The 71893-nt window shown below is 44.2% G+C and overlaps 2 protein-coding genes across 4 annotated transcripts in view; both read left to right on the top strand.

The window, feature by feature from the left end:
- The first annotated feature begins 17513 nt into the window (after positions 1-17513).
- Positions 17514-40446, top strand: PHF19 (PHD finger protein 19). 2 transcript variants are annotated; one of them, XM_006890689.1, is made up of 15 exons: positions 17514-17756; positions 20407-20607; positions 21045-21126; positions 26641-26736; positions 27244-27344; positions 28161-28309; positions 31410-31505; positions 32274-32342; positions 32522-32642; positions 35388-35455; positions 36567-36728; positions 37299-37386; positions 38142-38227; positions 39326-39421; positions 40104-40446. In XM_006890689.1, the coding sequence occupies exons 2-15, from the start codon at positions 20422-20424 to the stop codon at positions 40444-40446; spliced, it is 1743 nt and encodes a 580-aa protein (XP_006890751.1). In that variant the 5' UTR covers positions 17514-17756; positions 20407-20421. The 2 variants fall into 2 exon arrangements, with proteins under 2 accessions (XP_006890751.1, XP_006890752.1); XM_006890690.1 differs by lacking the exons at positions 28161-28309; positions 31410-31505; positions 32274-32342; ... (5 more) ...; positions 39326-39421; positions 40104-40446 and having other exon boundaries at positions 27258-27456.
- Positions 40447-70242: 29796 nt separating this feature from the next.
- PSMD5 (proteasome (prosome, macropain) 26S subunit, non-ATPase, 5) overlaps positions 70243-71893 on the top strand; it is a 24695-nt gene continuing 23044 nt past the window's right edge. For both annotated transcript variants that reach the window (XM_006890691.1, XM_006890692.1), the window contains exon 1: positions 70243-70419. In XM_006890691.1, coding sequence (XP_006890753.1) covers positions 70247-70419 — 173 coding nt within the window. In that variant the 5' untranslated portion in view covers positions 70243-70246. The remainder of the gene's footprint in view (positions 70420-71893) is intronic.

Below are 71893 nucleotides of genomic sequence, written 5' to 3' on the forward strand. Positions count from 1 at the left end.
TGAAACCACAAGTTTTCAGAATCACAAGATTGTCATCTACCTTACAGATTTTTGCACTTGCCAACCTCTCACAGTTATGTGAGCCAATTACATAAAAATTATCAATATCTCTCTTTTCTCTAGAATAATTTTATTGTTATGACTTGATGAAGTCAGGATTGACTCATAAATGACTCTCCAGTGGGTTTTCAGAAGCAGTTAAATTGCATGCGGGGAGATTGCCCATCTCAAAGAGCAGCTGGTGGATTCGAACAACATGCCATTCCTTTACCAATGCAATTCCTTACCACTAGGCCACCAGAGCTCATGATAGTGTATAAAGCTATATATCCCAGCGCATCAAACCCGGTGTCATTGAGTCAATTCCAATTTATCATGTCCCCACAGGACAGAGAAGAAGTGCATTCATTAATGTTTCCAAGACTAAATCTTTTTGGAAGCAGATTGCTTCATCCTTCTTCCTTAGAGCAGCTAGTGGGTTTGAACCACTAATCTTTTGGTAAGCAACTGAGTGCTTAATTACTGGTCACCAGGACTGTGTGTGTGTGTGTGTGTGTGTGTGTGTGTGTTGTGTGTGTTGTGTGTTACTGTTTCTGCTTCTCTAGAGAATCCCAAGACAAGAATGGTGAGTGTGGAGACATAGGTTGTAGTAAAACCCAGGGAGGGACCTGCAGCAGGCATGTGTGCTAAGCTGGAGTGTGTTAACTGAGGGCCTGCAAGGTAAGGGGCAAGAGACTTGCATGTGTTTAGTGAGGCACTCAGGTGATGAGGAGTGGAGGGCATGATCAGCTCTGTGTCCACAAGGGCTTTGCAGAGTGGGGTCAGCTCAAGGTGGCACTTCTTGTGATGCTCCAAGGAGGGTGACTGCAAGCAAGATGGGCAAGATGGCCCAGCTAATTGAGATACTCAACATAGGGTCCTCTCCTGGCTCTGGAGAGGACATGGTTCACACTGTCACCCCAGTGATGTCTGGCCAAATGCCTGGGTTATCTTTGCAGGATTTGTGAACCATGTACTCATGGCTTGAGGCTATGGTCCTCAAAGCTCTTCTGTGGCACAGACCCAGTCTGCCGTTGCAGAGGCCAATCTGTTGCTTCCCTTTTGCAGTCAGTTTTCTTTTGTCCAGCTGTATTTTGGAGGGAGTTTTTGTGGCCTAATGGCAAGAAACTGCTCTGCAATCCCAAAGGCACTTGGTTCAAACCCACTTGCTTTTCTGCGGGAGAAGGATAGGAAAATTTCCTCCCTTGCAATTCACTTTCTCTGAAAACCCGCTGGAGGGTAAGTTATGGGCTGGTTCCAACTCAATAGTACACAACAACAACAACAATAGCTGTATTTTGGCTCAGTGACCATATAAACTATGCCAACTACTCCGCATATGTCTGTATCTATTTATATCTAGATAGATTGATATAGAGATAGAGATATATATAGATAGAGATGATAGAGATAGAGAGATGAGATAGAGATAGAGATACTGTTAGAGACCTCTTCAAAGTACTGAAGAGCAACAATGTCAGTCTGGACACTAAGGTGGGCCTGATACAGGTCATGGTCTTTGAAATCACTTGCTATGCATCAGAAAGCTGGACAATGACTAGTAATTTTAGAAGGAGAATTGATGACTTTTAGCTGTGCTGTTGGAGAATAGTATTGAATATACCATGGACTGCTAAGAGAACAAACAGGTTTGTCCTAGAGAGAGTTAAATCAAGCTGCTCCTTAGAAGCAAGGATTCTGAAGCTTCATCTGACATACTTTGGACATGTTGCAAGGAGGGACCAGTCCTTGGAGAGGGACATCATGCTTGGAGGGTGGAGGGACAGTGCAGGAGAGAAAGACCCTCTATGAGATGACCAGGGTAATGGAAGTAGGTATGTCAGAGACAATAAGATTGGCACAGGACAGAGCCGAGTTTAGGGCTGTTGTACATAGGGTCACTATGAGTTGCAGGCAACTCGAAGGCACATAACAACAACAACAATAAAGCAATAAAGAACACCCTTTTAGGGTTTTAAGAGGTTTCTAGGCCTGGTTTGTTAGCAAAGATAGACCATGTAATATTAGCTGAAGAAGAGTTAATGGCAGAAAGGAGAGATAGACACTCTCAAAGAGATAATAACAGGTCTTTATTTATGGGATGAAAGGAAAAAAGAGTTGAAGGAGACTGGAGCAAGATTCTGGTGAGAGTGAGATCTTGTTGTTGAGATCTTGGTGCTGGTGGTGAAGAGACTCTGGCATTACTATATATATCTCTATCTCTACCTATACTTCTGCATATCCTGGAAGCTTCCTCCCTGAATGTTGACTTCTCTGCATTCCCTTCCCCTGTTCTACTTGGTACCACTACCCTAGCCTCTGCACACATGTCCTGGTGCTGTCTAAGCCTAGCAGGTTAGCTCCAGACCTCAGTGGGCATGAAGAGGTCTTAGCTCACAAGATCCTATTCCAAGACATCTCCTACACAGGCTGAGCCCCCTCCACACAGCCCCAGCCCAGATGTTTTCTCTCCTCTGTGGCAAGAAGATATGTATGACCTGGAATGATAATCTTGGAAGAAGCAGCAGTAAGACATATATCTGAATGGTCCTAGAATTAGCTTCCCAGCAGGCCTGTGATCAGAAAGGAGAATGAATAACAGAGAGAGACCAGATGCAGGGCTGTCTTCTAAGAACATCAGTGAGCAAAGATCCTCTTTCAGTAGCTAGTCATGGCTTTCTGATGGCAGAATCACAGTTTTTCCAAGCTGTAAAGGTCCTGAAGGGTCACAAAGACACTCCCTTCCCAGGCAGAAATTTCCTCTGAAATTCACAAGATCACATCATGTGTTAAAACAGAGTAGGGACTTGATCTGACCTCCTCCAACCACACTAGAGAGGAGACTCCTCATCAGCATCAACAGCTCAAGGCCTGTGATGCTTGGTGTGCCTCTACCCTTTAACCAACTATTCTTCTCATGACACTTTCTCAGTCTCCTCTGGGTTAGATAATTTCTTGTGATGGGCACACAGAACTTGCAGACAATATGCACTGTCATGGGGTTTATTAGGGAAGGAACAGATAAACCAACTCAGGTTCAGGAATGACTCTGAATACAGTTCTTCCATAAGGACAACCTCTTTTCAGCTGGACTGTAGAAAGACTTCTCTTCCTGGACCTTCCCTTTTGGTTGTGGCCTTTGTCTTGTTTGGACAAATGCTACAGAACTCTTTTAGCTCTGCCAATTTAAGTGCTCTAAAATAACCAGTTCCACTAACAAGTTTTGACCTGAACACAATTACCTCTAGTTCTGTGGAAATACTCACTCCCCCAGCAAATGCTCAGAGGTACCCCACCTTCGTCAGCACGCCTCCTGCCTGACTGTGCTACATTTTCTTAGTCTACAAGTCAGGAAGCCAACCACTCCATATTCCACAGTGCCGCTGTCCTGATTCCTCTGCTGCCTTTGTTGCCTTCAGTTCTCTGCCACCACTTCTTCACCTGCCTTTTGCTATCTTTCACCATTTCTTACTATCTCTCTAATGTTACAACCCTTTCTCTCTTGGGTCAAGGAGGTTCAGCCCTGGAATCCTAATGCCAAAAGATATCCTCAACTTCTAGTCCTTCTATTTAAATAACTATTGTTGTTGTTGATGTCCATCGAGTCGAGCATATCTCATAGCGATCCTATGAACGAAAGACTTGAAGCCTTTCTATAACTATCGTCATCTGTCAACATTCGTAGAATTTAGGATGGTTTATTTCAAGCTTAGTCCAATGACAAAACTGACTAATCCCCGCTTTAGCATGTCATATACCTTTTTTTTTCCCATAACCCCACTCACACAAGGATTCCATGAGTAAATTTACATGCTTGTTGTTGTTAAGGGCTTTTCTACTCTGTCACAGAAGGTTGTTTTAAATCAAAATATACTTGACATTGCCTAAGAACAATGCCAAATAGCCATATTCACAGAGGCAGAAGGGAATGGTGGTTAAAGACTGGAGCCAGACTGCATGAGTTTGTGGCTCAGCCCAACCAAAAAAGGCTTATTTTGTGAGTGAAGTGAGGATAATAAAAGTACATGTGAATCTCAAAGATTCCTGGCATGTGATGTGCACTCTGTCCACATGGGTGGTTATCATAATTCAGCAGCTCAGTAGAATGGTTAGAGAGGGCAGATAGGACATATTCAAAAGTGGGACAGTTAGATGAGCTTCTGAATATGTCATATCTGCCTGGGGTATTTAAACTGCTGAAGAGCAAGATTGTCGCTTTGAGGACTAATACAAACCTGACACAAGCTGTGGTATTTTCGGTTGCTTCATATGCATGTAAACATGGGACAAAGAATAAGAAACACTGAAGACAAGTGATGCTTTCCAATTGTGGTGTTGACAAAGAGCTTTGAATATAAACCTCCACTGCCAAAAAGAACCTAACATTAGAAGAAGCACATCCAAAGTGCTCCTTAGAAATGAGGGTGGTGAGACTTCGTCTTACATGCTTCGAGCATGATTTTAGAAGGGACCAGTTTTTTTGTTTTTGTCTTTTTTTTTAATTTAGGTTGTTTATTTTTCATTGTAATGAACATCTACAGAGATTTTGGAATTCCATTCATTCATTGTTGCACCCTTCTCCCTGTACAAACCCCTCCCCCCCCTTTGCTCCTCTCCTTGAAAAGCAAAAGAAAAACTCCCTCATTGGTACACAATCCCCCCTGCACCTCCCCAAACCCCACCCCCTACCCCCAAATATAATCCACTCTGCAATCCTCATTGCATACTCCTACGATAAAAATAATGCCCTAAAATATAATACTTTTAGACTATTCTCTCCCCCATAGACAATGCCGTAAACATATTTCATCCAGTTTTTCTCAAAGGGACCAGTTTTTATGGCGGGAGAATGATTGTTCACCTTTTTTCTGCAGAGCAGCTAGTGAATTAAAAATGTCTTTCTTTGAATTGGCAGCACTCAGATAGCTTTTGTTGTTGTTGTGCTTTGTCGAGTTTGAACTGACCCGTAGCTGACCCTCCAGTGGGTTTTCAGAGGCAGTAAACTCATGGGAAGAGATTGCCCATCCTTCTCCCATAAAACAGATGGTGGATTTGAACCTTGTGTCTTTGGGATTGCAAAGCAGTTTCTTACTTCTAGGCCACCAGAGCTCCCTAATATCCTAGAGCCCCCTTAAATGGTATGTTGTTGTTGTTGTGTGCCATCTAGTCAGAACCATTCCACAGCTGACCCTCCAGTGGGTTTTTTAGAGGTATTAATTGCACAGGAGATTGCTCCTCCTTCTTCTGTGGAGTAGCTGGTGGCCTTGACCCACATGCCTTCGGGACTGCAAGGCAGCTTCTTGCCAGTAGGACACCAGTGCTCCCTTAAATGATATGTTGTTATGTGCTGTCGAGTTGCCTGCGACTCATAGCAACTCTAGGTACAACAGCCCTAAACCCTGATCTATCCTGTGCCAATCTTATTGTCTCTGACACAACTACTCCCATTACCCCAGTCACTAAGTCAATCCATCTTATAGGGGTCTTCCTCTCTTGTGCTATCCCTCTACCCTCCCAAGCATGATGTCTCTCTCCAAGGACTGGTCTTACCTTGCAACATGTCCAAAGTATGTCAGACGAAGCTTCAGAATCTTTGCCTCCAAGGAGCAGCCTGGTCCCACCTTCTTTAGAATGAACTTGTTTGTTCTCCTAGCAGTCCATGATATATTCAATACTCTTCTCCAGCACCACAACTCAAAGGCATCAATTCTCCTTCTATCATCTCTAGTAATTTCCCAGCACAGCAAATACTTGCAAAGACTATGGCCTGGATCAGGCACACCTTAGTCTTCAGTCTGCTATTGTTGCTCTTCAGTACTTTGGAGAGATCTCTGACAGCAGACTTTCCCAATGCAATTAATCTTTTAATTTCCTGGCTGCTGGTACCAAAAGTGTTGTTTGTGGAGCCAAGCAAAATAAAGCTGTTTACAATCTTGATATCTTCACTGTCTATCATGATGTGGCCAGTCAGCCCAGTGGTGAAAGTCTGTGTTTTCTTAATGTTGAGCTTCAGTCCATATTGAAGGCTGCAGTCCTTGACCTTTTGCAGCAAGTGCTTCAGGTCCTTCTCAATTTCTGCAAGCAGGGTTGTGTCATCTGCATAACACAGATTGTTGATGAGTCTTCCTCTAATCCTGATGCCACATTTCTCCTCATAGAGCCCAGTTTCCTAGATAATCTGTTCCACATAAAGATTGAAAAGGTATGTAGATAGGGCATATTCCTGGTCAATTGGGTACACCCTTCCCAATTTTGAACCATGCAGTGTTTCCTTGCTCTTTTCTGATGACTGCCTCCTGGTCCAAGTATAGGCTTCTCATAAGGACAGTCAAGAGTTCTGGGATTCCCATTCTTCTCTGAATCAGCAAAATAATCAGTTCCTTTGCTTTTCATTAGAATTCTTTCTATTCTATTGATTATAACCACACTGTTTTTTATCATATCAATTAAAACTTTTGGTGAGATATAATGGATGAGCTTAATTAATAAAATCAAGAAACCAAAATCATAATCAAATTTTTTAAAATGTCATGTTTAAGAGTCAAATCTTCATGAAGATCTGTTATAGAGAATGATTGGGAACCACTAATTTTGTCCAACCTTTGTACTTTAACAAAGAATAAATCTGATATCTAGATTACGGATGTGACTTACCCAAAATCACCCAATTTGGAAGTAACAAAGCTTAACCTAAATTCCTAAAGTAAAATAATTTTGTAGTCAGAAGAAGCCTCAGAGGTCATAGATGTTTGCCTAGACTCTTTTTATAGATTCTGGCTCCTTATTTGGTACTACAATGACCTGATAAGGAATCTGTCCTCCCACCCCACTCACCATCTCTGAACTGGAATTTTGAGACCAATCGCTATCATTTTCTTTCTTTCATTCTTTTAATTTAATTTAATTGTTGTTGAGAATACACACAGCAGAACATGCACCAATCCAGCAATTTCTACAACACTGACATCAGTGTCACCGATCATAAGACTCCAAATTGTGAAAGTTGTTTATGAGTCCATAAAGATGTTTCTTTTTTTATTTTATTATTTTTGTGTGTATTTGTACCATCAAATCAGATCTGACTGGTACAGGAGGAGAGTGCTTCTCCTTCTCCAGCAGAGCATCTGGTGGATTTGAACTGCGTACCTCTGGGATTGCAGTGCAGCTTCTTACCACTAGGCCACCAGAGCTCCCTTAAAGATATTTCTTAAGAGCACAGTTCTCAAAGAAGACAATCTTTATTAATGAAGCTGAGCTGAAGCTGTTTCTTAATTTAAGTAAGACTTCAGGGAAGATTTTTGGTTTAAGATCTAAAGATTCTCTCAAGATAATAATTGACATGTGTTTATCCAGCCTCAATGGCTCTAGAATATCTGGATTCCATAACAAAGTCTGTACCTTCCTTTCATGAAAAAGATGTGGCAATCTGCTTCTATGGAGATTTACAATATCTTGGAAACCCTATAGGAAACAGTTCTACACTGTCCATAGGGGGCACTCTGAGTCTGAATAACTCCACAGCAGTGGTTTGGTTGGGTGTCTCACTCATCTTTAGGCTTGACTCCTTGCCCTCCACCTACCTCTTACCTCATTTCTAGCATAATGCCTGCCCACATATGTAACAAGTATAGGTAAAGGTGTTTTGGCAGCTGACCAAGCCCACATACACATAAGGTTCAGTGTGACCTTGTCAACCACATATGTGTTTTGTTTTTTATGGTGTTGACAACCACACTTCCTACTGGAATTTGAAAGCTCTAAGTACCTCAGTACTGAATGTATTATAAATTGGCCCCAAAATTAGACCAGGAAACACAGGCCCACCTAGTTGGTCACCACTTTCAAGGACAAAATCTTTTTATCATAATTGTTTCCAAACATTGTCTATTACAATAAGAATGATTCATATTTATGAAAAACATTTTCTGCTTCACCAAGCACTGTCATATACAGTTTCTGAGCAAAAGTTACATTTTATGAAAAATAATCCTCACACGGGGCACCAAAAAAAGAAAAATAAGATAGTGACTATACATTTAAAATAGATGAAAATCACTTAGAGTTTTTAGTTTGTTCCTTGTACTTTTCTTATGCTTTCCAAAGCAGCCTTAGTTAAGGGGGTAGTGGTGGAATTGGATAGTGCAGTAGAAGGATAATGGATTACTGCAAGTGGGGAGGTCTCACCTTGGGGTTCTTGAACCTTCAGTAATCCATCTGATAAGTAGGGGCTGAGACACAGCCGAGGGGAGGAGAACACATCCTGACTCACTGGAAAAATTGCTTTGCCTTTTCAAGCCTCTGTTTTCTATCCTGTAAAACAAAGGTGATGCCTGCCCTGCCTATCTCACCAAGCTGTGGGGAGTTTCAAAAGAGGAGGGTCATCAGTAACAGACATGAGAGGACATTGTGACTTACAACCATCTTGAGCACATAGTGTGGTGCTGCTACTAAAATTCTTTGCTGCAATCCTGTCTGCCTTTGTTACCTAGTGCTGAAAAAAAAACAAACAAACAAACAAAAAAAAAAACCCAAAACACAAGTGGGTAGTTTTTTTAAAAAACACGAATATGTTTTTCTCACAGTTCTGCAGGCGAGGATTCCAAATCATAATATTGGCTGTGTCATTTCTTGTTCTGGGCCTCTCTTCTGGTTTCTGGAACTGGCAGCAATCCTGGGCATTCTTGGACTTACAGATTCATCTGTTTTCATCTTCCCCTTGCTTGTTTCTGTGCCAGTTCAACTATTTCTATGACACTACTCAGAACAGATTAGGTTTTGAGTCCATCATACTCTTGTAAGATTTCATTAATATGACTCCTATTTGCAAACAAGGTCACATTCATGGGTACAGAAGTCAGGATGTCAGTGTAAGTGTTTTAACGTACATGTTTCAATCCATGATTAGTCTTTAACATTACCATCATAATTCATCTTTAAAATTACGAAATATTTCAAGCATGCAGAATGTCAAGTGGGAAAAATGGTCTCAAGAAAGACGAGGATAAGGAAGAAGAGCCATGAGCCAACTTTGCCAAATGTGAACATTTTGCGATATTTACTTTCTTATCTTTAACAAATATAAAACATAAAAGAGAAAATTAAATCCTTTCTTATCTCATTACTGTTCTTCCCTTCCTAGAAATAGCTGCTGTTTTAAATGCGATATTTTTTATTCCCATGTATGTTTTCATTCATAGGGTTGCTATGAGTCACCTACGACTCAACGGCACTTAACAACATATAGCGAGACCAGTTGACCTAGTGGACCGAAAGTGATGCTACCAAGCCAAAGGTGGGTGACTCTAATCCGCAGTCCTAAGGCCTGTCTTTAATTGTTTTTGGTGAAACATTCTTCTTGGTCATATAGCCCTGGTGTGTCCACTTGCTGTACAGAGGGAACTTGTAGTCGTTGTGAAGCTGAACACTGTGACACTGGCGTGTCAAATGTGATAAGGTTACCGATGGTGGACAGTGTTTGGTGGGGCTCCCCAGTTAAAACAAGCTTGGAAGCAGAAGTGGCATCCACTTCCATAAATAGCTTGCCACAGGAAATCCTATGAACCTGGAGAAAGGATGAAAGTCATGCACACAAGTGTTGAGGACTTTCATTCGTAGGGTTGCTATGAGTCGCCTACAACTGGATAGCACTTAACAACAGCATGCATTGTTTTCATACTTTTGTTACCTAGTTAAATCCATTTAAAAATGTAACTGATTCTAATTTTTTAAACATTTTATAGATGATCTCACAATTTACTTATTCTGTACCTTGATGTTAGTATTTTATAAACTATGCCTTTATTGAAGCTCTTCTTCTTCTTCTTCTCCTCCTCCTCCTCCTCTTCCCCCTCCTCCCCTCCTCCTCCTTTTCCTCCTCCTCCTCCTCCTTCCTCTTCTCCCCACTCCTCCTTCCAAGCTTGTCTAACTCATAGAGACCCTATGAACAAAAGACTTAAACACCTTGTATAACTTTCATCGTTTCTCCACTTTCATAGAGTTAGCACTTAACAACATAGAAAGAGCTCTATTGGCCTAGTGGACAGAAAGTTATGCCCCCAAGCTGAAGGTGGGTGCTTTTAATCTGCAGCCCTTGGGCCTGGTTTGTTTATTTAATTTTTTTTTTGGGCCTGGTTTTAGTTGTTTTTTATCAAACATTCTTCCAACTGGTATAGCACAGGTCTGTCAATTTGCTGTACAGAGGTAACTCATGGTTGCTGTGATGCTGAACACTGTGACACTGATGTGTCAAATGTGATAATGGTTACTCAAGGTGGACAGTGTTTGGTAGAGCTTTCTGATTAAAACAAGCTTGGAAGAAGGAGTGGTATCCACTTCCAAAATAACTTCTCTCCGGAAACTTTCCTATGGTGTTTTCAGTTACTTACTAAGCTTCTGAGAGTTGGACATTGAATAAAGATGACAGAAGAGAACTGAGTTGTGGTGCTATGGTCCTTTGAGTTGTGGTGCTGGAGTAGAGCATTACACATTCAGTGGATTGCCAAAAGAATGAATAAAATATTTTGGAGAAAGTGCAGCCACGATGCTCCTTAGAGGGAAGAATGGTGAAACTTGATCTCACATATTTTCAGCATGTTGCTAAGAGGGACCAGTCCTTGGAGAAAGATGCTCAGAAAAGTAGAGGGTCAAGGGAGGAGGGAAAGACCCTCAACAAGAGGCATTGACACAGTGTTTGTAACAATGGACTCTATTGTGGCCAAGATGATGAGGATGGCACAGGACAGGGCAGGTTACACATTTCCTGTACATAGGGTCACTATGACTTGTACTCATCTTGAGGCACCTAACAACAATATTATTCTATTGGGAGTCTGGTTGCCTAGTGATAAGGAGTTGTGCTTCGACATCAGAGTAACTTGGTTTGAGTCCACCAGCTTCTCCAAGGGAGAAAGGTATACAACCTCCTTCTGTGTGATTTACAGTCTCTGAAAACCCTCTAGAGGGTCAGCTATGAGTCCATTCAGACTCTGTAGCACAATGACAGCATATTAATCTATATGAGTGAAAGATGAAACTGAAAGGTGACCTGGAAGCTGGGCAGCATTCTGTGCAGATGCACCCCTTGGGAAATATTCCAATGCTACAGCAAATCAGAAGAGAGCACAACCACTGGCCACTTTCTGCTTAATACCAACCATGATGGAACCCATCTAGAGGGTCCTGGGAAGCTCCATACATGGCAACAGGCAGGGGGCATCCAATTAGTTTCCTCTATAGAGAGCTGACCACTGAATAGATCTTGTCTCCCTACCTCACACACATAAAACCTTTGTTGTAACTTTCCCCTACATGCCTTCCCATTCCAACTGCCTCCCTCTAGCCTGGGGGTGGGGAACCCACCCGAGAGCTTATAATACATTTCTTTGTTTTACTTCATTTAGTTCTCCATGGCCTTTTTTTACCTTTTTACATCACAGAAACAATCTATTCCCATAAAGATCTACAGCCTCAGAAACACAATGGAGGATCACCTATAAGTCACAATTGATTTGATGAGTAACATTCCATTGGATTAATATATTATAATTCATCTAGCTGGACACTGTTGATGAGCAACACAAACAAATTCCTTTCTTCCAAAATTATAAGTTAATTGCAGTGGAGTTGTTCATTGTAGATAGAGGCATCTTCAACTTTATTAGATGTTATTTAACTGTTCTCCAAAGTAATGCCAATTACAACGTTATTAATGGCATATGAGCATTCCAGTGGTGTCACATTCTCACTCTCCCTGACATTGTCAGACTTTTACTCTTTTCTGTTCTAGTGGATGTGAAATAACAGATTACTGTTGCTTTCATGTGCATCTCTCTCACATAACCAGTGAAGTTGAACATCTTTTCATATTTTTGGCCTAAGTGGTTTCCTCTTCTGTGGATTGATTGCATGCTAATAGCCTGTGTTATGCAGATGACACAACTTGCTAACTGAAACTGAGGAGGATATGAGACATTTGCTGCAGAAGGTCAAGGACTGCAGTCTTTAGTATGAATTGAAGTTCAACATCAAGAAAACAAGATTCTCATCACTGGGCCAATTGGCAGTGCCATGATAAATGGACAAGAGACTGATATTGTTAACAGCTTCAGTTTACTTGGATTGACAGTCAACACTTGGTTTCAGCAGCCAGGAAATCAAAAGATGAATTGCATTGGGAAAATCTGCTGTCAAGGACCTTTCCAGAGTACTGAAGAGCAACGATGTCAGCCTAGAGACTAAGGTATGCCTGATCCAGGCCATAGTCTCTACAATTACATGCTAAGAGTCAGAGAGCTAGACAATGACTAAAGATGAACGAAAAAGAATTGATGCCTTTGAGTTGTAGTGCTGGAGAAGAATATTGAATATACCAAGGACTGCTAGAAGAATAAACAGGTTAATCCTAGAGAGGATGAAACCAAGATGCTCCTTGGAGTCAAGGCTTTTGAAGCTCTGTCTGACATATTTTGGGGATGTTGCAAGGTCTTGCAAGGGTCAAGGGACAAAACAAGAGAGGAAAACATTGGATGAGGTGGACTGACTAAGTGACTGGCATAATGGAGGTAGGTGTGTCAGAGACAATGAAACTGGCTCAAAATAGAGCAGGGTTCAGAGTTGTTGTACATAGGATAGCTATGAGTCAAGCAACTTCACGGCACATAACAACAATTAACATCCTTAACACAGTTGTGTGTTATTGTTTTTTTCAATTGGGTCATTTCTCTTTCTCTTTCTTCTACACTTTGGATCACTCCAAATCTATCTTTCCTTAGCAAATTTGGATCATGGCACTTCACAGCACATAACAACAATTAACATCCTTAACACAGTTGTGTGTTATTGTTTTTTTCAATTGGATCATTTCTCTTTCTCTTTCTTCTACACTTTGGATCACTCCAAATCTATCTTTCCTTAGCAAATTTGGATCATGGCACTACTCTGCTCTAGATTCCTGTGACTCTTTCCAGAACAAACCATTCACAATTTGTAACCATGCTCCCTGCTCCTGGTTTGCCTGTGGCCTGCTAGTCAAGCTCAGGCCATCAAACTCAGTTCTAACTTGTCTTCCAACCTTACCACTTCACTGATTTCCTTCACTCACTTGAGCGCCAGCCCTTAAAACACAATTTTCTCAGCCTTAGCAACGGACATACCATTCCTTCTGTCTCCCAGCCAATACAAGGTACTGAAATGCTACCTTTTTAATGAAACTTATGCTCTCTCCTTGATTAAAAGTTAAGAGTTCCCTCCTTTGAGCAATCAATAGTGACACAATACCTTTCTTGTGGCATGAATAATTTTCTGTTTCAGAGTCTCTTAGCAACTCTCTTTTTGCATACTACTTTTCCATTTACAAAGTATAAGTGTACCTCATTTTATTGCACTTCATTTAATTACATCTTGCACATACTTGTTTTGTTTTTTGTGGTGTGTGTGTGTGTTTTTTTTTTAGCAAAGTGAAGGTTTGTGCCAACCTATACTGAGTACATCTATCAGCACCACTTCTCCAACAACATGAGCTCACTTGGTGACTCTGTCCCACATCTTGATAAGTCTCACAATATTTCAAACTTCTTCATGATACTATTGTTGTTAGGTGCTGTTGAGCACAATTCATAGTGACCCTATGAACAAAAGAACTCAGCACTGCCTATCCTGTGCCAACCTCATCATCTCTGACACGTTGGAGCCCCTTGCTGCAGTCACTGTGTCAATGCATCTAATTGGGATGCTAGTGTACACTAATAGACCACATAACTTTTATATGCAATGGAAAATTTAAAAATCATATAACTAGATTTATTGATATTTTATTGACATCTTCTTCCCTTTATTGTGATGATCTGGGACCAAATCTGCAATATTTCTGATAGTCACCTGTACCTGCTCCTTTGTTACCTTATTTTAACCTTTATTTATGCAATAGCCCTGGAGATAGGTAATGCTAGTTCCTTCTTTCTGAAGATATGAAGAAATGAGGCCTAAGATGAATGAGCTCACCCAAGATGTCTTATTAACTCAGAGGCAGAGTCAGATCCGAAGCCAGGACTCCCCTAATCCCACATCCATTATAAATCCAATTTTCTCTCTTGATACATGTTTTTTCCAGCACCTGAATTTCTCCTGAGGCTCTGGGCATTTTGCCTCCTCTTCACCCATGTGCCTCACAACTCTCAGTTTTAGGCCTGCCACACAGAGGGGTATTTCATGAATATATAATCTATTGGCAAAGTCAGGAGGAAATAACAACACATAATAACAATAACTTGTTATGTACTCATTGGGCTTCTAGGGAGCTGCATACTTTAACTCTAACCCTCTCGTGTTAGGCTGGTTTATGTAAAGAAGCAAAATCAGTGAAATATATGGAAAAGACAGAGAGAGCGACAGAGACAGAGACAGACAGTCAGACAGATACAAGGTGAGGGTAGAAGAGAGATTTACCTCAAGGAAATTGCTCATGCACTTGTAGAGGCTGGCAAGTACCAAGTCCGCGGACCAGCCATAAGACCAGAACGTTCTCTTACTCACAGAGAGAGCTGCAGGGACTGACACACCCAAGATCTTCAATCAGACGGCGGGCTACTGGCTTTGGACTCTGAAAATCCAAGATTGGCAGACAATACGGCAAGCCACAGGTGCAAGTCGAAAGTCAGATGATCACTAACCAGATGCAAGATCCTATGGGACAAAGGTAAGAGAACTGTGCCAAAGGCCCATATTTGTTTGGTGGAGGGCCCAGCCCTTAGCAAAGTCTTCAATTCTTGGAAAATCTCATCACGGAAGTTATCACATTACATCAATTATACCAAGGGTATGATTAACAATATATCAGATCTCATCAAGAGGATAACTACATCATAACTCAAATCAGAGAATCATATACAGCCAAGCTGGCACCCAGCCTTAACCATTGCAACAACTCTATTTCCTATGAGGAAACTGACATTTAAGAGTTGATCACAATTAAGGTTGCATAGTGGAGTGTACTTGGGGCAGTGGGAGGGGTGTGGGGGATTGTATACCAAAAAAAGAATTTTACTTTTCAAAGAGAGGAGTGAACAGAGCCGGGGAGGAGAGCAGAGAGAAAAATGCAACAATGAATGAATGGAAATCCAAAATCTCTGTAAATGTTCACTAAAATTATAACATTATTAAAATAAAAACAATTTATATAAAAAAAAAGTTGATCAGCCAGCAATTCCGCTACTAGGTGTATATCCTAAAGAAGTCAGAGCTGTAACACAAACTGATATATGCAAATTAAAGTTTATTGCAGCATCATTTATAATAGCAAAGAGATGGAAACAATCCAAGTGTCCATCAACAGATGAATGGTTACAGAAAATATGATACATTGACACAATGTATTATGCAACATTAAATAAATGAAAAAGAATTCCCATGAAACATGGCATAAGTGATAAATCTGGAGGAAATTATGCTAAATGACAGTGAAAGGACAAATATTGTATAAGACCACTATTCACAGGATAGGTCAGGGTTCAGGTTGGCTGGTCACTATGAGTAGTAATGGACTCAATGGCACCTAACAACAATTTTAAAAAACTATGAGAAGGTTTACTGACAGAATCATTCTTGGATGGTTATGAGGGATGGGAAATGAGGAAGAGAGGAGTGAAAATTAAGTAAACAAGTGAAATTTAGTTAGATTAAGGGTAAGGCATTTACAATAAAGGGCTCATCAGACATTGTGATTAATAGATTATATTAATTGTAGTTAATATTATAAAATAACACATGTATAAATGAACAGAAAACCAAGGTGATCTATAAGCTTTCTCTCAAATCACAGTCAAAGTAAAAAGAGTTGATTTTTAGGGTCCCACTACCTAGAGGTTATCTGTGGAGGTGATATTTGAACTTGGCCTGTAATAATCAGAGGGAAGCTCTTTTCTCTGTGATCTCTGTCTCTTGAATCCTCAAGATAAGCCCAACTCAGAGGTCAAGGGGAATGACCTCTATATGTGACACATCAGCTTTGCCAGAGTACTATCCTGGAAAAATGGAGACAAATAAGATATTTTTTCAGATTCCTCAGGGACTTGGGGATTTGCTCTCTGGACTGGGAGAACTTGCCTGGCAAAGTTGCTCCAATCTTCTTTAGGGACCCAAGCAGAGACAAAGTTGTACTATGGCTGGAAGATTCCAAATGGGCAATCAGAGGGAGCAGCGATGTCACTGTGCTTAGAGAGAGGACTCCCAAATTTAGTTAGGGGGCTGTGGCAGAGGCCCACATCCCAGGGACAGGAAAGAGAGGACAATTAAGAGAGAGGGTTCTGGAGAGAGAGTGGTGCCCACTAGTCACATCCATGGAAAAAATCAAACACTCCCAAGCTCACACGGTGTCTTGAAAGTATGATGTGAGCAGGTGAGGTAGGGGGCGGGGGAATGCTAAGTGTGAATGGTTGGTGGTAAATTTTTTCCACAAACTGGATTGATACAATGCTCAGGTTGGGACAATGGGTTTAAGCACAGCAGAGCTTGTGAGGATGACACTGAATCATTCAGAGTTTCATTGTCTATAAGGGTCTGAGTGGACTCCTAGGAACCTAATGACTACCTTCCCTCCCTCACTCCCCCAAAGAGTAAATTAACAGGGACCTGTGTGCCTTTCCTCCCCCAGTCAAGGAGTCTTATCTGTATGGAGTCACACCCATAACCTCAATCTCTTTTTCCTAAAACTCAGGTCATTTGAGTCTTTTGTGGGCCACTTACTTTTAAAGTGTGTTTGCGTGTAGACTTTATCTTGGCAACTTTGCCTTTGTGCTGTGTTTCTGTGCCTTGCCTGCACTGTTGGTGTGTTGTTCCTCTTGTGTCTCAGTTTTTACTGAGTTGTGACTCTCTGCCCGTTACACTGGTTTGGTTACAGGCATGTTCTGTTTTCGGTTTATGCCCTGAGTGTACAGCAATTCTCCTTTTATTGTGTGTTTTTGTTGTGGATGCAATATGTTGCGAACATAACAGTGCTGTGGGTTGCATCTCGGTTTCTGTATATCGCTTGTGCGAGTCTCTGTACGCGCAGTGTCAACGTTGCCAAGAGTAGGGTGTGCTAATCCATTTGGGTTGTCCCCAGCCTGCGCCTCCGCTGTGAGTCGTGTGTGCCCGCGCCAAGTGCCTGCACCTCCCTGCTGGGGCTGCTGCCAGCTGTATGTCTAAGCCCCGCGCGCAGAGCCGGCTGTGTCTCCCAGACAAGTATATGGGCCGTGTGCGCTGGGTCGTGCGTCCGTGTGGGTCGTGGCGCGGACAGCACGTCTTCGTATGTGTCCCAGCTGCGCGCCTGTCTGTCAGCGTGTCCGCGGTGGTCGCTGAGGATACGTGCCCGTGCCGGGCGGGGACCCGGGCAGGGCACTGGGGCGGCACTGCGGGCCCGGGGCCGCGGGCTCCAATGGCGAGGCCGCCGCGGGCCCCAGCTAATTACATAAGCGGGACGTCAATAATTCGCGGGAAAACGCGAAAAAGATGGCGCCCCGCGCCTAGGGGGCCCCTTCCTGAGCGCCCCGGCCCCTCCCTCCTCCTCCTCCCCCATCCTCCCTGCGGCGCCCCCGCCCCGCCCCGCCCCCGCCAAGACCCCGACCCCCGGCCCCACGGGCGGACACTCGGCCAGGCAGCCGCGGGCCGAGCGCAGCCGCCTCCGCCGCCGCCGATGCTCCGGGTGGCCAGACTCCAAGTGGGACCGGCAGACACGCAGCCTCGCGGTAAGTTCCGCGCTGCAGGCGGCCGGGCCGGGTTAGGGGACTCCCCGCCACCCTCTTCTTCCCTTCCACACTTCACTCTGTTTTGGATATCTTGAACTTTGGCGGGGCCAGCGCCGCGCGGGGGTTGGAATCCTGCCGAGCTGTGCGCCTGGGGGATGGGAACGGAATAGTGCCTGCGAGGCAGCGGGAGCTCTGCAGGGCCCAGGACCGGGGGAAGACACCCTGACAGGTCGCTAGTCTCTTACTCCAAACCTTTACTTTTCTCTGTTTTGGGGGACAGTCTAGGGTGTTTGAGATTTTACTCAGGTCCGAAGTCAGGCTGAAGCAGGATTGGGATAAGAGAAGACTTGGCATCAGGGGGACTGAAGAGCCGAGCACATGAATCCGATGGGGCACTTCTGTGGGCTTGCATTCTTTTTTTTTTTTTTTCCTTCCTAAACACCCTTTTTTAAAAGCCAACGGCCTCGGCCACCCCTGGAGAGGCCCCGGCGCATGAATCATCCACGCTTCCTGCCCCCGCCCGGCCCCGCGCTCCGGTGCCGCGGATTTGAACTGGACGCGGACTGGAACCCGCAAAACAGGCATTTCTTTGCAGATGAGTTTGAATTAGCCAATCACAGCCCGCGGGGGCCCGCTTCGGGAGGATGGAGGCGGGGTGGGGGCCGCCACCCGGGGGCCCCCGCCTGGTCACGGGGGGCGCGACGGCCCGGCCCCCTCCCAGCCGCGCAGCGAGGGAGGAAGTGTCAGTTTGTGAACCTGCAGCGGCCCAGCCTGTCCGATGGGGACCTGCAGAGCCAGAGGAGCCAGGTGGCCAGGGAGGGCAGGAGTTCCACCCGATTCTCTACTCGGTGTCTGTGCACTCTGCCCTGGAGCTAAGAGAAGTAGGGCGGGGGTGTGGTGGGGTAATGGTGTGGAGAGCTGACTGTGCTGGCTGGGGCCCCAAGCCCCTAACAGTACCCTGCTCAGCTCAGGGCCCCTCAGCCATCATCCCACCTGCACATGCACACACTCAGGTTCTCTAAACAAATGTATTAGTTTCATATACTCATTGACTGATCTTGTGCCTTCTCACTCAAGTACCCACAAATGGAAACACACAGGACTCTCACCGTGGACATAAAATCATAACATCAGGTGCCCAGTGCCATGGCAGGGTGGGGTCGGGCATCAGTGTGGCGTGTGCAGCAAACACAGCAAGGCTGTGTCTGGCTGGAGGGGAGTGTGTGTAGAGGGGTGTGGGACCAGGTGAGCTGTTATGAAGGGCTTTGAGCTATAGATAAAAACCATTGGACCTTGCTCAGAAAGCTTTGGAAGTGACCACGGAAGGTTTTTCCAGAAAGGAACTTTAAGAAAATGGAATTGGTGGCCCTTTGAAAGAGTCTAGTGGGGAGGCAGCAAAGCAAGGAGTGGCCTGTTTCATACCTGGCACCTTCCTGCATGCCAGGTGTCTCTCAGTAAGTGAGCACAAGACTTAGAAAACAGTTATTGCATGGCCCCAGTAAAAGAGGTCTGAACTTAGAAACTCAGAGGAATGGAAAATTTGGGGAGTCATGAGGTAAGGATGAAATTGGCCACTGTGGCAGCTCATTTTTTGGAGCTGCCTCTGAGTCCCGGGAACCATGGCTAGTTCCATTAGGAAGAAAGAGAACAGTGGAGGAGCAGTGCATTAAGAGACAGGAGAGGGTGGCATGAGACTGACTGAACGACTTGGAGCATATTTGTATCTGGGTAAAAGAAGAATCAAGTTTAAACGTCCCAGAATTAGTTTCCATTAAATCATTCCATAATTGAAAACAGAAAGGGGGATTACAAAAGACACAGATGGCCTAGCCTATACCAGTTCCCAAGCCACCCAGGAGTTTCCCTTTCTAGGTGACTTTTCCCTCATCAGACCTCAGGGTAGGATATAGTGTAGACTCATGGCTGACACTCTAGTGTGTTTTCAGAGGCAAATCACAGGAGAGGGAGCTTGCCCATCTTTCTTCTACAGAGCGGCTGGTGGATTTGAACCTAGTGCCCTTGGGTTGGAAGCACAAGTCCTTATCACTAGGCCAAATCCACCCAGCAAATGAGAAGTTGTTTGCTCAAAGGATAAAGCATCAGACAGACTCTGCAGTTCAAGTCCCTTTGCTATGTATTAGGTGAACGATGTTCTTTTAGGAAGTTGCATGGTATGGGGATATAAGTGGGTGTCCCTTTGGTAGAGTAGTGATTGACTCATTTGATTGCTAATGAAAAGGTCAGCAGTTCAAACCCTACAACTGTACTATTGAGAAAAATATGGAGTCTGCTTCTGCAAAATTTACAATGCTGTGGAGCAGTTGTACTCTGTTTTATAAGCCTGCTATGAGTTAGGACCAACTTAACAGCTACTGGTATGTTCTTGTGGAAAGAGAGCAATGCCTAGAACCTGACTATGAACCGTGTCTCCGCTTTTAACCACTGGCCACTTCCCCTTAAAAACCCTTTTCTCCATCTGTAAAGTGCAAATAACGAAATCTCTTGCCATGTTAACATCAGGACTCAGTAAATTAATAAACATGTCTGGCACACGACACAATTTGCATATATGTTTGCTTCCTTCCTTTCCCTGCTAGCCCTTCTGGAACATTAAGCAAGGGGTCAAAACCCTGTTCTCTTTCTCTCCCAGTGTCAGTAGAAGCTGATGGACAATCGCGCTCTGGACCCAGGAACTCGGGACTCCTATGGTGCCGCCAGCCACCACCCCAACAAGGGGGCCCTGGAGAAGGCCAGAAACAACTTCAAAGACCTGATGTCCAAACTGACAGAGGGCCAGTATGTGCTGTGCCGGTGGACAGACGGGCTGTATTACCTTGGGAAGATCAAGAGGGTAAACGTTTCTTCCTTGTCCCTTTTCTCAGCTTAGCGTCTTTCTTCTCAAACCCTGACCTTGTCCCTCATACTTGAAAGCTGAGGGTGGAAAGAGACAGTGCCTTGCTTTGCAAGCACCATCCTTAGTTACCACATTATGAAGTCAGTTCTTTTAAAAAGTGCTTTGAGAGCCTATGCAAATAATCCGTTTGGACAGAGGAGCACCGATAACCATCTGGCCTATTCTGTCCTTGGCATTCCCACCACGTTGTTCCTGCTGGTACATTTCCAGGGACAGGGTGCATACTGCCGCCCAGAAGCTGCTACCCTCCTACGCTAGCTCTGCCTTCTAGAACACCAGCAGTGGGTCTAATCCAGCTCTCTGGGGAAGTTCCTGTTCCAGGTTGGCTTCTCCTCAGCACTTTTTCACTTTGCACCTTCCTGCCTGTGCCCCAGGTCAGCAGTTCTAAGCAAAGCTGCCTTGTGACTTTCGAAGATAATTCCAAATACTGGGTCCTGTGGAAGGACATACAGCATGGTGAGTGTTCCAAAGATTTGGGGTGTCCACACCCTCCTCAGGTCCTCTCTCCTCCCTCGCCTCCATTTTCCCCTTTCTCTCCTTTCATCTCCTATTCTTAACCTCTGGCCTTATCTGTGAACACCTTAATCCCACTGTAGATATTGATCATATTACCACTTGTACATTTATGTAGAAAGGCACTATAGCTGTCTTCCAGTCTTAAACAGGAAACAGGACAAATGGGTAGATGGGTAAGTGGCTTGGGGAGGTGCTGGGACTGGTTTTCAGGCCTTTGTTCACTTTCTTGCTGGACTTGATCTCCTCCTATACAAAGCTCTATTTCATTAGAGGTTAGGAATGGAGGGGGGCCTAGGCAATAAGGATTATCACCTCTATATGCGAGCCAGTGTCCACTAGCATCATATGAAGAAGATTGCTAGAGGCAGCCTTGTTGGTGGGGCAAAAGTTGTGGGAATGGAGGAAAACACAGATGGAACAGACACACCTGAGATAGCATTGGACCAGCTTTCAGGGTTGAAGGAAAGCTGGCCTGGAACCGGCCCCTTTGACACCAGGATTCCTGAAAGTTTTCATCTAGTTATGTATAGATCATTCCTCACCACTCCTTATTCAACTAACAACCCTGATATTTGCCATATTCAAAGCCCTGTGGAGATACAGAATGAAATAGATAGCATTCTGTTCTTAGGAAACTAACATTCTCTTACAAAGATGGAAAAGGAAAGGCATTCTCACCACCTTTCTCTTTTCTCATGAATGTGGCAGACATCATTAATCAATTATAACACTTGCGTTTTCAATACAGCACTTAAAACAACTACTACCAATCAGTCAGGGAGGCTGATACCATAACCGTTAAGAGTTTGGCTGCTGATGGAAAGGTTAGCAGCTTGAACCTGCCCAGCAGTACTGCATAAGAAAGACCTGGAAATCTATTCCTATAAATATTTCAGCCTAGAAAAAGCTATGGGACAGTTCTATTCTACACCCAGTTCTATTCTACTACACCCAACAGTTCCACTGCACTTAACAGTAAATACAACGAATCAGACTTGGCATGAGGGAAGGACGCAGTTTGCTGTTTACACTGTAGTATAGAGAAGAGGCAGGTTTTAGGGTCAGATATACTGCGGACTGAATTCTAGCCCTGCCACTTAACTAGCTGTGTGTTGTTGGCAAGTTAATGAACTGGTCTGAGTCTCAGTTTATTCATCTTTCAAAGAGAGTTAAGGAATGAATGCTGGCTTCACACAGCAGTTGTGAGGATTAAATGAGCTAATCCATATACTTATCTTAAAATACTTATCTTAGTGCTGTTACTACCATTAATAGTAATGATGGGGTGGGGTTGTGTATTGTCAGAACCAACGTATAGCTGACCCTCCAAGCGGGTTTTCAGAGGCAGGAGGAGATTCCCAATCCTTTTCCAGCAAAGCAGCTGGTGGATTCAAACTGCATGCCTTTGGGATTGCAGTGCCGAAAAACTGTTCAAAAGCTTTTTAGAAGGTTTCTTCTCCAAGCCTCTTTCACTGCAAACTTATACAAAGATCCCAAATCCTAAGGATTTCTCTCCTTCTCTGAAAACATATCAAATCAGCTGGAGGACAAAGACAGGTAGCCTTAGCCAAACTGTGTAGTAGGCCCATTATGTGCCAGGTACTGTGGAGATGCTGTGGTGCTCAGCTGGAGAACGGCTCTTTTCTGTAGCCAAATGGCTGCTTCTTATGATATGAGCAGAACTTTTTAGCACCTTCCAAGATGAGAGTTTAAGACTGGGCTCAGTTTAGTAAATGATCCATCACTTCATGAAGCCAGTGAGGTCTTACTAAGACCCTCTGTGAGAACCACCTTCCTAGAGTCAAATTCAGGAATAAGGTAAGCTGTCTGCCTGACAATTTATCCCACAAACATATCTTAAGCACTTGTCTGTGCCACAGACTATATGAAACCCTAGAAATACAGAGATGATGAAATACCATTTCTGTTCCCCTAAAACTGTCAGTCTGCTAGGGGAAAAACACATCAGAATCTCTCTAATTTGTCCATGCAAACCTCATATTTAATCTTCAACACTAACAAAAATAGCCTAGACAGAAACTGAATGTATATCACCATGTTTAACCTATGGAAATAGCCAAATACTATGTGTAGACTTTATGTTGATCTTGATTCAAAAGAACAAACCATTAAAATATTAAGACATTTATATTTAAGTGATAACTGGAAACATGAACCAGACAAAATTACTTTATGATATTAAGAAATTATCATCACAGAACAGAACAGAATTTCAGTACTCATGGAATCTAAAGTTTCTGGGGTCATTGAAGCTGGCTGAACCCTAAAACTATTTATAGACCTGAGATAATCTTTAAACCATAAGTATCCCCTAGTGTATTCTTCAAATATAACAGAAGTAAATAAATTCTGTGTTTAGCATTGTGCTCTTACAAAGGATTAATCTGTATAGTAACCAATAAATAAGCAGCAAATGGTAGCTTTAAAAAATTCCTTTAAAGAAACTTCATGTTAATGGGGAGAAAGAGTATGGTAAAGGAATATGACCATGGTGGTTTAACCTGAAGACCATAATCAGTGTATTGACTTATATGTAGAAATTGTTGAATTTATTGGGGCAGAGAAAGAGGCTATTTCTACACTCACTATTCTACCCATGAGCACTCAGAATGGTTTCTAGCCTGACAATCCTGGTACAAAAGAAAAGAAGTTGTTGAATTTGTATATGTTTCGCTATGTATCCTAAATAAATAAAATTATTTAAAAAAAAATAATAACCACAAAAACACCCAGAAATTACTGTTAACATCTTAGATGTGATACAAGTCCTAAGTGTGGGTGGTTGTTTTTTTAAAAGAGCCCTGGTATTTTGAGATCCATATGGAAAAATATATCGATTTTCTATGAGAAAAGCATTAGGTATCTGGCACTTGATTAATAGGAATGAGACAATAAGTTAAGGACAAGATTAGCTATGTTGTTGTTGTTGTTATATGCCATCGAGTCGTTTGCGACTCATAGTGACCCTATGTACAACAGCCCTAAACCTTGCTCTATCCTGTGCCAATCGCATTGCCTCTGACATACCCATCCGATTACCCCAGTCACTGAATCAATCCACCTCATAGACGGTCTTCCCCTCCTGCGCTGTTCTTCTACCCTACCAAGCATGATGTCCCTCTCCAAGGACCTGTCTATCCTTACAACATGTCCAAAGTATGTCAGACGAAGCCCCAGAATCCTTGCCTCCAAGGAGTAGCCTGGTTTAACCCTCTCTAGAATGAATCTGTTTTCTTGGCAGTCCATGGTACATTCAATACTTTTCTCCAGCACCACAGCTCAAAGGTGTCAATTCTACTTCTATCCTCCCTAGTCATTGTCCAACTCTCTGATGCATAACAAGTGATTGCAAAAACCATGTCCTGTATCAGGTGGACCTTAGTCTCCAGAGAGACACCGTTGCTCTTGAGTACTTTAGAGAAGTCCCTAACAGCAGACTTTCCCATCGCAATACATTTTTTTATTTCCTGGCTGCTGGTACCAAGAGTGTTGACCGTGGATCCGAGCAAACTGAAGTTGTGAACAATCTCAGTTCTCTTCACCATCCATCCTGATGCTACCGATTGGTCCAGTGGTGAGAATCTTTGTCTTCTTGACACTGAGCCTCAGTCCATACTGAAGGCTGCAGTCCTTGACCCTCTGCAGTAAGTGCATGTGGTCCTCCTCAGTTTCAGTGAGCAGGGTTGTGTCATCTGCATAACTCAGATTGTTGATAGATCTTCCACCAATCCTAACGCCACGCTTCTCCTCACAGAGCCCAGTCTCTCGGATAATCTGCTCTGCATACAGGTTGAAAAGGTATGGAGATAGGACACATCCCTGGCATACACCCTTCCCAATTTTGAACCATGCAGTGTTGCCCTGCTCTGTTCTGATGACTGCCTCTTGGTCCAAGTATAGGTTTCGCATTAGCATAATTAAATGTTCTGGGATTCCCATTCTTCTCAGAGTCAGCCACAATTTGTTATGATCCACACAGTTAAATGCCTTTGCATAATCAATGAAACACAGATAGACATTCTTCTGGTATTCTCTGCTTTCAGCTAAGATCCATCTGACATCAGCTACAATATCCCAAGTACCATGACCCCTTCTAAACCTAGCCTGGACTTCTGGCCGTTCTCTGCTGATGTACTGTTCCAGTCGTTTTTGGATAATCTTCAGTAGAATCTTGCTTGCATGTGAAATATTTTCCACACTCAATTGGGTCACCCTTCTTTGGGATGGGAACAAATATAGATCTCTTCCAGTCAGTTGGCCAAGTGGTTGTTCTCCAGATTTCTTGACAAAACTTGGTGAGCACATCCAGGGTAGCATCTGTTAGCTGAAATATGTCAGTTGGTATACCATCTATTCCTGGGGCCTTATTTTTTGCTATTTCCTTCAAAGCAGCTTGAACTTCTTCCTTCATCACCATAGGCTCTTGCTCAAATGTTATTTCATTAAATTCTTCTGTATCTGCCAATTCCTTTTGATACAATGACTCAGTATATTCCTTCCATCTTCTTTTGATACCTCTTGGATCACTTAACATTCTACCTAAAGCATTAGCTATAAGTTCATAATTATTAATGAGAACACAGAGTTTCATGATAATATTCTGTCTACTGCAGGCATACCTTGTTGGTTTTAGATATTGAAGTTCTTGGCATGTCTGTGTTCAGCAATAAGTCTATTGGTGTCATTTTTCTATCAGTATTTATTAGCTTCATGATCATGTATCACATCATATCTCAATATTTTAGGTTTTTTCATAATAATGTTGCACATTTAAAAAATTTTAACATAATAAATTTGTATTTATTCACTTGAACCAAAGTAAATGAAAATAACAAATTAGTAGTAAGTTACAGTGTAGTATAAACACAACTTTTTAAAAGAGTTAATGTAAGCATAATTTATATGCACTGGGAGAAAATTTGAAATGGTTTTGAATCAAATTCATCATAATTTTGAGCCATGCCTGTCTTGTGTATAAACTTTAATCTTCACATTGTAAACATAAAATATTTCACATTTTAAAAAGCTCCCTGTTTACAAAACAATTTAGGCAGGAGAGGCAGCATAATTTGGTAAAAGAACAAATAATTTTATGTCAGCAGGCATGGATTTGCATCCCAGCTCACCTACTTACTAGCTGTGGTTAGGTGCTCTCAACTACAACTCATAGCAACCCCAAGAACAACTATGAACCTTGCCCTGTCTTGCACCATCCTCTGACATGCTCACATTTGCTAACTAGAGGGGATTTAATCTCTCTGAGCCTATTTCCCAATCTTCATAATGAGGTAATAATGGTAATACTCTTCTCCAGTTGTGGTCAGAGAGATTTGACTAGGTGGCACGTGGCAGAAGATCATCACCTGAATTGTGAAATCAGAACTGTAAATGACCACTGAGGCAAATCTGAATTTAGAGGCTTCTCTCTTACAGCTGGTGTTCCAGGTGAGGAGCCCAAGTGCAACATCTGTCTAGGAAAGACATCGGGGCCTTCGAATGAGATCCTCATCTGTGGCAAGTGTGGCCTGGGTAAGTGGAATGAGCAGGACACTGAGAAGGCCCTGATCTTGGGCCCCTAACTGGTGCCTCCTGGGCACTGCTCCAGATTCTGAAGGCCTTAGTTGGTTGCTTATTTATGTTGCCTCTCCAGGATAATGGGGGTTCAGTCTCTGTGAGTAAGGATCCAGGGAAATTGCCCTTAGGGAAAGCAGGGGCCTCTGGAAATTAAAAAAATTGGAGTCTTCCTGGATGAACATGGAAGGGAGACTAGGGCTGAAGCCCAGAGCCAGGCCTTGGTGCCTCCTCTACTAAGGCACATGTGTTGTGTTGTTTTGTTTTGTTTTGTTTTGTTTTGAATCCCCTGCCTGGACACTTGCTTATCCACTTTGGTGGGCCTCACCAGCCATTCTCCCAACAGCTGGCAGGTAGAGTTTCTAGCATGTGCCAGGGCTCTCCCCAGCCCTGCCACCTTGGGCTGAATGACCTTGAGCTGCTGCTTCTTTGTGAGCACTCACCACCACTCCTTCTCTGCGGCAGGTTACCACCAGCAGTGCCATATCCCCATAGCAGGCAGCGCTGGCCAGCCCCTGCTCACACCCTGGTTCTGCCGACGCTGCATCTTCGCACTGGCTGTGCGGGTGAGCCCTCCATCCTTCCAGCCTCTGTTCTACCCCCTCTTCCCATCAGGAAGCCTAAAGATGCTTTGGGCTCAGAACCACAGAGACTGAGCTCTTAAAAGTAGAAGGGCCAGATCGGTGTACCCTTGAGCCTGTTCCCTCAGCTGTAATGCGGGCAAGAGTTTGGTGTCATATATAGACGACTTCCGATAAATAGCAACCTTCCTGTCGATTTAACTCATGGGGAAGGTCTGTGTGCTAGAGTAGAAGCGGGGGAACTGTTGCTGTTGAGGGTTTTCAGTGGCTGCTATTTGAGAAGTTGAAGGCCAAGGCACCTCTTTGGTCGACTCAGTACCAGCTATGCATGTTGCCCAGTTGCACTACCCAGGAACTCCTCTAATAAATGTTGTGTGCTGTTGAGTCAAAAGTGACTCATAGGCAACCCTTCATCCGGTTTTCAGAGACAGTTAATCTCAGAGGAGGAGATTGCCCATCCTTCTTCCTGAGAGCAGCAGGTGGATTTGAACCAGGTGTCTTGGGGATTGCAGTGCAGGTTCTTACCACTAGGCCACCAGAGCACTTTATTATTAAAAGAAAAAGTCTCTAAGTGCTTATACCTACTTCACAGTGGAAGTATTGTTGCTTTCACTATAACCTAGTTCTGTTCACTATTAATGGAGATCCTATTGTGATAGAACGATAGGTCTGGGATGGGTGAGGAAGTTTCTTACATTTCTCAGCTGTATGGGAATATCAGTTAGTCCCTCCAGGCCCTGACTAGCGTGTATGAGGCTTAGCTGAGACCCCGCAGGTGACACGCGCCCCCATCTCCCTCAGAAAGGCGGCGCGCTGAAGAAGGGGGCCATCGCCAGGACGCTGCAGGCCGTGAAGATGGTGCTATCTTACCAGCCCGAGGAGCTGGAGTGGGACTCGCCCCACAGAACTAACCAGCAGCAATGCTACTGCTACTGCGGCGGGCCTGGAGAGTAAGGCCAGGGCGACGGGTGGGAACAGGTTGGGGCAAGTCTGGAGGGGCGGGGCCAAGTTTGCATGTGGTCTGTGGTCCCGCAAGGGGGCTTCGGGGGTGGGGCCTGAGAGGATGTGGGCGGAACATACGGTGTGGGGTTCTGGTGTTGGCGTCCAGAGGTGTGTTCCCTTGGGGTCACCCCATGAGAAAGAAGTATTGAAGTTTGGTTTAGAGCCCAGATCCTCTCATGATGCCTGAATTCTGACTCACCACCTGCCCAACCTTGAACTCATCCAGTCTCAGAGCTCCAGCATCCCCAATGGTTTCCTGGTATATGGTGTTTTTTTGTTGTTGAGGTTGTCTGGTTTGTTTTAAATTTTAAAATTAATTGTACTCTCATGGTCTTCGCAATCACCTGTTATGCATCAGAGAGTTGGACAATGACCAAGGACGATAAAAGGAGAATTGATGCCTTTGAGCTGTGGTGCTGGAGAAGAGTATTGAGAATACCATGGACTGCTAGGAAAACAAAGAGATTCGTCCTGGAAAGGGTTAAACCGGGTGGCTCCTTGGAGGCAAGGATTCTGAGGCTCTGTCTAACATACTTTGGACATGTTGTGAGGAGAGACCGGTCCTTAGAGAGGGACATCATGCTTGGGAGGGTGGAGGGACAGCGCAGGAGAGGAAGGCCCTCTATGAGGTGGATTGATTCAGTGACTGGGATAATTGGGATGGGAGTGTCAGAGACAGTGCGATTGGCACAGGACAGAGCGGAGTTTAGGGCTGTTGTACATAGGGTCGCTATGAGTCGCAGGCGACTCGAAGGCACATAACAACAACAACAACAACAACTCATTCACTCTCCTTCAATTATTCCTATACATACTATGCAGCATTAAAGAACAACAAAGTATTCATATGGTGGTTTTGAGCAGGAATTAGAAAATTCCTATAAAGGCTTACTGAGGTTGTTAACAGTTTCCATTTGCTTGGCTCCGCAATCAACACTCTTGGTACTAACAGCCAGAAAATTAAAAGACAAATTGCATTGGGAAAATCTGCTGTCCAAGACCTCTCCAGAGTACTGAAGAGCAGTGGTGTCAGTCTGGAGACTAAGGTGCCCCTCAGCCAGGCTATGGTCTTCACAACTACTTGCTATGCATCAGAAAGCTGGACAATGAATGACTAGGGATTATAGAAGGAGAATTGATGTCTTTGAGCTGTGGGGCTGGAGAAGTGTATTGAATATACCGTGGACTGCTAGGAGAACAAGCAGGTTTGTCATGGAGAGGGTGAAATCAGGCTGAAATCCTTTGAGGGAAGGATTCTGAAGCTCCATCTGACATACCATGGGCATGTTTTAAGGAAGGACCAGTACTTGGATAGGGATATCTTGCTTGGGAGGATGGAGGGACAGTGTAGGAGGGGAAAACCCTGGATGAGACAGATTGGCTCAGTGACTGCGGTAGTGGGGGTGCATGTGTCAGAGATGATGAGGCTGGCACAGGATAGGGTTCAGAATTGTCCATAGATAGTGTCGCTATGAGTCAGTCGCAAGGGACTTGGCGGCACTTAACAACAAAGGCTTACAGTGCTTGGCACATGGTAAGCACTTAATAGCTATGAACTGTTAGTGGTGGTGGCACTGATGGATGGAATAGAAACCTTTTCATTTCAGAGCCAGTAAAACAAGATTTCTGGGGAGATACTAGGATACTTTATCCTAGAGATGTGGAAGCAGGAGCTGGGGATGCCATCCTCAGGGGATACTGTGAAAGGGGTTCTTGCTGTGGCTTGGGGTAGTGTGGTGAGTTTAATTCTTTGTTCGCTTCGGCTTCCATGGAGAAAGCGACTCCAAAAGCAAAACTCAAACTCATTGCGGTTGATTCAGTTCTGACTCATAGCTGACCCTCCTTCGGGTTTCCAAGACAGCAAATTACATAAGTGGAAGATGCCCGCACGTCAGCTGTTAGATTCAAACCACCAGAGAAGCGTGGCTTTTACCTCTACAGACTTGGCCACCAGAGCTCCCTATGGAGACAGATAAACCACAGGCAATTGAGTCTACACCAGGAAGTATGAGAGGAGCCACAGAAGTCAAGAGATTGGGGTCTCTCCCCTCACAAAACTAAGCCTTTGGGAACTTAGTTCTCTGACTCTCAGCCTCAAGCCCTGGTAATGAGACTGCTTGTAACCCATCTCCAGCTGGGCAAAGCATCTCTCTTAAAGGACACATGCTTGAGCCCATTAATCCTCTGTGGCTGTTGGGAGACCTAGGGAATAACAGATGGGGAAATATCTATGCAAACTTAGACAACAATAAAGTCGTGGTTTGAAAAGCTTAATGGGAAAATTAAAGATGACTGTCTAAAAAGGCATCTCCTAGGGACTCATAAAAAACAAACAAAAAGAACCCCAAACAAATCTAGGTCTAGGGAGCTCTGGTGGCAGAGTCCAAAGCATGTACTGCTGGCAAGCAGTGAGGACGGTAAAACCAGGAGCCCTGATGTCATAGCGGCTTGTTCCGCTGCTAATCCTCACCCTAGACGAGTCTGATGCAGGTGTCAGATGAGCACACCGACAATATGTGAGCAAAGTATTGACTATCATTAAGGACTTAGCTTTTGATTCTTCATTAATGTTTAATGAATTGTGGCTGAGTGGGCACAGTACCAAGAACCTCGTCAGAAAAAAAAGGTATGGTTTCTATGACAAAAAAGGCCTGAGCAAGCCTTTTCTGTCATTGAGGTTGGGGGAAGTGTGTGGGGTTCAGTTCAGAGATGGGAGCTCAACATGGCACACTGGTGAAAGAACATGCATGGGCTTTGAAGTTAGACAAGAATTTTAATCACTAACCGCCCTTACTTTCCGAGTGACTCTTTGAGCATGGCATTTGACTGCTGACTCATCTGTAATAAAGACACGGTGGCCAGTCTTTTACCAGAGAGTGAACTCAAATCAGATAGGAGCATCAGCCCACTCTCATCACCTCCCCAGACGCAGCCTGAGTACAAGATAAATGCAGGCTAGATCACCCCTGCTTTCCCCAGTGGAGGACACAGTCATGCTGGAAAGGTGGCTGAGACTCAGGCCCTGCCAACTAGCTTTTGTCTCTCTAGGTGGTACTTGCGGATGCTGCAGTGTTATCGGTGCAGACAGTGGTTCCATGAGGCCTGCACCCAGTGCCTCAATGAGCCCATGATGTTTGGAGATCGGTAGGTATTGGTACTAATCCAAGTGAGGACTACCTTAGAGGGTGAACCTGGGTCAGGGGGGGTGGCAGCAGCCACCTTTTCAGATTGCCTCCCAGATCGGTGTCTTTGCTGGTGTGCACATCAATGGGAGGCAGTGCAGGGTGGGGGAGGCCTCAGATGGGCAGTGTTTCAGGCTGCAGAATAAGAGGCAGGTTAGTTCTCCACTCGTCACTGAGTTGTAGAAGGCCCTAGACAAGTCTCCCCTCTCCCTAAATCCCAGTGTCTGGTTAGAGGGTTAGAAGGGAACAGTGACACTGGACTGCTTCAACCCCCCACCTCCCAGGATTGTTGTCAAAGCAAGTGGACAAATGGATCATTTGGGCTTCTAACCAAGGGGGCTAAGCCATTCTGACATTATGTGGGACATCTAAGTGGTATTTCATATTGTGTTTGCAAGTGTGTGTGTGTGTGTGTGTGTGTGTGTGTGTGTGTGTCTCACAGTGGGGAAGGGTGACCTCTGCAGGCCAGCCCAGTTCAGCTCACTCACCCTGAACTTGACCACAGCCCTGGTGGATGATGTATGGGGGAGGGATTTGGAAATGGGGAGTATTCCTTTATTTCTATCTTGCTCCTTTCTTATCCCCCTGCCTGCATTTCTCCAGGGTCACCAGTCCCAAGAGTGAGATTGCAGAGTATGGGAAGGCAAGCAGGGCGTGAGGGGTGAAAAGGCTGGAGTAGGGTGGGGTCAGAGGCCCTCCCACCACAGGGCCCCTCTCCACACACCTGCAGGTTCTACCTGTTCTTCTGTTCCGTGTGTAACCAAGGCCCAGAGTACATTGAGAGGCTGCCCCTGCGATGGTGAGATGGTGGGGCTTGGCTAAAATCCTCCCTTGCTCCCTCCCAGCCCCTCTCCTCTGAGATCTATTCCATTCCAGCCTCCTAGTCCCAGCCTAGCCCTGCCCATGAGCTGGGATCCAGGGCTCATCCCTACAGGTCAGGCTGCTGTCTCACTTGCTACATCCTCACCTTCCTGCCAGGGTGGATGTGGTTCATCTTGCCCTCTACAACCTGGGAGTGCAAAGCAAGAAGAAGTACTTTGACTTCGAAGAGATTCTGGCCTTTGTCAACCACCACTGGGAGCTCCTGCAGCTTGGCAAGGTATGCAGGGCCATGAGGCATCAGAGTGGCACAGGTGAGGCAGTTGAGCTCGATAGAATAGGGGTTCCCAGAATCATACATCTGGCTCTCTGAGCTCCTACTGCCTACAGGCTGGAGACAGAGACCCAGGGACAGGCAGCCCTTGCCCTCTTGCTGCTGTATCCATACCTTTGAACTCAATGCCCAGGAAGGGGCTTCTTGAGCCCAGATTTTGACAGTAGGCAGAATAGGCTCCTATCAACCCAGCTGCAGAGAATACACTGAGACCTGGTCAGAGCCTGGCTGGAGCCACGAAGTATTTGACCTACCTTGCATTACCTGGCTAACTGGAGTGGGCCCGCCACCTACTGGTCATACGCTGAATAGCAGATGTGCCTGAGGTGACCAGAAGCCTGTTGTGTGCCATCAAGTGGAATCTATTTATAGCTGACCCTCTAATGGGTTTTCAGAGGTAATTAAATCATAAGGGAGAAAATTGCACATCATTCTAGCAGGTTCCACCTGTGTGCCTTGGAATCACAGTGCAGTTTCTTACCGCTAGGCTGCCAGAAGCCTGGGAGCCACAAATCCAAGGAGTGACGTGGTAAACCAGGTTTTAAGGATCTCAGAAATGGAAAACTTGCCTGTCACAGTGATGGTTTGGGGACTCAGCAAGAGCTAGAGCCAGGACCTCACCATGCTGAGGTCAGGTCATCTCCCCTCTTCCTTAATGAGGGAAATTTGTTAGAATTCATTCCACCATATCCTCTATGCTGAAGGCTTCAACATCCTTCTTTGAGTGTTGTTGCTATTGTGTGGCGTTGAGTAGAAACCAACTCATAACTGACCCTCCAGTGGGTCTTCAGAGGCAGTAGATCGTATATGGAGATTGCACTTCCTTCTCCTATGAAGCAACTGGTAGATTTGAACTGTGTGCCTTGGAATTGCAGCACAGCTTCTTATCACAGAACTAAAAAGGAAAAAGTAATCTTTATATTTTGCAAAGGATTTTCATGTAATATTGACTGTCTGCTAATATATTAGGGAATTCAGAAGGTGTCATCATAGGGAGTGCGCTGCGGTTGAAGTCCACCAGCAGCTCCATGGGAGGCAATGGGCAGTCTCTTGTGCAGTTTATAGCTTCTGAAAACCTGCTGCTGAGGGGTCAGTTATGGCTCAGTTCTGACGTGATAGTGATAAGGGAGTGAATAATTCATAAAAATATGATGTATGTTTCTAAGAGAAAAATTGTAAAGCACCAAAAAGTGTAGGGAGACAAAGAAGAGAAAAACAACCATTCCTTCACAACTACTATTAATGTATAGATAATTTCTGTCCAGCCTCTCTTCAGTGCACATTGTTGCCTTTTATACGTTTTAGATTATACTGTATCTTGTTATTGTGTGCAGTTGAATCAGAACTAACCCATAGCTGACCCTCAGTAGGTTTTCAGAGGCAGTAATTTGCATGGAGGGCATTGCCCCTCTCTCTCAAGGAGCAAATGGTGGATTTGAAACATTTACCTTTGTGTTGGCAATATAGTCCTTTACCATTTTGCCACAGGAGGTAGGACTTTAAATATTTATCTTCATTTTATATCATACTTTCCCATATTATTAGTGTTTTCATAACATTTTATGTGGTTGCATTGCTTTCCACCAGTTTATTTCCTTCCTGGGAAACATTCCGATCACTCATCTCTCATTTGTCCCCTGTTGGAAACAGTGCTGCAGTGAGCATCATTGTACACAAAGCTTTATTCACATTTCACAATATGTCTAGATGGTAGTTTCCATGGAGTAGTAGTGAAAGGCATATATTATCCAGTACTGTCGAGTTGGAACTGACTCATAGCTGACCCTTCAGTAGGTTTTCAGAGACTGTAAATTACATGGGAGGAGGAGATTGCTTCTCTTTCCCCTACAGAGCAGCTGGTGGATTTGAACCATCTGCCTTTTGGTGATGGCACAATTCCTTACCCCCTAAGGTCAAAGGAATTGACACTTTTAACTAAAGTTCCTATACACTTAGGATGGGGAGCTCTGATAGCCTAGTGGTAAGAAGCTGCTCTGCAATTCCAAAGGCACTTGGTTCAAATTCACCAGCTGCGTGGTGAGAGAAGGATCGACAGTCCGCCTGTGTAATTAACTGGCTCTGGAAACCGTCTGGAGCATCAGCTTTGGGTCAGTTCTGACTCAACAGCACACAACAACAACATACATTTAAGACAAGGAGCTCTGGTGGCCTAACAGAAAGAAATTGCACTGCTGAGCGAAAGGCATGTGATTCAAATCCACCAGCTGCTCCTGGGGACAAGGATAGTTCTCCTGTGCGACTTCCTGCCTTTGAAAACCCACTTGCAGGCACACACCGACAACATACATTTAAGTGCAGGGAGCTCCGGTGGCCTAATCCACAGGGAATTGCACTACTAACCCAGAGGTGGAGACTCTCTTACAGGTCGCATGTGCCATCTCCTATGAGGGAAAGATGTGCCATCTCCAGCCTCGAAAAACTCACCGGAGGGTCAGCTATGAGTCAGTTTTGACTCAACAGCAGTGAATTTTACACATTTAAGATGAGAGTAACTGTTTCCTTTGCACTTAGAGAAACAAGTTGAGATGTGCAAGGACTTGTGATAGGCCATAGAAATGTCAGTCACCTGCAAGACTCAGTAGTAATTGAGAGATAGAGGGGATGGGGGTGGGGCTGCCCTCGATGCCATGTGCCTGAATCTGGCTGACCTCCTAGCCTGCTTTCCCTTAGCTCACCAGCACCCCTGTGATGGACCGAGGACCTCATCTGCTCAACGCTCTCAACAGTTACAAAAGCCGGTGCGTGCAGGGAGGGTGAAATTTCAGTCTGAGGGTACTTCCTGTCTCAGAGCCTTTGTCCACGCTCTGTTCCCTCCCTGCATGCCCCCCCTTCCTTTTTGATGATATAGATCCTTCTCAAGGTGTCAGGTTGGGGGTGGGCACCATACATCTCTTCCAGAGCCTCCTCCCCTGACCACCCCGCAGCCTGGCACATTTGGATACCGACTCCATACTGGGACCCTTCCTGCTCTAGCCATTTTTTTTTTATCCTGGCCTGGGCACTGAGGAATTGATTTTTTGTTTCTAGATGGGCTCACGCCTCTTCCCTTGTCTCCCACCCTGTCACTTCTGAGTTCTCAGAACACTCAGCTGACTCCCTACAGCTCTCACTACCACCACAAAGGCTTCCCTGCCTCCTGGCATTAAAGGTCCTTTGTGATGCCAGTGCCCTGTGGCTTTGTTCATTCTGGGTACCATCCATACCGAGCCTCTTTTTTTCCTATCTGTGCACTTTTGATCATACTCATCCCTCTGCCTTGGATGCTTTTCAGCTTCTTTTATTCAGTCATTCCATCAACATATATTGAATATTGTCAAGCCAAGTGCTGGGTTTGGAGAACCAGTGGAGGGGATGAATAAGTAAGATGAGGCCCTTGTTTCTGTGAAACATTCCTAGACTCCCTTGGCCCGAATTAAGCGCTCCTTCTTCTTTTCCATGGTTTGAGGCCCAGATATAGCCTTTTTCTTGAATGCATGAGCCAACTGCCTTTCCAGTGGGCAGTGAGTCACTGCTCCCAGGGGAGCTCAGCCAGGGTCAGAAAGCTAAGGCCCCAGGAGGGCTTTTTGTCTTCCTGGGGAGACCAGAATTATGTAGACCAGAAGGGAGTTCTGCTGCTGGAGGAGGGAGAGGTGCAGCAAGAACCACGTGTGTAGGAGGGAGGGCGGAGGGAGCTGCCAGCCCCAGTCCCAGTTCCCACCTGAAACCTTGAGGAAATGGGTCTTAGGAGGCCATTCTGGATTTTCACTTTGGGTCCAGGGAGCCAAAGAGGATGGTTTCATTAGTCTCACTCACCAAGAGGCTGCACTGACAGACTCCAGGACTTGCTGTCTCCCTTGCCTCCCCACCCAGGTTCCTCTGTGGCAAAGAGATCAAGAAGAAGAAATGCATCTTCCGCCTGCGCATCCGCGTCCCTCCCAACCCCCCCGGGAAGCTGCTGCCTGACAAGCGGCTGGTACCCAGTGAGAATGGTGCCTCCTCTGAGCTGCGCAAGAGAGGGAAGAGCAAGTCAGGGTCAGTGCCCAGGGACCCAGGAGCAAGGGCCTCCACTGAACTTGGTTTCTGGGTTCCTAGTTCCCAGCTCCGCTGGATGGGCTGTGAGGGTATAGCGGCATCCAAGGAAGTAGGAAGGTCCATGTCCAGCTGGTTCTGGTCCTGAGGCTAGATTGTGGCACAGCCAGGACTTGAACTTAGATCCCCACCACCATCCCCTCATTACCTCCTTCAGCGATAAAGCCACACAATGGCATCATCTTGCTAGACTAGGGGGAGGAGAGATTAAGGGAAAATCAGAACGTGTAAAGGGTCCTCGTTGCTCTTCTGACTGAGCCAGGCACTCTCATCCTGGGACGGGGGGGGGTGTTGGCAGGGCATCTGGATACGTGTGCCTGGGGAGACATCTTCCTTTCTGACCCCAAGCCCTACTCCACACCTGCTGACCGAGGAGACACCCCCCAACTCTCCTTGTGAAGGTGCTGGGGTTGCCAGAGCCCATCCCCTCCCAGATGTGACCCCCCCCCAAGTAATTCCTGTCCCCATCAACAGGCTCTGACCAAGCCCCCCCTCCTGTTTCTATTTCCACAGTTTGTTGCCTCATGAATCCCAGCAGCAGAAAAGGCGAGTTTATAGAAGAAAAAGATCAAAGTTTTTGCTGGAAGATGCTATTCCCAGTGTTAGTTTCCTGTTTTCTTTCTTTCCACCTTCACCCAGCAGGATCAACACTTAGTAGAGATCTCTCTTTGGAGCAATAAATCTCCCAGCCCCAGGGATTCTCCCACCAACATTAAAGGAGAACCTAGCTCCTAGTACTAGCAGCAAAGGAAAGGAAAGCCATGACTCCTGCACCTTCCCAAGTTACTCTAAGAACCCAAAGGGGTGGACAAAGGCAGAGAATGTCCTTGATCCTACTGTCCAGATGGGGAAACTAAGTGCCAAGGAGAGGCAGGGACTTCCAGAGGTCACACATCAAGGCTGGAACCCAGGGCCTGAGAAGACTCACTCTTTACCTCCATCTTTATTGACCCTATTTCCCCTAGAGAATAAAATCAAAAAACTTACAATCCACCCAACGCTTTACAAGACACTTCAACCATTATTTAATTTGTGTTTCCTGCCACCTCTAAGAGTGAAGCAAGGCAGGGGCTGTGCTCCTACTTATGGCTGAGGAATGTGAGGGCCAGAGAGGTAATTGGCAGAGTTGCTAGAAAACAGCCAGGAATAGAAGCAGGGTCTCTTGGCTCCCTGCTCAAGACTTAGAGTGAGGAGGAGGTGACTGGTTTCCTTATTCTAGGGAGGGTCTAGCCCTCAGAAGTCCTGGCAGGACCAGCAGGCAAGCTGTGTGGCCTTCAGCTGGGGAGAAGGGGTGCTCGTGGGAGGTGGGTTGGATGCTCCCTGCCTGAACCTCCCCCCTCTGCCCTCTGTGCACAGAGTGACTTCACTTCGGCCTGGAGCACCAACCACCACCTGGCCAGCATATTTGACTTCACACTGGATGAAATTCAGAGTTTAAAAAGGTAATGATACAGGACTTAAGAGGAAAGGTCTGCTCTGAGAATGAGTTGGAGCCCAGTGAAGAGACTACCACCATTCCTTCAATAGATTCCCGAAGAGGGGTGGTGCAGCAGAGAAACTTCTGAGGAAGTAGGAGCTCCCTGAGGGTCATTCTAGAATCCTGAGTGAGTGTGGTCCGCAGTGTATGGGGCTGCCTCTCGTGGAAGTGTGCCCAGGGCTCCGGTGGGACAACCCCTCTGGTGCCCTCCCAAGCTCTTTGATTTCCTTTCCTGCCTTTCCTTACCTTACACCAAAATTTCAGGGGTTACTCCTGTGCTCTGTGTTGTTTTGACGTTTCCATCTCCTTGCTCTTGTTGTATTTCCCTGCCTGGAATATCCTTGTCCTCCCTTGGGACACCCCACCTATGTGAAAACTCCTCAACATGCTGCTTCTTCCAGGAAGCCTTTGATAACCTTTCTAAGGTTATTCTGGATGTATTTGTATGTATCTTCCTAGCACCCTGGGCTGACCACATTGTGCCACGATAATGTACTGACATCATCTCCGCTGGGCACTGTGAATACTCAAGGGGAGGGAATGGAGCAGCTATTTCATTCCCCAAGTTAAAGGTCACCAGTGCTTTGCTGAAGGCATGGAGGAGATGGGGGCTGGAGAGTCAGATCTGAGCCCCTGCCCTGCTTACCAGTTACTAGCTGTGACCTTAGTTAGCTTCATTCTTCAATCCCTCTGCACTTGTTTCCACATGGCTTTTGTGAGGCCTAAACAAGACACTGCAAATGAAAGGACTTTGATCTGAGTAGTACTGCCTGAGTGTTGGGACGGTGCTTCTCATCATCTTTGACTATTGTCACAGTGTTCAAGGAAAGCTTTGTCTCCTTGGACTTTGAAGGCTAGATGCAAACTGGACAGGCAGGGAGGAGGCACCTGCAGATGGGATGGTGAGAAGATGCTCAGGAGTGGGAAGACAGAACTTCCCTGAGACGAAGGATACATGGCAAGAGGGGCAGAGAGATGGCTGGGGAGGCCTGTGGGGGTCCTGAGGGCCAGGACTTTGCTGGGCTGGGTAAAGGATAGGCCTACATTCTCCTCTCTCTCGCAGTGCCAGCTCAGGCCAGACCTTCTTCTCAGATGTGGACTCCACATATGCTGCCAGCACTTCTGGCTCCGCCTCCACCAGCCTCTCCTATGACTCCAGGTAAGCTTCCCAGGGTCCTGGCCTGGAGGTTGTGCAACCTCTCCACCTCCTACTTCAGCCACACTCTGGTTCTTCTGTGTACCTGGGTCTCGGCCTAGGCGTCAGGCCTTCTGTGACTATGTGAGCCTGGCTCTTGGACCCACTGGGGCATCCAGGATACTGCAGTTTCTTCCCTTTAAGAATGCTGCACAGGGTTGTGTGACATCCCTTGTTGGGAGGTTCCATTTTTCAGGATGTCTGGCCAGTGGTTCTTTTATTTCTGGGGCTCTTGACCTGTCTTGGACCTTGTCCTGATTTTGCATGTCTAGGTCTCTGACTGCAGAGCTCCTTGACCTTGATTCTGGGCTGTCTGAGTCTAGTGTCTCTCAGGAAGCCATTTAGCTGGGGTCTTGAGAGAAGTAGAGACAGAAATCCCTGAAGAGTAAAGGGAGAGGCGAGGCTGCAAGGCACACATAGGAGTTTCTTATTGACTTGAAGGCCTCTTTAATGATACCTGAGGCCCTTCCACTTTCGAGCTGGTTTCTCCTGTTAGCCTGTCTCCCTCCTCCCAGAGCTATCATACACACCTAGTGAGGTGACCCAAGCCCGGGACCTGGTACCCACAGTCGTGCTTAGGGAGAAGTTGGTGTTATGATCATCCCACTTCATTTCCACCATCTTCCTCTCCCCGCTCTTGGTACAGACGGACAGTGGGCAGCCGCAAGAGGAAGCTGGCAGCCAAAGTATACATGCCACTGCAGGCAAAGAGGCGGGCAGCCGAGCTGGGTGGGCACTGCCCCTCAGACGACAGTGCAGAGGGGGCTTCAGGCCCTGACCGGCCAGATGAAGGCATCGACAGCCACACGTTCGAGAGCATCAGCGAAGATGACTCATCCTTATCCCACCTCAAGTCATCTATCACCAATTACTTTGGTGCAGCGGGGCGGTTGGCCTGTGGGGAGAAATACCAGGTGCTGGCTCGGAGGGTCACACCAGAGGGCAAGGTGCAGTACTTAGTGGAGTGGGAAGGGACCACCCCTTACTGAACAGCCCTCCAGGATTTTCAGGAGTCTGGGGGACCAGAGGAGAGACAGCGGAAGCTGCAGCCTCCCTATCTCTCCAGGCTGCAGTGAAGGGGAAAGCAGGCCTGAGCTGCGAGTCCCTGACTAATGGCCTGGCCTCCTGGCCTGCCCACAGCTTAGAGGCTCTGCTGGGCCCAGGCCTTTGCCTCTCTGCTATGCTCATTTTGCTCTCGGACCTCTTCAGGCTCTGAGGTCCCGCTGTCTACTTCTCAGTGTCACCGCATCTTGACTGTAGCCCCTCAGACTCCTGTTTCTGTACCTCTGAATCCACACTCCCATGGCTCTGTGACTAACTCCTGAGGCCTGAATCTTTTTATCCCCAGTCCTCCACAATCTTCACCTCTTACCCCCGGGGGTATGTAGTATGTGCTTACACACCCTACTCATGCACATCTCTTCTTCCTTTGGGTGCCCTTCACATGGGACAGCACTTAATGAGACTAGGTGAATGTGGGTGAGAAGATGCCTTTCAGCTTTTCTCTCCCATTTCCCCCATCCCTGGGAAGAGGTGGTGGGGATGGGAGAATGTTCCTGAGAGAGCGGGTGTGGCAAAGACCTTGGGACACTAGGGATGTGAGGAGTGAAAAGGTCTTTGTCCCAGAAGGCACCAGCCCTGGGGGCCACTGATTAAGGCTCAACTGAAGGCTACAGGTATCCATTTCTGAGGTCAGTTTTCCTCCCCGTGACCCACCCTTCTTAGTTGCCCTGGAGCTAGGTCTGCCCTTGTTGCTGGACTGAAAACCTGAGCCACTTGGCAGGGAAGGGAAAGAGGAAGGAAAGGAGCCATGTCATCTACAACCCCAGACTGTTTCCTGTCACGCCCCCCCCACCCCCCGACCTACCACACACACTCATTCACTCACACGGAAGCTACATCCACATGAGCTTTCATCATCCAGACACACATCTGCATGTACACACACACAACCTGCCCTCCAGTGCCAGCCTGGCTCCTGTCCTTAGCCCTCTTCCAATAGCTATGTGCTACAACTAAATGTGAAGAAAGACCAGTTCCTGGCCCCTTCTTTCAGCCTCCCAATCAGCTCTGGCCTCAGAGAGAAATACAGGGTTTGCATAACCTCTTCCATATCCCCTGCCTTATCCTAAAACTGACAATCACTTTTGGGTGGGATAGGTTGGGAACCCTTTGTCAGTAGGAATATTGAAAATCTTAGGGCTGACACACAAACTTGGTCCCAGATGGAGGAAAACCAAAAATGGGAAGGGAGGAGGGGACCTCGAGTTTTTGCTGCTTCCAGATATGTTAGAAACTGACTCACTTGATAGGAGAATGGAAAGTGCCTTGAATGGTGGGGGTGGGGAACACCAGATAGGGACCAGCTTTGCCAACTGCTGCTGTGGCTTCCAGCTTGGCTGGGGCTTGCAAGCTGCCAGCTGGAAGGCGAAGGTAGATGGAGCAATGGGAGGAGTGCTGATAGCAGCAGGCTTGAGCTGGATTTTCCGTTACTAGGCCTGATCCCCTCCCTACCTTGGGGGATCCCTGAGATAGCTCAGTGTCCCCCTGCCTCAAACCTCAGCTCCTTCAGTGCCTTTCAGATGGGACCTTGTCTCCTGTGCAGTCTAGCACCTCCCTCTGCTTCCCTGGCATGGCCCAGACAGGGATGAGCTGGGGTTGGGCAACCAGCTCCCCCTCGTCAGCCCCACAGCTACTGCCACCAAGGTCCCTGAATGGGGACAAGTGGACAAGGGGCTGAAAGACCAGCCAGCCCCTAGCCCTGCGGGGGCATGGGACCTGGGATCCAATCTGTGGCTTTCTATCTGCCTTCAGAAAGCATAGCAACTTCCCAGGCCTGCTTTCCAGGCTTCTGAAAAAGCACAGGATGAGCAAGGTCTGTTTCAATGCATCTGCACCTTCCCTCCTTGGGCTACAGACTTTTGGCTTGAAGAAGGGGGTGTCCTTCCCACTTGGGGAGTCAGCCAGGCCACCCTGACTCCCCACCTCAGCATTTCATTCATACGAGATAAGAGCTGCATTATGCCAACTGATCTTATAATTATCCTGTGCACCTTCTTAAAAGATTTATGGTTTGAGTTGCTGCTTTTAATAACAATTGTTATATTAAAGTTATAATGAATGTGTCCAATGTACAATTTAAAAGCTCTTTGAAAAATTGTTGCCTGCCTTCGCCTTTAATGCATTATCAGTTGCTGGATAACAGGAAACACTGGCTCTGGTTTCTGGATGTTGGAGGGGAATGGTGGCTCCATATTCCCTTGCCCCTGACCACCACAGAGCATGTGGAACCTTCCTGTCTACTGTACTTGACAACCATGGAGGCAAAAGACACGGGCTGAGGGCAGCAGACATAAAAGATGGGAAACAAACTTAGAAACTGACCCTATAAAACTACATGTATGCACACAAGCCCATCTCCATTGAGTGGATTCCTCCAAGTGTGTGAGGCTTTGAGACTTTACAGGAAGACACTGCCCATCTTTCTTCCGCTTCCATGAAGTGGAGTCCTTTGCAGCCCAGCACATATCCCACTAGGCCAGCAGGGCTGTTCACTCAGTATACACTGGCCTGGGGTTATAGAAATCGAAAAGGAACCTTGGGTCTGGCTCTGTTTATAACCTGCATTGCTTTCATCAGCCTCCTTTGCTTTAGTTTTCTTTCTAATGCCACTGATGAACCGTATCATATTGGGTTCCCACATTGTTGGGTTTTACATATACATGTGAAAAATTATAACTGTAAAGTAAAACCTAAATTTGGGGCAGTTTAGAGATAGGAAAATAGAAGATGTAGGAAAAGGAAAGAAAGGGTCAGCAATAAGGAACAGAAAGCCCTGGAGTCAGCTTTATTTCAATAGTTAAGTGTAGGCCTAAGTTGTGTACCATAGAGTTGTACCAACCCCGGCCCACCCCCAGCCGGCTTTCAGAGGCAGTGAATCACAAGGGAGATTGTCTCGCTTCCTTCCTCCGAGCAGCTGATGGATTTGGATTGTATGCCTTTGTGTTGCAGCGCAATTCCTTACCTCTGAGCCATCAGAGCTCCCTTATCAGAGACGTGAGTGAAGGGATCCATTCTGTTAATGTCTGCTCTCAGAAGTGCTCATTAACTGTGCTCCCAGCTTGTTCCTTTGCTGCTCCTGCTTCAACCTTGAGCAAACTCATAGCGGGCATCTGGGGATATTATCTGGGTTGAATTCAATGTAAAGGAATGAAAAGTGAATGGCACACATTTTCAAGACCTCATGGTCTAGGATCGGCATTTCCAACTCACAACAAATCTTTTTCTTTGGAATTTAGAAGCAAGAAATTAGAATTATTAGAGATTCCTTAGCCATAAATTATTCTTAATGTCTACAATGCTTCATACTCTCTTCATCATATATAAAAATTATCTAAATGACAATAGTTATAGAAAAGCTTCAGGCCTTTTGTTCACAGGGTCTTATGAGTTGTGCTCAACTTGACGGCAATCAACAAGAAGAATAAATATCATGGTTTGTAGTATTTACAAAGGTGGAGTGTCAGTGAAATTCAGTAGAAGGACTGACACAGTGACTGCAGCAATGAGCTCAAGAATGTCAGGGATGTTGAGGCTGACACAGGACAGGACAGGGTTCAGATCTGTTCAGGGTCACTCAGTTGTACTTGACTCAGCAGCACCTAACAGCAACATTTAAATAACAGAACTACACAGAATCATGTCCAAATCACTGATTTAAAATTTTATTTTGCTCTCAATGCCCATTAGACCATCACTCATAGGATCTGTACAAATTATGTATAAAATTTGCTTTCTTTTCAAGAATGCCTCATTGTTAGCAGCAGACAGGGCCACAGTCTTACACACAATATGTGGCAAACAATTACAAGAAAGACCAACAGCTTAGATTAGGTGGTGGCCATTTCTCTCCTACGTGTGCCGTTCATCCTGGTTTCCTTAAACTTCCATTTAAAATATCAAGTGTCTCCTGCTCTTGTTTCTTATTAGATGAAGAGTCTCTCAATCCCTAAATACCTCAATAGTATTGAGATTCAGTATTCACAAGATAATTGCAATACATTCCCCCATTCCGTCAACTGGACAGGCAAGGCAGTAGAGTAAACAAACCATACAAACTGAAATGATGCAGGCCTAAAAAAACTCAATCACCCCTCTAAATCTGTTCCTTCATCTGGAGACTAGAGAAAATGCCATCAGCCTCCAAGTATGTATTGAGCAGCAGATGATGCAAATATATTTTTAACTGCTAAATCAAATGACCACATAGAAGCTTTAAGTACTATCTCCTAGAATCTCATCCTTTAGAGGGGCCAGAGCAGGCTTTCAGAGTGTCTACCTGTTGTTACATGCAAACGGACAGAGCCAACCTCTTCAAATCAAAGAGAGCATCATGTTTAATTCCAAACTGGAATTCATATCTTCACTTTGCCCCCTAATGTAAATGACTTACGCTTTCTGGTCTCATATTTCATCTGTAGAATGAGGGTAACATTTAAGTTACAAACATAAAATAATGTAAAGAACCTAGAGGCGGCGTTTAGTAAATGGCCCCCTCCCCTCTCATTTTCAATAGGAACCAACTGTGACAAGGACAAAGACCTGCAAGAGATGGTGTTCTGATCAAAGTTCATAACAAGCACAGAAAATTATCTCAGGCAGTCCACAGTAGTAGATATATTAAGAGCAAATAAAATAATATCCTTTGGAATTAGTTCCACTTTAAGAGACCTAAAAGGAAACTGTGATCAGACATCTCCCAGACCACATACAACTCAAAATCTAGAAACATGAGGCTGACAGTGAACAGTACAATAGAATGTGTAAAAATAGTAAAGACCAAGGCATGCAGGGACTCCTTCCAACCAGGGAAGCTAGGTTTTGCAAAAGAGCAGCTAAATTTCACCAACCAGATGTGCAAAAGGGCATTCCAGACAGAGAGGACAGCATGAAGACAGAAATTACACAACATATTGGAGCCATCCAAGAAGAAAGGGGGAAGGAGATTTGGATGTAAAGAGTGAATTGATATCAGGTTGTGAAGAGCCTTGACAGACAGACCAAGAAACTATACTTGAGTCTGAAAGCAATATAAATAGTTCATATGGGCTTCCAGTGCATTTTAAGTAGGATTTACATAGTCTAAGTCTTCATATATTAATAGAAATATATCTGTTGTAAAAATCAAGAACATCATCACCATGATCATTCTCTACTTCTTCTGGCGCAGCTCCCAAAATCCCCACTGGCAAGCTAAAGATCCTCTGGTCCTCGGCTCCTACAAGGTCATCACAGAAAGGTTCTTAAGAGATCCTTACTTGATACCTGAAGAAACTAAGGTTCAAAGTAACACAGCAGGTGTCAGAACTGAGCCTGGTATCACCCCTCCACCTCCACCATCCTCCTCCTCTGGGAAAGACTCGGGACACCCTCTCCCACTAACCCAAACTGCTCAGTCTCCTCAGAGTGGCATCAGCGTGTGACAGACTAATGGAGGGAGCCTAGGTTGTCTGTCATATTCCCATTCTAGAAGACTCTACTGACTGCTGCCTTCCCAACCCCTTCCACCTGAGGCCCCTGGAGCAGGGGCCGGGCAGCATCTGACAGGGACGAGCAGCCTTAGTTGTACCATTTGTAACTTAATATGCCACCTCCTTTCCAGACTTTACACTTTCCTTTAGTGATCTGTAAAGTGGAATCTGGCTTAGGCCACAGGCATACAAACTATTAGCAAAAATCGCGCCCCCCCCCCCCCCGAAATGAAACCAAATCTTACAAGGGAACTCAGTACATAAAAATAAAGCACAGATGCATTGGTTGAAGTGTGGGTGGGATGCCTCATATCCTTACCCCAATCCAGGAAGCCTTCAAAGTACTTCTTATCCACCCGTGGCCTCTGTGGAACAAGTCTGAAAAACCATGGTCTGAGATAAATAGTGCACTTACACAAATTCCCAATGGAGAAAAAGTCAGATTGTTATCAAGATAGAATGGAGTGCTTTGAACTTGGGAAGAAAATAATAAACCACAGGGTAACATTACAGATGAGATGGATTAAGTCAGTGACTGGGGTAATTAGGGTAGGTGTGTCAGAGACACTTAAGGTTGGCTCAGGATAGAACAGGGTTCAGAACTGTTGTATACAGGGTCGCTATGAACCACAGGCAACCTGATGGCACATAAAAACGACAACAACAGTAACACTACTAGAGAAAAATTAATAAACTTTCTCACCAAAAGAAGAAAATCATGATTCAGTAAGAAATCTGAAACAGCAACAAAGAAAAACATGGTAAGTAAAATCTGTAATCAAAATGAATTCAGTATATAGTAACAGAACAAAACCATCAGCACCATCAAAATAAAAAAAAAGCAAAATGGCAGCAGGAAATTCAGATGTATTGGTAATGACACTGAATGTAAATGGATTAAACGTGCCAGACCAGAGAGCACACAGCAGAATGGATACGACACCATGACCCATTAATATTCCGAAGTCCAGACAAAACAAAGGAAAAGAGACAGCCAAGAAACAGGGAAACCCTGGTCTGCAGGATCCCCAGGATTCTTCCCCACTTAAGGATACTCAAGAAAAGCCCTGAGAGTAGTAGGCTCAAACCCTATGTCTCCAGAGAGCTGAGCATCGCCCCCAGTCTGGGGTCTATCACGTTTGTGCTAGCAAGGATGTCCTCCCAACCTCTCAGGCTGTGGCTAACCCCCAGCATTCCCCTAGGCCTGCACACACTAGGCCAGTCTCACTTCAAGACTCAACAGCAACAAATGCGACCTTTAGCAAGGAGAAACAGTCCTGCTCATTCCCGAAATGCCACCATCAGCAATTTATCCTTTTGGATAAAGAACTTGCCATTTCCCCTAAAGAAGGCACTCATCCATATACTTCAGGGTGAACAAAGTCATCTGCGTCTTTCCTAATAAGAAGCCAAAGACCATATATCCTAGGCACTTGAGGCAGTCTCGTGACTGAGGATGACAAAGCTCATCCTTACTGTTGCCGTCTCCTGGCCCCTACAGATGGCCAACCATTCTCACACAACTCTACCCTCCAGCTGCCTTTAAGATGAAGCACTCAGAAGTCCAGTGGGTTCTTGCTTGGAATGACCAGTCCAGGCTCCTTCAGCTTCCAAGGCCTAAGGCCTGAAGTCTCCATATGTTACTGATCTGCCAGGAACAGGAAGTCCAGAGGAGGCAGAAAAGGTCTCTTCTTCCAAATGCAGCTGATGGAGGCCAGTGGAAGCCAGCAAGATGCACAGTGCCTCCTTCCTCAATCTTCTTCCATGCCATCCTCAAGCCACTTAAAAAAGTGTGCATCTCCTTGGTCCATGGGAAGACTGAAGACCTCTGGGATTTCAAAAGGATGCACCAACCTATGGGAAAAAAAGACCATGAGTAACTATAATTCAAATCAGTCCACACATGAAACCAAATTGGCCAACCTCACGTGAGGACTTCTGCACACTGGTACAGTCTACCTGCTCAGCTCACAGCCTACCACCTGTCTTTCCCCATCTGTTAAAACGGTCAAGTTGGGTTAAATGGTTTCAGGAAAATCACAGATAAGAATTCGGAATCTAAGCCTGCCCCCTGCTAGTTGTGTAGCCGTGAGCAAGTCGTACAATCTATCTACAGATGACTTTGTCATAGCATCAATCCTATTTAGGATTGCTAAATTCTAAAAGAACAAGGTATATTAAACATTAATTAAGAACACAGACTGGCATGATATGTGTTCATGAAATGACAGCTGCTATTTTATTATGATCTCCCAGTCATCACTCTGATCACTAACCTTTCCTCCAACACACTCACAGTGTCTCGTTATTCTCATCCTCAGCTAAAAAGTTCGTTCTGTTCTTGTCAGCCAGTCAAAATTATTCCTCAAGACCCAACTCAACCAAATTTGCCTTTTCCAAAGAGTCTTCTCTGACCACACAAGCCCACGGGAATCTCTTCCTTTTCTCTCCAGTTTCTTTCACCTGAATCGTGCTCCACATTGTAAGCTCAGTTTCTACTTTGAAGCAGCAGGTGGCTTTGAAGTTATCACCCACTTCTTTTCTATTCAGTGAGACACTGTGAGGTTCTCATGTGGTATCATGTGTAATAAATCACAACAGTTACAAGTGCACAAATATTTGGAGTTAAGTAATTTTATCTAGTACCTGAGAATAGTGAATATTGTTACTTCATGGAGACCTACACTACTGTATTGGTTTTTAAGAACAGGCATATGTAGAATTCTGAGTAAAAGATCTCTTTAACTTGAGTCTTCAGAGCTAACACTGATAGGGTGCTTCATATATATTAATTCCAAACCTTGAACAATTCAGGGAACTATCACTCCCACTTCATAAATAGGGGAACTGAAGCATGGGAAGTCTAAGCAATTTACATGGACAATTAGCAAATAGGGCTACCAATTTTAGTGTCAAGTTCTGGAATTAACTCTGAAGTTGCTCCTTACAAGTTAAGCTGCAATTTCTTAAAAGTGTATTTCTTAACAATACTTTATTCTATCACCTCTGATGAGGCAGTAACTCATAAAGGCCTTGTCTTTAAGGCAAGAATTAAGACCAAGTAATAGTCATGTATTCATATTATCCTGGTTCCCTAAGGTGTAAAACAAAAGGATTTTATCACATAGGTGGTTTTGTTCCCTGACTGAATATTGTTGCTGTTATGTACTGAAGAGTCAGAACTGACTCCTAGCTGACCCTAGTTTTCAGAGGCTATGAATCACATGAAAGGAAACTGCCCATTTTTCTCCCACAGAGCACTGGTGGATTCAAACCATGTGCCTATGGATTGGTAACTCAACTCTACTACTAAGCCACCAGAACTTCCTGGCTGAGTATGGTTTTTTTTTAAAGATACCATACTTGATGCCTAACCCAGACAAATTAAATCAGCACTCACTGCGACTCTTCACGGAGTTTCCAGGGCAATAAACCTTTTTAATTTATATCATCCAAAATGAAATTTTTATTTTATACTGGTTACTTGCAAAGTTCATATACATTGTTTTTCACACCAGATCTTTCCCATTTACTTCATCCATCACTCCCTCCACCTATCAAACTGTGGGACCCTAAGATTAACCATTCCCACCACCACCACCCCGGCCATCCTCACCTCTATGCTCCCACCCTCCAACCTTGGATCCTCATACTCATTCTACAATAATGATCTTATACTGTATTTGTCCTTATGGGACTGAGTTACTTCACTCAGCATAATGCTCTCCAGTCCCTCCCATGTTATGTAGTGATTTACCGAATCATTGCTACCAATGCAGTAAATCTTTAAGGAAAAAAAACTGCCCAACCTTCTCCCACAGGGTACCTGGTAAATTCAAATTGCTGACCTTAGTACAGTAAGGAGTTTAAAATCACTTTGTTAAACTGTAAATTTTCATTCTATGTATCTGTGGTGGGTATAAAAATTCCCTGCGAGGGGTTCAACTAGAATAAACCAGCTTAAGCCCCTGATGTCAAACAAAGCAACGTGTTACATCAGACTAAACACAGCTACAAATGTGAATTCAGCTATGCTATATGAAGCCAGACTTTTAAAATAAATCCGTAAATATGTAAGTGAATAGCATTCATATAATTTTTGGGGGGAAGTAGTTACTTTGCATAAAAATGTATTAGGTTAATATGTAATGGTTTATTATTTTAAAATTAACTAAAGAGCATTTTAAAAATATTTTCTATTTAACCTTCTAATACAGTACATACTTTGATAGGTATAACACACATTAAAAAAAAGCTGACTGGGGTCCTCAATAATTTTTTATGAACAAAAAAAGGTTCCTGTGGCAAATCTTTTGAGAACTGCTGCTTAAGCTGAGTTTAATCTCTCAAATTCTAGCCCTTCATTTCACAGATGAAGACTCTTCAGACCAGAGAGGGCAGGGACTTGCCCATGGTCACAGGGGGAACAGTGGCTAGGTTCCAGGTCTCCTGCCTTCAAGATTAATTCACTTTGTCCCAGAGCTTCTCTGACTGTTGCTGTGGTGAATGAGCAAGAAGAGATGCTGGCCTTACCTGATGTAGCTGGAAAGCATGTAGACTTTGGAAGTTTTCGTCTTTATTAACTGTCAAAGAGGGAAAAAAAGTATTTTTATATACATAGATATCACTCACTTATTCGTTTGCCACTGAGTTGGAACTGAGCTGACCCTCAGCAGGTTCTCAAAGGTTGTAAATTGCATGGGAGATTACCTATCTTTCTCCTGTGGAGCAGCTAGTGAATTTAAACTGCCAGCCTTTGGGTGAGCAGAGCACCTCCCTATCCACTAGGACAGCAGAGCTCCATACAGAATTTTAACGTCATATATAACAAACACTTCATGTTAAATGTAAAATAACACATATATATATGCGCTTTAAATACACATACACATACACACACAATTATTGTTATGCACTATCAATAATAACTCTTAGTTGACCCTCCAGCAGGTTCTCAGAGGCTGTAAATCGCAGGAGAGGAAAATGCCCATCTTCCTCCCCTGGAGTAGTCAGTAGTTTTAAACCGAATACCTTTGGTTTAGCAGCACAACTCCTTACCACTAAGCCGCCAGAGCTCCATATATATCTATATCTCCTCGGTCTACAAGCTACTCATTCAGGCCATTTCAGAGGCAAAATTATTCCCAAGTCACCAGGCCCTGTCATTAGCTCACAAATAAACATAGGGCTTCTTCAATGCAGCAGAAAACTCAGTTTACTTTTGGTAATTTGTAATTAGAACCAGAGAAAAAGACCTTGCTCTCTCTCATTCCCTAGTCAAGCCTCCCATTCTCACTCACCAGTAGGATCTCAGTTGCTTCTTCTATTTCTCCCTTCCAGAAGTAACTGGAGAAGAAAGCAAAACCAAGTTATGATGCTAACAGAGGAGCTTAGTGAAATGTCAAACTTGACCCAATCTAGGTAACTCAGTGAGAAGGAAAATTCAAAATCTCTCCAAGCACACACAGAAGTCTAGAGCTGACCAAATCGGTCACTGAGTCTGATCATTTTAATGCATGCACCAAGGACTTTCCTGAAGTTCACCATCTATATTGTGAAGAAGTAGTTCATCTAACTTCAGGATTTTCACAAGTTTTTTTCTTATGGTAAGACAATACCTGCCACCTACTTGTTTTCTCTGACTGACTAGATGTAAGAACTCAAAGAAACTTTAAAAAAAAAATTTAATTTTAGTGTGTGTGTGTGTGTGTGTGTGTGAAGTCAGATTTGACTGGTACAGGAGGAGATTGCCCCTCCTTCTCCAGCAGAGCATCTGGGTGGAGTCGAACCATATACCTGTGGGATTACAGTGCAGCTTCTTGCCACTAGGTCACCAGAGCTTCCTTCAAAGCAATTTTTATATCCAAGTTGTACACCCCTAGCTATTAAAAACACTCATCCTGCATTCACGGGTTCTAGGCCTCATCCTACCAGTCTGGCCTCTCAAATTTTGAACCTGTACTGTTTTTATCACTATCAAAGTTCAAGGCTTAAAGATAGATAAATGAAAAACACAGAAGGCAAAAATGAGCATTGTTAGGTATATATGGTAATATGTTCAAAACTTAAAAACAAAGTCAGTGACTGCTTATAAAAATATGAGAAGACATCATGGGAAAGAAACTGAATTTAAGAAAATCTACACTAACAAGTCTGTAGACTTGTCATTATACTACACTGTGGAGCAGGTCTAAGATGAGAGAGACTAGCCCTGGCTTTCTCACAGAGCTGTGGAGAAAAGAATCAGCTGAGAAGAAGGATGGCCACGTGGAAGGGGTACCAAGTGGAGGCTGTATTCTAGGCCTCAAGTATTAACTCTCAGGCTGGCTATATGTGAACCATCTCTATAACTTTTTGATACTTCAAAGACCTGGAGTTCTTAGGGAGACAAACTGAGTAGATCCAGAGTACAGCTCAGGAACCTAAACTCTAAAAAACTTACTGCAATCAAGTCAGCACCAACTTATAGCTGACCCTCCAATGGGGTCCTGGAGGCTATAAATCACATGAGAGGAAATTGCTCATCTTTCTCCCAAAGAACCCCCGTCTTTGGGGCACCACAAGCGAGAGCTCCCTCAGGAATCTAAAGCATAGCCAAATTTGAGAGCTCCTGGAACAGATGATGTGAGGAGGAGGAGGGAAAAAAGTCCATTTTTAAATTTTCGTTTTCTGTGTTGACATTTAGAACAGGGATTTCTTTTTCATGGGAAGGGGAAGAGATGTGAAACAGAGAGATAGATCAAGAGATCAAAGAGACAGCTGACGTATCCTGTACTAATAGCACTGGGACCCTGGGAAATTGTGCAGACTGGGCTGAATTAAAGTGATGGTAAGAATGATATGAAAAATGGAAAACACACAGAAACAGCCAAATGTACACATTAAACTCTCAAAAGTTTTCCAGATAATCCAAATACAATGGAAAATGTATTTGATATCACTCTAAGTCATGGTTGACTCGATGGCAAACAGCAACTATAACAACATCCTCAGGTAATTTACTCAAGGACGGAATGCCCGGTCTGACTTCTTTGCAAGCTAAGAGGCTTACCAAAGAAGGTGCAAGTAAATGAACTATTCCTAGAGTATTTCTGTATTCTTTTCCCTCACCACTCCTGCAGAAGAAAGGTGGACAGTCTCCTCTCACGCACAATATTCAGCCTCTGAAAACACACTGGCAGGTCAGCTATGAGTCAGTTCTGATACAATGGTACAAAACAAACAAAACAGTATTATTGTACAGCTTTTCTTCTGCTTTGTCAGTAAATTTTACTTTTGTTAGATGCATAAACTCACTGACAGATCTCGTATAACTGATCACCACCAGGAAATTGCTGATTACTTGCCTCTGAGTTACTCTTTGGCAATTCCATGTTATTTCAATGTCTTTTCCAAGAGCCAGAACGTCACATCAGCACTCCCACCCACTATCCCACTGGCCATGGGAAAACTCACAGGGATGAGGCCTTGGGCAGGATGTTCACAGAGGCAGCTAGTTTTTTATCCAGTAGAGCCCTAAAGCAAAAAGAAAAGGTTGAGTGTGACAAGGGCAAATGCCTGGAATTCTGGAGAAGGGACAAGCAACAGGAGTTCCCAGGAGCTACCCAGGAACCTGAGTCCAAGTAACTAACCATTCAGAATGTTCTCTTCCCATGTCCTGATCCATAATCACTGTGTACAGGTCTACTGAAGACTGGGCTTACTAAAGTCCCATCCTAAATCCTTGCCTGGGTACAGAGAGAAGCAGCTGCGAGAAGACAGATTGACTTTTAAGATTAGGTCTAATCAGCTTAAACAAATTAATTGCCATTGAATTGGAACCACCTCAAAGCTAATCTCCACTAGGTCTCTGAGGCATAAATCACACAGGAGGACACTGCCCATGGTGAATGGGCATTAACAGGGAACACAAAGACCTGGGTCATTTCTGGCCCTACAGAAGATGGCTCGTGACCTTCGGCCAAGTTTTTTCTTCTATTCCACACTAACATAAGCACATCCCACTTCTTCTGTCCTAACTTTAGAATCAAATGGACAGCAGCGGGTTTGTGGGCAGGTTTTTTCCTGCACTACAATGAAAAGACTGGTTCAGGCCAGTGATTTCTAACACTTACCACCAAGGATTATTTTTATTAAATGACCTTCTGCTTTTATTTCTCAGATACATAACTAGTGGACACTCAGTGCTTCTCATCTACAGATACCCCTATGATCACAAAGATTGTTGTAAAAGCAAAATAAATAAATAATCACATCATAATCCCATGCTTGTCTCTGGCAAACGGCCCTGTGTGGTAAAGAGCTGTGCTGCCATCACCAAGTCATGTGGTTCAAATCCACCACCATGGGGAAAGATGGGCAGTCTCCACTAAATTGCCTCTAAAAACTTGCTGGAGGGTTGGCGATGAGTCAGTTCCAACACCTCAGTACACAAGGCGCTACCATGGCTCAAGAGCACAGCACAGTCATTTTGTTTGTTGTTTTTGACAGACCACAGGCTGGAATCCATACTCTGATCATCTGTAAGTCTCCACTAGCTTTCCATTTCAGTCTCTGTCTGCTTCATTGGCTGAGCACTAGTGAACATGAATAATGTGTTCAATTACTTCACGTAGAGGAACACCTCCGAGTCATCAATGCAGGTAAGAAGCATTTGCAAGCATTAAAATCCAAAGTCAGACCAAGTACTGGCAAACCTTTCTCAGATCTCAGACTGTCCCATCTATTCTCTGAAGGGCTTAGACCCTACTAAACAGCCTTACCCAAGGGGTACTCACAGGTCTCTTCCTCCTCAACTATGCCAAGAGTACTGACCTGCTTTCTCTTCCCCTGAGACCTCGACTCAATGGGGTTCTTCTACCTGAGGCTCCACATTAATGTGAAAAGTTATTATCCTCATTCTCCTGGAAAGCTCCAGGCATTCAAGAATTCCCTGACAGGAGAAGCAAGCAGTACGTCTTTCTCAATTATGTTATGAGAAATCTCACTGTCCTGGTTGTATCAGTGGCATGAAAGAATTAGATTAAGCTTTTAGAAAAAAAAAAAACAACCAAAACAATTCCACTGCCTCACTCGACCTTTCTAATCCATTTGGGAGTGTGCACTCCTCAGTGGCTGATCACAGCAACTTGTCCTTGATTAGAAAGTTATAAAACTGTGGAAGTCTGTGTTATTTCAAAAGGCCTTCTGGCAAAGACAGAAACCTTAAGCTGATTAAACTCAATCAAAACATACATACGAACTCAAGTCGAGCAGTGAACTACAGAGGGGAGAGCTCAGGCCTCATGCTCATAGGAGGAAAGCAGAGACCAGAATCTCAGAGCTAACAGAAATTCCTGAAATTACTTAGTCCAGCTCAGGGATGGGTGAATCACAGACAAATATATAGCTTGACCTTGTTGTTGTTGTGCACCTTCAAGTCGGAACTGACCCATACAAAACCTTTCAGTGAGTTTTCAGAGGCAGTTAATTACACAGGAAGAGATTGCCCCACCTTTCTCCCATGAAGCAGTGGGTGGATTTAAACTGCGAACCTTTGTGTTGGTAGCACAAAGAGTTGACTTAATCACCAATATTTGATATCAGGATATCTTACACACATTAAAAAAAAAATAGAGTGCTCAACCAAAGATATAAAAAAAAAAAAACAAACCAGATTACCTCTCTCTCACACACATACAAACATACATTATGCAAATTTTACAACTTTAAGTTTACAGTCCTACAAAGTCACATTTACTTAGAGCCAAGCAGCTGCTAGTCCCTAAGGCAGGAAATACATTACTGAGACTAATACAGTTTCCATTTCTTTCTTCCCAGCACTAAATGTATAAGCCACTCAACAAGAAGAGTAAAGTTGTTACCTCCATTATCTTCACTGTTGTACCTCAGTCCATCTTATCACTTGTTCTATCTGTAGCCATTTGTGTTTGCCACCTTGATCTAATTCGTTTCCTCGTGTACAGAGAACCTCATGTATAATACACACACACTGCTGTCACCGCAAAGTTAGAACTGGCTCATAGCTGACTCTCCAGTGGGTTTTCAGAGGCAGAAAATCACAGGGGAGGGGACTGCCTATCTTTGTCCTGTGGAGTAGCTAATGAATTTGAACCCTATGCCTTTGGGTTGGCAGCACAACTCCCTCCCACTAAGCCACAGAGCTCTCAAATCTCATATATGTCATATGTCATGGATTATATGGAGATCAACACTCAAGGAGACTTGTCTAAAGTCTTGAGTGGAGTTGATAGCAGAGAGGGGACCAGAATCCAGGATCAGCATTCAAGAATATGCATAGCCTCATCCCCAAGAGACTTTTCTAGTAAGAATGTGTCTGTCAATGACAGATCTAGCTAAAGATGTGGTTCCAATGCTAAAGCTGGAGTTCTTGCTAGTGAACTTTCTGAAGCTTTCTTCATCATGCAAGGAGATCTGATGGCCTAGTGGTAAGAAGTTGTGCTGCAATACCAAAGGCACACTGTTCAAATCCACTGGATGCTCTGAGAGAGGAGGATGGGTAATCTCCTCTTGTGAGATTTACAGCCTCTGAAAACTACTGGATGGCTGCTGGATGGTCAGCTTTGAGTTGGTTCCAACTAGATAGTATACAACAATAACTTCTCTTCATTCACCTATTTACTCTCCTTGCGCAAATCCTGGAAACCTCTCTTCTACTGTCGGCCTCTCTTCTACTCAAAACACTAAAAATACTAAACAGGAGCAATATTAAGAATAGACCATGTCAACAGCTTCTAAACCACATCACTAACAACTGCACTTTGGGCTTCTGGTTCCATTTTAAAGCCTGAATACACACTCTTAGTTTATACATGCATACTATTGTTGTTGTTGTTGTTATTGTTTGTTGTTATGTGCCATCAAGTCGCTTGCGACTCATAGTGGACCCTATGTACAACAGCCCTAAACCCTGCTCTGTCCTGTGTCAATCGCACTGTCTCTGACACACCCATCCCGATTACTCCAGTCACTGAATCAATCCACCTCATAGAGGGCCTTCCCTCCTGCGCTGTCCCTCCACCATCCCAAGCATGATGTCCCTCTCCCGGGACCAGTCCTTCCTTACAACATGTCCAAAGTATGTCAGATGAAACCTCAGAATCCTTGCCTCCAAGGAGCAGCCCGGTTTAACCCTCTCCCGGATGAATCTGTTTGTTTTCTTAGCAATCCATGGTACATTCAATACTTTTCTCCTGCACCACAAAGGCATCAATTCTCCTTCTGTCCTCCCTAGTCATTGTGCAACTCTCTGACATGTAACAAGTGATTGCGAAGACCATGGCCTGTATCAGATGCACCTTAGTCTTCAGAGAGATATCATTGTTCCTCAGCACTTTGGAGAAGTCCCTAACAGGAGACTTTGCCTTCGCAATATGTCTTTTAATTTCCTGGGCTACTGGTGCCAACCCAAGCATTAAGGACTCTCCTTCACAGGGTTGCTTTGAGTCACCTGCGACTTGACAGCACTTAACAACAATAATATCAACACACAGAGAGAGATCAGTTGGCCCAGTGGACAGAAAGCGATGCTACCAAGCCAAAGGTGGGTGACTTTTAATCTGCAGCCCTCGGGCCTGTCTTTCATTGTTTTTGTTCAAACATTCCTCTAGGTCATATAGCCCTGGTGTACAAGTTGCCGTACCACGGTCACTTGTGGTTGCTGTGAGGGTGAACACTGTGACACTGATGTGTCAAATGCATTAATGATTGGCTACCCAATGCGGGCAGAGTGTGGGGTGGAGCTCCCAGATAAAAGCAAGCTTTGAAGGAGGAGTGGCATCCACTTCCATAGTAGCTTGCCTCCGGAAAGCCTATGAACCTGGAGAGAGGATGAAAGGCACCCAAGCATCGCGGACTCTCCTTCATAGGGTCGCTATGAGATGCCTGCGACTCGACGGCACTTAACAACAACAACAACAACAACAACAACTGGTGCCAAGAGTGTTGACTGTGGAGCCAAGCAAACTAAAGCTGTGAACAATCTCAATCTCTTTACCATCCATCCTGATGGCTGCCAATTGGCCCAGTGGTGAGAATCTTTGTCTTCTTGACATTGAGCCTCAATCCATATTGAAGACTGCAGTCCTTTACCCTCTGCAGCAAGCACTTCAGGTCCTCCTCAGTTTCAGCAATCAAGGTGTGTCATCTGCATAATGCAGATTGTTGGTAAGTCTTCCTCCAATCCTGATGCTACATTTCTCCAAATAGAGCCCAGACTCCTGGATAATCTGTTCTGCATACAGGTTGAAAGATATGGAGATACGACAAATCCTTGGCATACACCCTTCCTAGTTTTGAACCATGCAGTACTTCCTTGCTCTGTTCTGAGGATTGCCTCCTGGTCCAAATAAAAGACTAAAAACTATTAGAGAGAAAAAATATTACCTACAAAGGAATGAGACCTCAGTAATACTCAACTTCTTAGCAACCTTAAATGCAAGACAAGAGACCACTTCAAGTTGACACTGATCCTTGAATTAATCTTTCAACCAGTTAGAATCCTGTGTATTCCCTTCCCTCCCCAAACCCACAGCTCTTAGTTGAAATTCCACCTAGAGCCCAAATTGGATAATCCAGAGCTCCAGAGAAAAAGAGAGCTGAGTACAAACCCTAGGTATACCAAAACTGTCTGGGGGAGAGGGGGAATGCATCAGTCTTTAGCTGCTAAATACCAAAACCTGCTTTCTACAAAGATGGTGCCGAAAGCGAAGAAGGAAGCCCCTGCCCCTCCCAAAACTGAAGCCAAAGCAAAGGCATTAAAGGCCAAGAAGCCAGTCCTGAAGGGCATCCACAGCCAAAAAAAAAAAAAATAAGAAGAAGATCCACATGTCACCCACCTTCCGGCAGCCTAAGACGCTGAGACTCCGAAGGCAGCCCAAATACCCCCGGAAGAGCGCCCCCCAGGAGAACAAGCTTGACCACTATGCCATCATCAAATTTCCCTTGACCGAGTCAGCCATGAAGAATATAGAAGATAACAACACACTTGTGTTCATTGTGGATGTCAAGGCCAACAAGCACCAAATTAAACAAGCTGTAAAGAAGCTCTATGACATTGATGTGGCTAAGGTCAACACTCTGATTAGGCCTGATGGAGAGAAGAAGGCCTATGTTCAACTTGCTCCTGACTATGATGCTTTGGATGTTGCCAACAAAATTGGGATCATCTAAACTGAGTCCAGCTGGCTAATTCTAAATATAAATTTTTATCACAAAAAATAAATGAATAAAACCAAAACCCAATACATGTCATTCTCCTCAATGCCAACTCAGAGCAACTCCAGAGTTTCCAAGGCTCCAAATCTTAATGGAAGCAAACTGCCACATCCTTCTCCTGGAGAGTGACTGCTGAACCTTTGGATGGCAGTTCAGCATTTCAAAAACTGTGCCACCAGGGCTCCTGAGCTGCTAAATGCTATGGCCATACATGCTTCTTAACTGTTAAAGATATTTATCATATTCATGAGATAATTATAGGCTTCAGGCAAGAGCTTTTCTCTAAAGCTAATATTAATACGGGACAAGGAGATATTCTGATTGGGTTTAGGAATGATAAAATCAAATGCAATGTTAACCCAAGACCACCAATTTGAAAGTTGTGTGCTCCAAAGACCATATTTAATATTTTAAAACACTTTAACTTAGACCAATATCAACTTCAAAAATGCAAACTATGGAAAAAGAAAGGGAGCAAGGAGTGAATGCCCTATCTTCCAGCCCTACTAATCCTCTTCAAATCTATAAAGAGGGAAGTAGTGAAATTCAGATCTAAAAATAATTTAATGAGTAGCTGTTATCCTCAAGTTACTGTACATATTTTCTTTTTTTTAATTTATTTTATTAATTTTAATGAACACTTAAGGAGATTTTGGATTTCCATTCATTCATTGTTGCACTATTTTCTCTACCCGCCCCCCCCAGTTCATTCCTCTCTTTTTCCCCCCCATGAAAGTCTGTTTTAATTGTCCCATTGCCATAGTGCTTGTCAAAACTAATTCTGATTAATCTCCTTTGTCAGTGTGTCGTTTGCCATTCCCTATCACTCCTCCCTGAGAGAGATTTCACCCAGATTCATAAGGAAAAGGGGATGGCGTATTCTCTTAGCTACTTCCTGGGGAAAGTACACATTTTCTATCATGTAATCTTTACAACAATCCTGTGAGGTAGGTGGTATTATTCTGTAATTCAGTGAGCTATGGATTAAGGGAGCTCTAGTGGCTTAGTCACAGTTCAGCTTCACAGCAACCACGAGTTACCTCTGTACAGCAAGTGGACAGACCAGGGTTGCACGACCTAGAAGAATGTTTCACCAAAAACAATTAAAGGCAGGCCTGAGGGCCACAGAGTAGAGTCACCCACCATTGGCTTGGGAGCATGGCTTTCTGTCTGCTAGGCCAACTGCTCTCTTTTTCTATGCTGGTGGTGGTGGTAAGTGTCGTCGAGTCGCAGCAACCCTATGAACTAAAGTCCTGGACACCCCCTGTGTAATATTCATCCTTTCTCCAGGTTCACAGGGTTTGCAGATGTAAGCTATTATGGAAGTGGATGCCACTCCTGCTTTTAATTGTTTTTGGTGAAACATTCTTCTAGGTTGTGTAACCATGGTATGTCCACTTGCTGTACAGAGGTAACTCATGGTTGGTGTGAAGCCGACACTGTGACACTGATGAGTCAAATGTGAGAATGGTTACCCACGGTGGACAGTATTTGGTGAAACTCCCCAATTAAAACAAGCTTGGAAGCAGGAGTGGCATCCACTTCCCTAAGAGTTTGCTTCTGGTAACCCTATGAACCTGGAGAAAGGACGAATGTTACAAAGGAGATGTGTAGGACTTTTGTTCATAGGATTGCTATGAGTTGCCTGCAACTTGATGGTACTTAACAACAACAACAGTGGCTTAGTGGTACTGCCAAAAGAAAGGTAGTTCGAATCCACCAGCTGCTACTTGGGAGAAAGATGGGTCTCCTCCCATGTGATTTACCATCTTTGAAAACCCTCTGAAAGGTCAGCTATGGGTCTGTTCGGTTTGACTCAATGGCACATGACAGCAAAGGATTAGGGAAGGGAAGCGACTTGCCTAAGGTCACACACATTGTAAGCAGAAGGACCAAGATTCAAACCTTGTCTAATTCCAAATCCAATGTTGCTTCCATCATAACACATCTGCTTCTAGAAATTAACAAATACTTCAGAAGGCCTGCTTGGTACTTGTCACAGCACTTCAGGGACTGAACAAAGAGAAAGCCTTCAAGAAGTGAACTGAACCAAGAACTGGGAGACTTGAATTATCAACCAGAAGAGTTCTCCTTAACACCTCGTTTGGGGAGGCCACCTGGGTTTCACATCCCTTATGTATCCCACCTCGTACACTGTCAGGCACAACATCAGTATCTGTGTGTGTGGGGTCACCCAGCCATGCTCCTTATATTATCCCAGATAGCTGTGAAGCGCATCACTGGCTGGGCAGGATTGTCAGAAGCTAGAGAAGAGCCCCAGAATGGCCCCTTCAGAGCATCCCCATGGCTGCCCAAGACTCCTGGGACAGTATCTGAGCCCCTTCACCATACCTGGCAATGTCTCTGGCAATTTGCTCATTGGGACAGTTGACAAAGACGACGGAGTGAGTGCCAGAGATATAGCTGCCTGTAATAGCTGAATGGATCTGCAGGCCAAGGGTCCTGAGCAAGGGGTATGTCAGGAAAGCAGCTGCCAGGATCTACATGAAATGAAAGGCACAACTCAGCAGTGACATCATAAATTCAACACCTCCCACTAAAGCCAGGACTTACTTTCTCATCCTCCACTCCCATTCCTGTAAAAATAATTCTGAAGGTCTATGAGCTTAAACAGAAGTTTTCATGACTGAGTATTCCCCTCTGCATTTAAAAATGAGGAAAGTAGAAACTCGGAAATATACTTGTTGAAAATCATATAGTTTAGAGATAAAGTCAAAGGCTCAAAGTTCAGATGACTTGAATCTCATTCTTATTTTAAGAAAACTCTGAAAGGTAAAGTGCTGGCAAACAGTGAATTGTTACCAGGCTACAGAGATAATATGAATGGTGAGCTATTTATTTCATCAGCCAAGTACTTTATGATTTAGGGAGTAATTTCACCTCTACTCATTTCTATGTGTACCAGGCACTATGAGGGGCCTTGCAAATAGACCAACTCTAAAGCAGTGTGGCTCATGCTTCTGTAATGTAGAGCTGCAGAACCTAAAGGAAGCAAGAAAAGGCTACCAAAAGAAACTGCTATCTGAGCTGGATCAAAAATCCAACAAATTTGTTCATTATCTTAATGAGAAACATTTTCATCAAAGACATTAAATAGTACTGAAGACTACCTTCCATCCCACGGTTCTCTGCTTGGGAGTATAAAATGGATGCATTAATAAGGAAAGACACGACTTGTAAGGAGGTACACTGTGACTAAGGTGAAGGCTGAACAAGAGCTTGCTTCTCCTGCCTTCTAGCCCAGCGCTCAGGCCTCGCTCAAGTGAACCTCTGTCCTCCCACTCATTTTACATTATCGCCTGGGTTCTGGCTCCTACTTCTTGGCAGGGCCTAAGTTGCATTTTTATGTCTTTAGCTTCATTCTGACTAAGAGGCTTGTCTGGGCTGGGTATTTCATTCCTTCCCACCACCTCCAGCAAACTATCCAGTTCAACATACTAGTCCTCAGAACAGGCCAGTGGCTCTTCAAGCAGGGGAAAAAGAACCAGGCTTTTCAACCAAATGCCTATATTTTTTAAAGTTTTATTTTATGAAAATGTATTTTGACTATAGGGAGGAAATACAAACTTTAGAAAAGGATTTACTCCCCAGGTGCCAGTACTGACTGTGGCCTCTGGCAAGTTATTTTCTCTCCCAGCCATTGCTTTCCCTTGAAATTGAGAACTGTGACACTTGTGCTGCTGTGTGTGACTCTCCCAGAGTTGCCATGGGGTAAAAATAGAATAGGAAAATCAATTTGTAATCACTAATTTAATAAAGGCAGGGGCCATCTGGGCACAGTACTTTAAATCAGCAGTTTCTCCATACTTGCTAACACCTTTCTCCCTGCCTCAAAAAAATACCCCACAACCCACACTCCTGAATCAATTCTAACTCATAGAGACCTGCCAGGCTGTACATCTTAACAAGGAGGAAATGGTCCATCATTCTCCCTTTAAACTGGTGGATTCAAACTACTTTTATCTAGTGAATTAATAATAAACCTTCAAGATTTTGTTAAGATTCTAAATATTTTAGCAAGTAGGTCTCAGACTAAATATATTATCTGTAAGATGCTGAAAACCTTACAGAAAGGTAGACTAAGAAGTAAATGAGCCCTCAGTTATAATCTAACATACCTTTTTTTTAAAAAAAAAAGCAAAAACAAATGAGGCAACTTAGACAAAATATACAGATATGATATGACAGAAACTATATTTGAACCTAAGATTTCTGTCTCGCATTTGAGGCTCTTTGAACTCTTAATTAGCATGTTTTGGCATGGAGCTATGGGGGGCTAGAGGGTAATTCAATGGCAAGCAGTTCAAATTCACCAAATGCTGTGTGGGAGAAAGATGGACAATGTCCTCCCATGTGATTTACTGCCTCTGAAAACCTGCTGGAAAGTCAGATATGTCTTGATTCTGACTCGATGGCACAGCTTGCATGGACAGGATACCAAAATTTGGAGACATTTTTAATCTTCAAGAAAGGGAAGAAAAAAAATGATGTTGACACCTAGTGGGCAGAAGCCAGGAATGCTGCTAATCGTCTTGCCCTTGGATTACCCAAAATCCACTCCTGCCAATTCTGACTCACAGTGACTGTCCTTCAGGTTTTCAAAGCTATAAATCATGATGGGAGAACAATGCCCACCTTTCTCCCTCAGAGCCGCTGGTGGATTGGAAACACTAAATTTTCCATTAACATATAACTTACATGTGTTGTGCTGTTAGCACAATGTATAACTTGCATATATAACTTCACTACCAGGGCTTCTTATCACATTGAAATAGATCCTTGTTTACATGTTTGCTCCAATGGCTGTGAGCATGTCAGTCTCATTAGTTTCCCTATTCATAGCACTTTAGCCCCAGGCAGGGAGGATGTGCCAGAAAAAAGTCTGTGGATAATATAAACAAAGAACTATCCAGTAGAATGAAAGGTCAGTCAGAAATAAAAAATGGATTGAAACTAGAAAGCAATATTATATCAATATAAAATTAACAGAAAATATACACATCAGAGTATTCCCTAAGCGAAATATTTAGTGAGGGGAAAAGAGCTGTAATAATTTTAAAAGAAAAGTCTTGAAATTCTTTTATAATATTTTAGTATTTTTACTTTTACTGTTCTTAAATAATTGCATATTCTTTAAACATATTAATGTACTCTTCCTGCTTTATCATGTCTATTTTTTTGTCATGGTGTTCCAGGTTCAGACCAAAGACAGAAGGGACCTTACAGAATGATGGTAGCTGTCTTAGAAATAAATACTCTGTAAAGCAGAGTTAGACATTGCTCTGACAAAGCAAGGTCAAAAAACCATCATAGAGTTTGGATAAAATTGTTTCATAAAATACAAATAAAACTATTTTTAATGAAAAAGAAGGGTCCTTAGAAATCACCTAAACCATTGTCTTTAAACCTACCTAGTTTTAAATGACTCTCTAAAGACTATGCAACTGACTTCAATAATGTGTCTATATTTTTCCCAATATTTCCCCAAGTATGCACCTAGAACTTCCAGACAAAAATCAGAAGTTCCTTGCTGTTGATCGAGCTCCAAGCCCATGCCAAGTTTTCCAAACAAATATGGGAAAGAGAGGGAAGATAGCATCCAAATAGTGAGGCGCAGAACTGGCCTGAGAGTTATTCAAGAATCACTTTCAACATTTTAATTTTTAACTTCAGAGGGACAAAACAGAGCCCCTCAGAAAAGTTAGGCTGGTAACTGCAATAAGAAAGGAAAATAAAATCTATCATGTGACCTTTTGATAAGACTTCACCAGCAGGCATCCCTTCCAGACCTCCACCCATCAATGAAACAGCCCCCACCTACCAGAGGCCACCTCCTTTAATTATAACCACCCCAATTTCCAAGGATCTCGCTTTTCATCTCTCCTGCCTGCCTGCACGTCCCTGGCTCAAAACCCCAAGCGCAGTCAAGAGAAATGGCTCTCTGTCCCTTCTTTTCCTCCTCTCCGACCTCACTTTAAGGCACTCACCAGGAGGCAAATAAGGACAGAGGGCCGCAGGGAACCTGGCAGAGCGCACCGCGAGCCCAGCTTGTCCATGACGACGCTGTAAGCAGCAGCGTAGCGCCAGGGCGGCCGGGGACAGCCAGCCGTGGGGCTGGTAGTGGGCGGGCACTGAAGCCCTACACTGGCCGCTTCACCCGCCACCTGCAGCAGGCCGCGCAGCTCCGCCCCGCCCTGGTGACAGGAAGAAGACTGAAGACTGTGGCAGGGCGGGGACAGGGCGAATTTTCACCCAACAAAACTCTCTACCATGAAATGCACAACCCCAAAGCCACAGGCACTCCTGCAATCTTAATAATAATTCAAAAATTTTAAAAAACTATTTCCCTTTCCCATAAACAGTAAAGTCCTAGAAATACAAAGTTATAAACTACAGCACACCAATACTAACTCCCATTACACAAATTCCTTCCATTTTAGAGGCTCAAACTGCCAACAGACCCTATCAAGTGAAGTGAACTCATGGGCTCCTCCTTGGGCTGTCTTCAGTCTCCCTTGGCTTTGAATATTCTTGCTCTGTACCTCTCTCCAGGCCACCTGCTCTGTACTTTTCCCAGAGTCAATTTTTGTTTTTCCCAAGGTCCCATGCATATATTTACTTTAGCATTTAAAAAGGAGTTGCAAATACAAAGCGGAGGCTAATGGGCAGATTATAGCCCTTCCAGGGCATGCCTATGAAAGCTGGACAATGAACAAGGACCATGAAGAACTGATGCCTTTGAATTGTGTTGCTGGTGGAAAGTACTGAGAATACCATGGACTGCAGAAAGAATAAACTGGTCTTGGGGAAAAAAGGGCAGGGCGAGGCTGTTCTGTAGAAGACAAGGATGAGAGACTTCATCTCATACACATTGGGAGTGTTTCAGGAGGGGGCAGTCCTTGGAGGACATCAAGCTTGGTAAAGTGGAGGGTCACTGAGAGAGGAAGACCCTCAAGGAGATGTACACTGACTACATGGGCTCAAGCACAGCACAGATTATGACATTCAATGGTGGAGGACTGGATGGTTGTGGGTTCTGTTGTGCAAAGGGTCACTAAGAGCTGGAGTTGACTCCATATAGTTAACAGAAAATGCATAGGAGCTTTGATGGTCAAGTGGGCTGGGATGGGTTACTAGTCAAGAGGTTGGCTTGGCAGTCCAAATCTGTCAGCAGCTCAAAGGGAAATGAGACAGTAATGTCCCCAAAGATCTGGAGCCCCAGAAACCACATTAGACAGTTAGGGTTTTGGGTTAGGACTGTGGAGTCCACGATTGCTGAGATTTCCCAATGTTTAAATGTTGTATGTAAAATAAAATAATTTTAAAGAGACAACTCTGGAGATATAGCAGGGGAAAATTTGAGTATACAGGCGCACAAGAAACTTCCTAGGTTAAGGGGGAACAGTTCTTGATTGTGGCAATCAATGGTAATACAACTTTATGTTAACCAAAATTCAGCAAACTCTGCCCTTTAATTCAACTTTATTATATGTAAATACCTTTAAAGGGGGTGGAGATGAAGGCAACCAGTTCAAAATTATTTTAAACTGAGCAGATTAAATAAAACACACTGGACAAATTCAGCTTCAGCTTATTAGTTACCAGTTAAACCCTTAGGGCTTATTGTAGTTACCTGTTTTCCACCGTCTCCCTCCTTTGGACTATTAAATTCTTAAAAGCTGGGCACACTTCCTAGCAAAGTAATTAACAAATCACTTAAAGTCTTAGTCCTGCCATTTTCATTGTTAGCTGTGCTGACTCAGCTTACCTAGTCTGAGACTTTTTAAAAATTTTTGGGGGGTTATTTTTGGTGTATATCAAGGAAAGACTATAATTTTCAAATGTCTAGTGAGAATTAATAGAGATGAGTGTAAATCTCTTATAATTCAATGGCTCACTTTTCACCCAAACAAGACTGACCTGTAAGGTAATAACATTAGGGAGAAATGCACTCCTTAGGACAATCAATCATCCAAGACCAAAAGAGTAAAAGTAGCCCTGGAATAAAGCCTAGAATGCAGGAAAGGGCAAGAAAGGATACATGGAAACAGTAAACACTGAGAGGAAGTGGGCAAGAGGGTTACTCACCTGGTGGAAGTTGCAATGAAGGTCCTAAAACACAGTATGTATGAGTTGTTGGGAAAAAAAAAATAAATTTTCTACAACCATTCACCCAAATCACAATAAAAAGTGGGGTTTGTTTTTTTTAAAAGTACATTAAAAAATGTTAAGGCGATGTCACTATTTCAAGAGCAAGAATTCCTGTGCTGAATGCCAAAGTTAACTCAGAAAAGCCTCTAGACATGATTATAAATTTACAATCTCTTTAAAAAAAATGCAGGCGAGCTCTGGTGGCCTAGTGGCAGGAAACTGCACTGCAATCCCAGAGGTGAGCAGTTCAAGTCCACCAGATGCTCTGCTGAAGAAGGAGGAACAATCGCCTCCTGTACCAGTCAGATCCAATTTGACGGTACACACATAAATAAATAAAAATTATTTAAAAAAAAAATGCAGTCCAAGAAAATAAGTCTGAGTGATCCTCTGCAATCTTTCATATTTTAAGCCCACTAAATCGAGTGGTCTTTTATACTGATATTAAGAATATGCATTGTTAATAACTGTTAATTACCTCCATTCCGGACATGATTTCTTGAGATGGTAACTCCAGTCTTAGCTCAGGACCATATATAGAGCTCAATGCATGTTTGTTGAATGACTAAATGATAAGGGCTCACGGCTGGTGACTAATAAGGATGGTCATAATGAATGCTGGGGTCAACGGGGAACGATGACTAGAAATAAACTGTATCCTCTTTCTTCAGTTCTGGTGCTTTCACTCTCTCCAGGAACAATTCCAAAAGTTAGAATCCAGAAAATCTAATTCTGCTTCTATTACTTTGACAGGTTCTTCAGATAGTGGAAAACTCTTATGTATTAATGCCAAAGGACCCTGGGTCTTTTTCTGGAAGCTGCATTTCTTCCTCCTCTAGCCTGACCTTCACCAGATTCTAAACTGGACTCAGATTATTCCTAAAACTTAAGACTCCTCCTCAAACTTGAGTCTTTAATCTGTCTTACCCAGACCACCTCCTCTTCCAAAACTCTTTTACTCTATTCCAAAGGTTATTTTGCCTCTTCATAGCATATTGCAGTCTACTGAACCTTTTTTAAAAGGCCAAACATCAATCCAGAAAAGGATCCATGTAGATTGTGGCATCAGTGAGGTCTCAGACAATTTCCTTAGATTCATTTTTCTACTTCAAAGGACTTGTCTTCTTTCTTATAAAGAGGTGTAGATGTTATTGCCAAAGCTTGAAACTTGAGCAGTTCATTGATTTCACTTGCTTCAGTATCAATGATTTTCAATTCCACCCATTTAGCAGATTCTAGGACATTTTTTATCATTAACTCTCAGAAACCATGCATAACCATTCACATATTCCCAGTTTTCACCAAGCTTTACTATGAAAAAGTGGTTTTGTATTAGCCAGTGCTGCTTTTTAGAACCACCAAATCATCAATTAGGTTGTAGTGCAGCCAGCCATATGTCTTCTAATGTAAGGCACGAGAGTTCTTCCATAGTCTGCAAAATGGTCAAACATGAACGTGGTATATTACCTCCCGAGTGCTAACTGATCCACATACATGCTGAAGGCCTTCCAGAAGCAGAAATACGGTAATAACATCCAGATGACTGACTGTAGAAATCTAGTGGCCTATTTCGCAGAATGTTGCACTGCTAACAGGCAAAGTCTCCAGTTGCTTCTCAGGACAAAGACTGGAGGTCTCCTCCCGTTAGCATTTACAGACTGCACAGCCTCTGTTACCCGTTGTGAGTTGAAGCCACTCGAAGGCAGTGAGATGTGTAATTTTGGTGGGGTTTTTTAGTTGCAAGGCTTTGGATCAGTTAATCCCAACTCAACCCCTCCTGCTGAGAAATGCATGTGAATGTGCACCTCTGAGCCAATGAATCAGAATCTCTGTTAACATCAGCATCACCTGGGCATCTTTAAGACCCTCTGAGCTCTGATGAAGTCGCTAAAGTTGTTTGGATTCCTTGGGCACCAACTCAGGATTTAACGATTCTTCTTCCTCCATCAATTTCATATTCTGCAAACAGCACCGATTTTTTGTTCGTTTTTTCATTCCATCACTCATACACATTTTATTTTATAACACTAATTAGAGTCAATTAATATAGTCTATTTCTTAAAATGATCAAGTCCTTTTTGCATATTGCCTTTTCAATAGCGATTTTTACACTTATCCCATGAGCGCATCAAATGTCTCCGGGTTGCTGCTTGTAAATGCGCTTGGTCTGGGTGCAAAACTCGGTCTCAATGCTGCATCTCGAGGGCAGCAGGTACAACACCATACAGCAAACTGGCGAAACACTCTCCCTACCGGCTCTAATGGTTGTCTCGTTTTTCTTAAATGATGTGCACCACAGATCGATTAATGGCAGAAAGGCGTTCCACATAGGTCTTACTCACGTTTATTGCGGATTTTCATTCTGTCTTGCAGAGACATGACTGTGATTCCACTAGCCGCCTCCACTCCGTCTGCTGTTGGCTCAGCCGCTGTGCAGCCTCCACAGTCGCGGCTCTCGCCGGTGCAGAGTCTGGAGGATGCTTGTCCGCATCCCCACCGTTGCAGGGCATCCCCACGACTGCAGGACATTTTTACGAGCCTTCGTTCTCTGTGATAAAAACTCTCAAGCCTAAATAGAAATCGGATTAAGTGTCCAATTTAAGTGCCTAAATTGACGACCCCCAAGCACGGCCAACACCAAGGACCGCGAACTCGACACCCGTAGATCCCGTCACGCGACGCTTAATGGCTCCCTAACGAGGCCCGGCCGCCAAGCCGGTATTGCGATTGGTTCTCAATCACTGCGGCCACTCGGGAATGGGAGGCCGCCCTACGCAAATCTCGCGAGACTGGGAGAAACACAAGGGGAGCCGTGACTGACCGGCGGGGCTCTCCGGGAGGGGGGGGCAAGATGGCAGCCCAGGTGCCGGGTTTACTGCGGGAGGTCTCGCGGTTAGAAGCACCGCTGGAGGAGCTGCGCGCGCTGCATTCGGTACTGCAGACCGTGCCGCTCAGCGAGCTCCGGGAGCAGATGGCAGAGATGAGCCTCGGCCCGCTTTTCTCCCTGCTCAACCAGAACCACAGGTGAGAGGATCCTAAAGTTTAAATGGGAAGCAGACAGCGCCCCACCCCAGTCTGGGGCCCTGTGGATCGGGTGAGAGGCGTGACCTGTCGCAGGGAAGGTAGAAAATAGTTGGGATTTGAGAGAAGTGAGGACCCTGGGCAGAGAGGCAAAAAAGATGGGGGTTCTGATCTCTAGCCTCAGAGATGTGTCCGTAGGTTAGTTTACGGCTGTCATTTGGCCGCACTGCCCTCTACTTTGCAATAGGAGTTCTAGGAGCAAAGCAGTGGTTGTCCATACGCAGGGAGGACTGACTTCACAACCACGTGTATAGGTTAGTCTCTCTTAAACTGACAGCCACGTTTTAAAATCACATACTTGATCCAGTAGTTCCAGTTAAAATTCATGCAGCAACACTCATAAAAATATGCTTTATATACAGAACTATTCATGATTGTTTGTGGCAACCACAAAACCAGAAATAATCCAAATACTCATTGAGATTGAGGTAGATGTATATTGCTGACATGAAAAGATCTGTTATGTTTAATGAAAAAAATTACAGGTTATAATCCCTTTATATGTCAGTGTAGAAAAGACAATCCGTTTCCTCACAGATAAACACAGAATATTGTAAACATTGTAATATCGTCAAAAATGCATATTAAGAGTATTCATGAAAGTGGGGTTTACATTGATAAGGCTGCAATTTTAACTTTTCATTGCCTATATATCGACAGTATCTTATTTGTGTAATTTAAAAATTTTGAAGATAAAAAATATCACTCAGCCTAAAGAGACACGAATATCTAATACATGCTTGCCATTTCAGATACCAAACATTTTTGGTTATCAGTGGTTGGGGGGAAGGGCAATGGAGAGTTATCACCTAAGGGGTACTGAGTTTCTGGTTGGGGTGATAAGAAACTTTTGACCAATGAGGGAGTTTTTCTTTTGCTTTTCAAGGAGAGGAGCAAATGGGGGGGGAGGGGGGAGGGGTTTGTGCGGGGAGAAGGGTGCAACAATGAATGAATGGAATCCCAAAATCTCTGTAGATGTTCATTGAAATGAAAAATAAACAACCTAAATTTAAAAAAAAAAAAAGAAAGAAACTTTTGGAAGTAGATAATTGTGGTGTTTGCACAAGAGGGTGAATGTTATCCATGTCACTAGATTGTATATTTGGGTGGTTTATGGAATTATTTTTTTGTCATATGTATTATACCACCATCAAATGAGAAAATAAAAAAATCTTTTTGCTTGAAGAAATGATCACGAAACCAATATTGGATGATTTCAGAGGACCTTATTGGCTCTGATGTTTTAAGATTCCTCATTTTTTTTTTTACTTGACACCAGTAGTCAGGAAATACACTGCATTGGACAAGTTTGCTATCTGGGACTTCTCCAAACTATTTAAAACAATGTTGTCAGCTTAAAGACTAAGGTGCACCTGATCGAAGCTGTGGTCTTCTCAGTCACCTGCTACACATCTGG

Source organism: Elephantulus edwardii, unplaced genomic scaffold, assembly GCF_000299155.1.
Source record: "Elephantulus edwardii isolate Elephantulus edwardi_28Jun2011 unplaced genomic scaffold, EleEdw1.0 scaffold00092, whole genome shotgun sequence".
NCBI classification, from domain to species: Eukaryota; Metazoa; Chordata; class Mammalia; order Macroscelidea; family Macroscelididae; genus Elephantulus; species Elephantulus edwardii.

Excerpts from the sequence above, each read along its gene's own strand:
- PHF19 (XM_006890689.1), top strand. The coding sequence starts at position 20,422 with ATGGACAATCGCGCTCTGGACCCAGGAACTCGGGACTCCTATGGTGCC. Across the intron at positions 20,608-21,044 it reads ACCTTGGGAAGATCAAGAGG|GTCAGCAGTTCTAAGCAAAG; the intron begins GTAAACGTTTCT and ends CCTGTGCCCCAG. Across the intron at positions 36,729-37,298 it reads AGAGGGAAGAGCAAGTCAGG|TTTGTTGCCTCATGAATCCC; the intron begins GTCAGTGCCCAG and ends CTATTTCCACAG.